This window comes from Somniosus microcephalus, chromosome 14 (assembly GCF_052327205.1).
Source record: "Somniosus microcephalus isolate GS21.2 chromosome 14, FLI_Smic_1.0, whole genome shotgun sequence".
Lineage (NCBI taxonomy): Eukaryota > Metazoa > Chordata > Chondrichthyes > Squaliformes > Somniosidae > Somniosus > Somniosus microcephalus.
This window is the reverse complement of record NC_141000.1, coordinates 109039835-109111923: the sequence shown is the minus strand read 5'-3', so window position 1 is coordinate 109111923 and position 72089 is coordinate 109039835. Positions and strand designations below refer to the sequence as shown.

The 72089-nt window shown below is 45.9% G+C and overlaps 1 protein-coding gene across 3 annotated transcripts; it reads left to right on the top strand.

Moving 5' to 3' along the window:
- Nucleotides 1-12294: 12294 nt before the first annotated feature.
- Nucleotides 12295-33577, top strand: ets2 (ETS proto-oncogene 2, transcription factor). 3 transcript variants are annotated; one of them, XM_086007173.1, is made up of 10 exons: nucleotides 12295-12585; nucleotides 17304-17372; nucleotides 20292-20409; nucleotides 21730-21849; nucleotides 22733-22933; nucleotides 25905-25991; nucleotides 28512-28730; nucleotides 29046-29306; nucleotides 30395-30513; nucleotides 31488-33577. In XM_086007173.1, the coding sequence occupies exons 2-10, from the start codon at nucleotides 17310-17312 to the stop codon at nucleotides 31701-31703; spliced, it is 1404 nt and encodes a 467-aa protein (XP_085863299.1). In that variant the 5' UTR covers nucleotides 12295-12585; nucleotides 17304-17309; the 3' UTR covers nucleotides 31704-33577. The 3 variants fall into 3 exon arrangements, with proteins under 3 accessions (XP_085863299.1, XP_085863298.1, XP_085863297.1); XM_086007171.1 differs by lacking the exon at nucleotides 12295-12585 and adding an exon at nucleotides 16722-16831; XM_086007172.1 differs by lacking the exons at nucleotides 12295-12585; nucleotides 25905-25991 and adding an exon at nucleotides 16718-16831.
- Nucleotides 33578-72089: the final 38512 nt, after the last annotated feature.

Below are 72089 nucleotides of genomic sequence, written 5' to 3'. Positions count from 1 at the left end.
TATACTCTACACAGATCATCATGAAATAAGGAAACACACGGAACATCGAGGGACAACAACTCATGTTAATTGTACCCTTAAATCCACCCCCTTATTAAACCTATCTAGACCTGATTGTGAAGGGCCAGAAACATGCTCACCAATCCCACTAGGAAGTACAAGGTTTTTAAATCGAGTCTGTGTTTGGTCCTTTCAGGCGTTTCATCTCCACGTGGATCGTGGAGCCCCTGCGAGCTGCGCCACACCTCTCTCCTGAGGTGGGGGTTGGGGGCGGCTGGACACCGGTGGGCCTGGATGTCGGCGGGGTCGAGGATCGTCGGCTCGACCCTGGTCAGAGGAGCCTTGGGCTGGCTCCCATCGCTTCTTCAGTTTGTTTTTATTTCTTCTCCTTCCAACCGGGGTGGCTGGAAGGTTTCTTCTCTTGGGGTTTTTATTTTTTTGTTTCTTCTCCCAAGTTGGGTCGATGGCCTCTCGTTCCGGCAACGGCCCGGGGATGGTCGATGATCTCCCAATGTGTTTCCCCGGGGCGGGACGTCGGCTTCGAGACGGCCTTCTTGATGTTGGCTTGGTTCTTCTTCCTTCTCCGAGTGCCTGCTTCTTCTTCTGAGTGTCCGGATTCAAAACTGCACCTCTGTTCAAACTTTGTCTGTATTCCAGCTTGCCCCAACTGCTGAAAAGTCTTCCAGATATACCTTTCTTCCAGAAACTTCCGTCTCCCACCCAAAATCAGGTTAGTCTTTGTTTTACTTTTGGCGGGCTGGGAGCACAGCGGGGTAGTTATTATATTTTTAAATGTCTTAAACGGCCAGTAAAGGCCCATCTCTGGTCTGGAATTACCTTCATTGTTTTTAATGTCCTGCTGATCTCGGTATCTAGTCCTGGGTGCTGTTCTCATGAATATGAAATTGTCCCCTTTTGTCTGGGTCAACATTTTGATGGCCTCTGTCTCCAGGCCAATCTTGACTGGATCTGCATCTAATCCATATGCATACGTGTGGGTCTGGTTTCGTTCGCTCAGAAACGGCTTCCAGAACTTGCTGTAGGTTGAAGCCACAAAGCTGTCTGAGGTTGCGCAGGAACCATTTTAAAGTGTCCCAATAAGCTGGTCACATGGTATGGTGGCCATTTTGTATGCCCCTTTTTCTGGGCTACTTTTAAAACAGTCTTTAAAATCACGGCCTCTTCTGCCATTTGACCCTTATTAATATAAAGTCCAATTTTGCGAATCCTACATTTCTAACTGCCATTTATCACACCTCAGCAGAGAGATAATCACAGCAATCAAAGGTGTGAATGGTGTCCAAACAGGTCAGTCAGGAAAACATTACATTAAAGAACAATGAGGTGGGGTCACAAGGGGCCAAATGTTGCAGATGCTGGGTGTGATAATAATAATAACTTCCGGGAAGTTATGTCATCACTTCCTGTGAACTGTGAACTGTGAACTATGAACTATGAACTGTGTACATACCTCACTTCCTGTCATATGTCACTTCCTGTTGGACTGGTAGAAATACTGGTCTGTTCAGTATTGTAAGAGGCTTCTACCAGAGGCATGGTAACGACCTCTCTTGTATATAGTGTACTTATAAGTTACTTAAAGCTTACTTTAAAGTTACTTGATGGTAAGATTCCTTTTTCTTACATCAATTTAAGTAACTTAGTATTTACACTCACAAATACTAGACCTTCGGACAAACTCGGAGTTAAGGATCCAGGGAACCACCCATCATGGAGAGAATCCTTAGACCTATTCGTCTGGCCTTGGACCCGAATACACCAGCAGCTGGCAGGGTATGGAAGCATTGGTACCGTACTTTTGAGAATTTTCTGGATGAATGTAAAGCGGATGCTCCTGCTAGATTGAGGATACTTATCAATTATGTGACCCCAAAAGTGTTCGAATATGTTGATGAATGGGATAATTACGATGAGGTGATTCGGGCACTTAAGAAACTGTATGCCAAGACCCCAAATGAGGTCTATGCTAGACATCTACTGGCCACAGCCCAACAAGGGCCAGGGGAATCAATTGACGAATTCCTGCAAGAACTTCGCAGGCTCAGCATAGATTGTAACTTTCAGGCAGCTTCAGCTGAGCTGTACCGCATAGAAATGATTCGTGATGCTTTCATCTGCGGGATTGCCTCTCCATTTATACACCAGCATCTACTAGAAAGTAAAACACTTGAGCTACAAAAAGCTTTTGACCTAGCTTGTTCTCTGGATTTGGCAAAGAGAAATGCAGACCTCTATCAGCTGCCCAGATCTCGATCTGCTGCTGTAGCTGCAACCAGACAATTCAAGCGGTCTCAGGTGAACCCTATCATGGGGGAATCTAATTCTGATAATTCTGATGAAGAAGAGGAGGATGACCCCACTTTAGCAGCCTCTTGGCAATCTAGGAAGGAGTGCTTCTTTTGTGGAGATGCTTTTCACCCTAGGAAAACCTGCCCTGCTCGTAATGCAATCTGCAGTTATTGCAAAAAAAAAGGACACTTTGCTAAAGTTTGCCTATCAAGGGCCTCTACGAGGGCCAATCCAGCTAAGGCCTACCGAACTGCCCCAATTAGGGCCTATCAAGATGCTCCAGCTAGGACCTATCAAGCTTCCTCTCGAGCTCTCTCCCGAAGAAGCACACCGAGAGTTTTAGCCACTCTCTGTGCAACGACACCAATTACAGCTGCTTGCCCACAGAACCTGTCTCATGCAGCCACAAAAATTTCAATTAAAGGGCATACCTTAGATGCCTTAATTGACTCAGGAAGTACTGATAGTTTCATTAAGGAACAGATTGTTGTGAAATTGAAACTACATGTCTTCCCATCGGACCAGGCAATTGCGATGGCTCAGTCATCACTTAATACCAGAATCTCCGGCTTTTGTGTTGTTGATATGACACTTCATGGTCGTATGTATCCCTCCACCCGACTTTCGGTGCTCAAGGACTTATGTAGTGATCTCCTCTTAGGGCTGGACTTCCAAAAACAGCATAAGAAACTCACCATTGAGTTTGGTGGATCCAAACCCGGACTTACTATTTCTAATATACCGTCTAAATTACCGTTTTGTGCATTGTCAGCAGCTTCACTTGATGAACCCTCATTATTTGCCAGTATTCCGCCTCAATGCAAACCAATAATAACGAAATCGCGGTGCTTTAATCAGGAAGACCAATCTTTTATTGCGGCTGAAATCTCTCAACTTCTAGCAGAGGATATCATCGAACCATGTTCGTCGCCCTGGCGGGCTCAAGTCGTCATTGTCAAGAACCCTCTAAAACCTCACAAACAGCGACTATGCATCGATTATTCGCAAACCATCAATCAATATACCGACTTGGACGCCTACCCATTGCCACGCATTGATGATATGGTTAATAAACTGGCCGAATACAAAGTGTTCTCAACTTACGATTTAAAAAGTGCCTATCATCAGGTACCCTTGAAGGTCTCAGATAAGCAGTACACGGCCTTTGAGGCTAATGGACGGCTGTACCAATTTCGTCGCCTCCCATTCGGGGTTACCAATGGAGTGGCTGTCTTCCAACGGGCAATGGATGGCCTGGTTAAGCAGGAAAACCTAAGGGACACTTTTCCCTATCTTGATAACATTACCATTGCAGGTCACGATCAACAGGAACACAACGCCAACCTCCAAAAATTTCGGGATGCCCTCCATCGCCGTAATTTGACCCTGAATGAATCCAAATCTGTTGAGTCGCAACCGACCTTCAACATCCTTGGCTACTGCGTAGGCAATGGTATCATTAAGCCAGACCCAGAAAGACTTCGCCCGCTCCAAGAGCTCCCGTCACCTAAGAATCCGGCTTCTTTACGTCGGGCTCTCGGTCTGTTTGCATACTACGCTAAATGGATTCCTCATTTTTCGGACAAAATCCAACCCTTGCTGCATTCTAGATCATTTCCACTGGGAACAGCGGCTGTTGCAGCCTTTAGCCTTCTCAAAAAACAATTGGAGAAAGCGGCTCTTCACTCCATCGATGAGAATCTCCCTTTCGTGGTTGAATGTGATGCCTCGGAGGTGGCGATCTCGGCTACTCTGAATCAGGAAGGTCGTCCTGTAGCATTTATGTCCAGGACCTTACAAGGTGCCGAGCTACATTATCCTCCGGTTGAGAAAGAAGCCACAGCCATCATAGAGGCAGTACGGAAGTGGAACCATTTTCTAGCTCGCCAGCACTTTACATTGATCACAGACCAATGATCAGTCGCCTTCATGCTCGATAATCGAAAATGAACCAAAATTAAGAATAATAAAATACAACTTTGGAGGATGGAACTGGCCTCTTTTGGTTATACCATTCGCTATCGGCCTGGCAAGGAGAATGTGGCCCCGGACACCCTCACACGGGCATTCTGCTCCACTATGTCATCCTCTACTCTCATGGATGTCCACAATGGATTGTGTCATCCTGGCGTTACACGCATGCTACATTTCGTACGATCACGGAATCTCCCTTTTTCCACTGGAGATGTAAAGAAAGTATGCTCAGAATGCCGGCTTTGTGCGGAATTAAAACCTCAGTTCTTCCGCCCCTCAGATGGTATACTCATACATGCAACCCAACCGATGCAACGACTTAGCATCGATTTTAAGGGCCCAGTGCCCTCTTCAACTCGGAACACATATTTGCTCACCATGATCGACGAATATTCACATTTTCCGTTTGCCTTCCCCTGCTCCAATATGCTGGCGTCCACAGTAATCTGCTGCCTTGAGCAGGTATTTTCTCTCTGTGGCATGCCGGCTTATATTCACTCAGATCGGGGTCCATCCTTTATGTCAAGGGAACTCAAGGACTACCTCTCAGAACGGGGAATTGCTACAAGCAAAACAACACCATACCATCCCATCGGAAATGGGCAGGTAGAGAGGTATAACGGTATCACCTGGAATTCCGTACGTCTCGCTTTAAGATCTCGGGGCCTACCAGACCAGCAATGGGAAACAGTGCTTCCGGATGCATTGCACTCTATACGGTCCCTGCTTTCTACAGCCACAAATACTACACCTCATGAGCGGTTCTTTGGATTCCAGTGTCGCTCATCTCATGGGACATCACTCCCGTCATGGCTAACTACTCCTGGACCTGTATTACTCCGAAGATACGTTCGGACGTCTAAAAATGACCCTCTCGTAGATGAGGTCGAACTAACCGATGCCAACCCCACCTATGCAAACATACGATATTCCGACAGCCGAGAATCTACCGTATCATTACGGGATCTGGCTCCCTGCCCACCAGGACCTAGTGGGACATCGGGTGATGGCATTTCACCAGGAAACTCTTGGGACCTATCGGGTACCCCTCTCCAGGATCCTGATCGGACACCAACTAGCTTGGTGCCGGTAGAACCCCGTACTCAAGGTTGCGACCCTCCCAGTACCGCGCATGAAAGTACTGATCCACCACAGACCAGCTCTGCACCTCCCTCTGAACAGAGGCAGTCTGACTTTGAACCTATTGGGGCTCGTACTCGAAGCCATGATCTCCCCGACCCTTCACAGGGCAATCCAGGCCACACAGACTCTGACCAATGGCCAACCGCATGTAAGCGGACCAGCGACCCTCTACGATGGGAATCCAAACGGGTGCGACTCTTCCTTGTTCGGCGGCTGCGGACCAAAAGGTAGACCACAGCCTCCTAATCCTGCAGGAGGGAAGAATGTGATAATAATAATAACTTCCGGGAAATTATGTCATCACTTCCTGTGAACTGTGAACTATGAACTATGAACTGTGTACATACCTCACTTCCTGTCATATGTCACTTCCTGTTGGACTGGTATAAATACTGGTCTGTTCAGTATTGTAAGAGGCTTCTACCAGAGGCATGGTAAAGACCTCTCTTGTATATAGTGTGTTTATAAGTTACTTAAAGCTTACTTTAAAGTTACTTGATGGTAAGACTCCTTTTTCTTACATCACTGGGGTCTGTATGAAAAACAAAAAACAGACAAAAAAGCATTTTTTTTGCTGGAAATCATAGCAGGTCCGGCCGCATCTGTGTAGAGAGAACAAACCAATGATGACTCGAGTCTGGATGACCCTACGTCAGGTGGGGTTAAATGTAGCTTGACTTGAACCCAAGATCCCGGTTGAGGCCGTCCTCATGAGTGCGGAACTTGGCTATCAGTTTCTGCTCGACGATTTTGCGGTGTCGTGTGTCTCGAGGGCCGCCTTGGAGAATGCTTACCCGAAGATTGGAGGCTGAATGTCCTTGACTGCTGAAGTGTTCCCCGACTGGGAGGGAACACTCCTGCCTGGCGATTGTTGCGCGGTGTCCGTTCATCCGTTGTCACAGTGTCTGCATGGTCTCGCCGATGTACCATGCTCCGGGGCATCCTTTCCTGCAACGTATGAGGTAGACAACGTTGGCCGAGTCACATGAGTATGTAACATGTACCTGGTGGGTGGTGTCCTCACGTGTGATGATGGTATCTGTGTTGATGATCTGGCATGTCTTGCAGAGGTTGCCGTGGCAGGGTTGTGTGGTGTCGTGGTCGTTGTTCTCCTGAAAGCTGGGTAATTTGCTGCGAACGATGGTCTGTTTGAGGTTAGGCGGCTGTTTGAAGGCGAGTACGCCAACATCTTCATGCATAAGTTCGAGCAAGACTTCTTCGCTGCACAGGACCTCCAACCAATGCTATACACCAGATACATCAACGACATTTTCTTCCTATGGACCCACGGCGAAGAATCACTGAAAAGACTACACTGTAGGAGTCTACGTACTCCTAGCAAAAAATACTGAACTCGGAGAGGTTCAACAGAAAAGGTTTAATTGTTGAGGCTGCATGCTGAACACAAAAAGGAGGCAGAGACTACACAAAGCACAACTCTCTTTCATCAGTGCACAGCTTCGACTGCTCCTCCCCTGCTCTGGGCTTAACTATGTTGCAGATCGAGTTTCTTAAAGGTGTGATCCTTCTTAAAGGCATGACGCCTGATTTATAGTCTACGGACCGGAAAGCGGATTGTGTCCGTTCTGTGATCGGTACGCCACAACACGATAACATCAACAAGTTCCATCCCACCATCAAACTCACCATGGACTACTCCTCAGAATCGGTTTCATTCTTGGACACACGAATCTCCATCAAAGACGGACACCTCAGCACTTCTCTCTACCACAAGCCCACGGACAACCTCAGGATGCTCCACTTCTCCAGCTTCCACCCTAACCACATTAAAGAAGCCATCCCCTATGGACAAGCCCTGCGAATACACAGGATCTGCTCAGATGAGGAGGAACGCGATGGACACCTACAGACGCTGAAAGACGCCCTCGTAAGAACGGGATATGACGCTCGACTCGTCAATCGACAGTTCCGACAGGCCACAGCAAAAAATCGCATAGACCTCCTCAGAAGACAAACACAGGACACAACCAACAGAGTACCCTTCGTCGTCCAGTACTTCCCCGGAGCAGAGAAACTACGCCATGTTCTTCGCAGTCTTCAACATGTCATCGATGACAACGAACACCTCGCTAAGGCCATCCCCACGCCTCCACTACTCGCCTTCAAACAGCCGCCTAACCGGGTGCTCAACAGGTGGTCAGTGGGTGGAGTAGACCCAATACCTACCATTGTTACTGCCGTGAGGCCTGAGCCATTTTGAGATCAGGACCTTACTTGCATGTTGCCAGTGAGCTGTGCATGCCAAACTGGCGTGTGCTGCTTGGGGAGGGCGTGAGAGGTGGGAGAAGGTGATCCTGGGGAGGCCTTGCATGGGCTGGACTGTGTTTTTTGTGGGCGCAGGTTCCAAAGAAAAGTGAAAAACGTCTTCGGCCATTTTTTTGCGCAGCTAAAGCAGTCCCTTTAGGAACCATTGGTTAGATCACGCAATCCTGGTTAAAAATGGGTACCACATCGGTGGCGCATGCTCCGCCCATTTGTACCTCAGACTGAAATTGGGATCCTATGTAGTCATAGTACTAGTGGTCTCCCGCCTGAAATAGGCGGCCATTCTGTCTATTGTTTTCAGGATCTTACCCAAGAGGGCGGCAGTCGGAGCTCTGATGTAAACACGGCAGTAAATGACCCGATGCCATTTTCAGGCTGCTACCGTTTACACCAGGCGGAGGCCACTAGATCGGTTCCACAGAATAAGAAAGAAGAAAGAATGAACTTGCATTTATATAGCACCTGTGGCACACTTAGGATGTCCCAAAGCACTTTACAGCAAATTAATTACTTTTGAAGTTAGTCAGTATTTTGTAGGCAGACGCAGCAGCCAATTTGCACAACTTATGATCTAGAAAACATACAGAAAATGGAAATCAAGGCGCCACTGGCTAGATGTGATTTGGGATTCAATACTCCCCCGGACCAACACCCAGATATACAATTTCTAAAAGGCCGAGTACAAAGGCATAGGGGAAGAAATGAAACAGATTGACTCAGTTGAGATCAATTGAAATACCTTCAAAGGAGCATGTCGCATCAATACATATCTAAATTTAACAAGCATAGACTCAAAATACATGACACAAAATAGATTAAAAGATAATCAAAAATGAGGTAAGGGAAAAAAATAATTTTATAAAGGCTGTGGAGAGAAGGGTGATGGGGTGCATTGGGATGGATTTTGGAAACATGTCAAAAGGGTGATGAGAGGAGCAAAGCGCAAACTGGAAGTTAGTAGAATGGGCCTATACTCTCTGGAGTTTAGAAGAATGAGAGGTGATCTCATTGAAACATACAAGATTCTGAGGGGGATTGACAGGGTAACATAAGAAATAGGAGCAGGAGTCGGCCATTTGGCCCCTCGAGCCTGCTCCAACATTTAATGAGATCATGGCTGATCTGATCTTGGACTCAGCTCCATTTCCCTGCCCGCTCCCCATAACCCTTCACTCCCTTATTGTTTCCCCTGGCTGGAGTGTCTAGAACTAGGGGGCATAGTCTCAGGATAAGGGGTAGGTCATTTAAGACTGAGATGAGGAGGAATTTCTTCACTCAGAGAGTTGTGAATCTTTGGAATTCTCTGCCCCAGAGGACTGTGAATGCTGAGTCTTTGAGTATATTCAAGGCTGAGATAGATAGATTTTTGGACTCTAGGGGAATCAAGGGATTTGGAGATTGGGCGGGAAAGTGGAGTTGAGGTCGATGATCAGCCATGACCTTATTGAATGGCGGAGCAGGCTCGAGGGGCCGTATGGTCTACTCCTGCTCTTATTTCTTATGTTCTTAGTATAGCTGCAGAAACCAAATGCAACAATAATTTTTTCCAGCACTGTAATAGCAAATTAAGAAAAGAGAATTTTAAGGGTTGTCAATGAGGATGAGCAGAGAATAATATACTGAATATATTTTCCCAAAGAATTCACTAAAGGAGACTAGGATGCAATGCTCTCCATCAATGGAAATAATTCATGCAGATTTACAAATCTCAACGTCAACAAGACAGAGGTTCTAGACCAGTTTAGCAGGTTTAAAACAAAGAATTCATGGCGGCAGATGGTACTTGTCCCAGGGCAGTAAGAAAGATTATGGAAGATATTTGTGACGCATGGGCAATTATCATGAGCGAGCCACTGAATGCTGAGATGTTACTAAATTGGAAACAAGCTCATGCATTACCTTGTTCAAGAAAGGGGCTAAATCTAATGCAGACATCTGCAGATCCATCAATCTCACATCAATATCTGGTAAAATAATGGATTCAGCCAGCAGGAGCAAACTTAAGGACTATTTGTATGAGAAAAATTTGGTGACTAACAGCTTTACAACAACAACTTGTGTTTGCATATTGCCTTTAAAGTAGCAAAACGTCCCATGGTGCTACAGCTGGGTGTCTGACCCAAGCAAGAGCATGGGGCAGGTTTAGTGGCAGTGGTCAAAGACCCAGAAGAAATGGGTTTCAAGGAGGGTTTTGAAGCTGCGGAGAGATGTAGAAAGACAAAGGGGGCTTCGGGATAGAGTTCCAGAGTCTGGGGGCAGGATGGTTGAAAACTCGGCCACAACGCGAGAGTGGAGGAGGAATGTGCAGCATACCAGCATTGAAAGAGCAGCGGGTACAGGTGAAAACCCAACTAACTTGTCTAGCTGGTGCACTGAACGTATTTGCGCTGGTGCATTGCTGTACATCCTGCGACAGTGCACTCTCAGTATGAATGAGCTCCTCTGAGGAATCATCGTCAGGCATGTCCACAGATGTTCTACATATGAAGGCCCTGGAAGACCGAAGAAATAGATAAAAATTCAAAGTAACAATCTTGCTAGTCAGCATACTCAGGCTTCTCATAATTCAGTCATTGTGTCAGAGATATTTTTAATTCCGTCACCAGGCATCTGTGAGTTCCCAGTCTCTCCATCTCTAATTATCAGGGATGCAGAGGTGCCACTTATCTCCGTGGCCTCCTCCTTTGCATCTGTCAGCTGCACAACTTGTGACTGCCAACCTCCAGTCCTCTCCCTTGCGTTTTGCGCCCTCTTCTCCTACAAGGGGTGAATGAACAGACCTATGAGTGACTGTAAGTCACTTATTCACCCAATGGATGCAGTGCATTTGGTGAGGGTGACTACCAGACAGATGCATCACTTTGCATAAGAATTGGGATGAGTGGCTCTGGTGGATGGATAAATGAGGAGGTGAGGAAGTACATAAAAAGTGACAGAAGGGTGCTCTTGAAACTTAAGTGGGTGTGAGGATTGATGTGATGGAGTACGCTCAAGGCAGAGTGAAATCTGACATTCTTAGCTGCTAAATTTTCTTCTGAGTTCCGCGTATGAAATTTCCCCCCTGCCCCCACCCCCCGCCACCCCCACCAGCTTGGAACCTGCCTCTATGTTAATATCCAGGCTATAGAGTACAAAAGCAAGGAATTTATGCTAAACCTTTATAAATCACTGGTAAGGTCTCAGCTGGAGTACTGTGTTCAATTCTGGGCACCGCACTTTAGGAAGGATGTCAAGGCCTTGGAGAAGGTGCAGAGGGGATATACTCGAATGGTACCAGGGATGAGGGACTTCAGTTATGTTGGAGAGACTGGAGAAGCTGGGATTGTTCTCCTTAGAATAGAGGTTAAGGGAAGATTTAGAACAACAACAACTTGTATTTATATAGCGCCTTTAATGTAGTAAAACATCTAATGTGCTTCACAGGAGCGTTACCAAACAAAATTTAACACCGAGCCACATTAGGAGATATTAGGGCAGAAAGACATAGGATTTAAGGAGCGTCTTAAAGGAGGAAAGAGAGGTAGAGAGGCGGTGAGATTTAGGGAGGGAATTCCAGAGCTTAGGGCCTTGGCAGCTGAAGGCACGGCCACCAATGGTGGAGCAATTAAAATCCGGGATGCTCAAGAGGCCAGAGTTAGAGGAGTGCAGAGATCTCAGTGGGTTGTGGGGCTGCAGGAGATTAGAGATAGGGAGGGGTGAGGCCATGGAGGGATTTGCAAACAAGGATGAGAATTTTAATAGATATGTTTAACATTATGAGGGATTTTGATAAGAGTACATAGGGAGAAACTGTTTCCACTGGCAGGAGGGTCGGTAACCAAAAGACATCAATTTAAGGTAATTGGCAAAAGAACAAGAGGGGAGATGAGTTTTTTTTTACACAGAGAGTTGTTGTGATCTGGAATGCACTGCCTGAAGGGGTGGTGGAAGCCGATTCAGTCGTAACTTTCAAAAGAGAATTGGATAAATACTTGAAGGGAAAAAAAACTGCAGGACCAAGGGGAAAGAACAGGGGAGTGGGACTAGTTGAATCGCTCTTACAAAGATATGTGTAAAAAGTCACACAACACCAGGTTATAGTCCAACAGCTTTATTTGAAATCACAAGCTTTCGGAGCGCTGCTCCTTCTTCACCTGAAGAAGGAGCAGCGCTCCGAAAGCTTGTGATTTCAAATAAAGCTGTTGGACTATAACCTGGTGTTGTGTGACTTTTTACATTTGTCCACCCCAGTCCAACACCGGCATCTCCACACCATTACAAAGATATAGCACAGGTAGGAGGGGCCGATAGGTCTCCTCCTGTGCTGTATGATTTCTCTATATTTGTCATACAAAATATGCATAGCTCGGAAATCTATTGAAAAAGTGTCAAGTTAGCAGCTGCATAGAAAATTGAGTAAATGCATGCTTTAGTTTACGAGATCCAACCATTTTCATGGAAATCACTATTCGATGCAAAACAGTGAATGGTCATCTGACTCTCGGGGTTGCCATAACAGCAGAAAGCGAATTCCGCCTGACGAGATAACCTTGTTTGGCGATGATTTGTTCCCTGCTCCTCCTACCTCCGACTCCGTCCAATAAAGTGAAACCTACGGGGAACGAGAAGTTGTGAGAACTGGCGTAAAAGGCGAGGCTCTGATCTTCATTGAACAGATTGCTCAAGAGCTTGACCTTAATAAGTTGGGGAAATTTTACCGTGAAGTTCCACCGGGACACAACACTCGCCTGTAATTGACACGCCGACTGGGTCCCTTTCACCCCTCGGATCTACCAAACTCTCACACTCACTGTGTCAGGGCGTTACCGGATTTTTAACCGACCGTCCCGCGGAGCGTGGGATACAAAAACTTAACCATAAAAAAAAGTTACAGTAAGTACACAATTAAGCGTTTAGTTCGCGATCTTTGGGATTGGTGTGTGTCCTTTGAAGACTATGGGCTGAGCGATCTCCATTGTTGTTCAGAAGTTATTGTATCTCCCAGTTTACTCAATGGGTTAAAAAATAGTTGTTTTTCTTCATAAAGGAGGCGGTTAGTTAGTTGCTGGTACTCCGTGTTTGTCTTTAAGCATTCTAACCTAACACAAAGTTTGCTATCCCGAACGCTTTATCGCAGTGTCGGGGACAACTTTCAGCATGCTCACTGTGTAAATCATTATAGGTGATACGGTGGAGCTCCACGAGAAAGGAAAGGGGACATTTTTTAAGAACTGCCAGCATCAGTAAGAGGATGGAAGAAGCATTGCACGGTACAACAGGAGAGTGGTCTGCGGAGCAGAGTCCTGGCCCCACCTGGGCTGTGTGCAGTGTGTGTGTGGTTTTTTGTCAGCAATGTAATAGAAGTCACTGTGGTTTAAATGCTGATCTCCATTCAATTACACCAACAAAAGTGGTTTTGAGAGGGCAAGGGTGCAAACTCCCAAGAAGCATTTCCGAGTGCACCCAAGGCCTGAGACGTGTGATCTCCTCCAGGAGACCATCTCACACCGGGTTGAGTCTACAGTAGAGTGCAGTATAAATCCAGATTGAACTTCTCTTTTTTAGAGGTTGCAATGGATTCAGTCTAAATGGAGAACAAGTACACTTTGGTCACGTGGGAAGATTCAGACTGCGTAATATGATCAAACTCACTGATGCACTTTGTATGCAGTTTGGATGTGTGTACGTGTGCTTTACCATAAACATAGAAAATGCTTCTGAATCATTGCTTGCAGAGCTCTTGGGGGTCGGTGCTAACTGACAGTGCATTTAGTTTAATAGCACTTTATTTCTAATTTATGTTTCCATATAAATAAATATGGAAACAGCAAAGTGAAGTCAGGGCAGTGTCCAAATATTTTTTGGTCCTTGAGTGTGACCCATATGTTTTACTAGTTATATACAGGTGTGACAAGACAAATATGTACAGACCATCTCGAATTAGTTGATCCAGAGTTGATTTGTGATCAGGTTTTTTTTAGGGGTTGCATTATAGAAGGGAACGAGAGAATTTGTATTTATATAGTGCCTTTCAGGACCTCTGGGCATCCCAAAGTGCTTCACAGCCAATGAAGTACTGTTGAACTGTAAGAAAAGTGGCAGCCAATTTGTGCACGGCAAGCTCCCACGAACAGGAATGAGATAATGACCAGATAATGTTTTAATGATGTTGGTTGAGAGAGAAATATTGGCCAGGATATGGGAGAGAACTACCCTGCTCTTTTTCAAAATAGTGCCATGGGATCTTTTATGTTTATCTGAGAAGGCAGTTCAACATCTTGGCTGAAAGACGGCACCTCCGATAGTGTAGCACTCCCTCAGTACTACACTGAAGTGTTAGCCTAGATTATGTGCTTAGGTCTCTGGAGTGGGAATTGGCCCTTGACCTTCTGAGTGTAAGGCAAGAATGCTACCACTGAGCCAAGTCTGGCACCTTAGTGCAGTATTGCTGTATTAGTGCCTTCCCTGACACATCAGGATTAGGACAGGCCTTGTAATCAGATTCTTCAAATTACTCCGTGTTGTTTGTTTCCATAAAAATTCTGTTTTAGCAACAACGGCTTTGCTGAACCGAGGGGGGGTAAAAAGGATTGATTAAACAATTGGGCGATACATTTGTTAATGTATGCTCTCTGGAGATATTACCTACAATATTGTATATCATGCCAGCAGACAATTCTAACTAAACCGTCCAGTGTCACTGATAGACCACCCATGCATCAGCTAATTCTTATTAGTTTCTTTTTGAAGGTTCACTTTTTCTTAGTTTTGTCAGATAAAAACATCAAAGGAGTCCGAGGGGAGGGGCCCTGCACACACTCTCTCTGTTAAAGATTAATCCTGCTAGAACTATCTTTCAAAGTTATAATCATAGAAGTAGACTTCATAAGTAATCTACCGAGCTGTTCCCCCCCCGGTACTGTCTGCTATATTAAACATTAATCAGGGTAATTGTTTGACAGAGGTTACCTTGACCAGGTGCTTGAGTTGTGGGCGTATTTTATTGAATTTGTCACTGGCAATGAACTTGCAATACTCTGACAAGTAGTATATGAGCCATATAAATCTGATCAGTAACATGATTAACGTCAACTGTACTGGCTATTCACCCTCAGTGGTAATTACAAAGCAGAGGGATACGCTGACTACACAGTCTGAGAACAGCAGGGCTGGAGAGAGAAACTGGTGTTGCTCTACACTGCTTAGACCATCCCATGAGAAATGAATGGGATATATCCTTATAATTTTATATTTAAATGTCACACTACAAATATGACATTCCTGGAATTTTGGCTGTCTTATTTCCTTATTTTTTTAATGGTGAAAGCAGAAATGGCATATGCACAATATACCTGTTGGGTTGTCTTCCCCCGAAGCATGCGCTCTTGAAGGAGGGACTGTTTTTAGTATTTGGAATGCTTGTGCACTTCAACCCAGACAGAGCATAAAAGAATCAGTAAAATGCTGCCTGTCTGTATAACTGGAGGTGATCTCCCCTTGTGCACATGCCTGTATACGCCCTGTGTTTGGAACTGCTGTTTTTTGCAAAGTGGTGTTTTCCTACAGTAAACATGCATTTAAGGGAAAGCTAGATAAGTACATGAGGGAGAAAGGAATGGAAGGATATGCTGATGGGGTGAGATGAAGTAGGGTGGGAGGAGGCTCCTGTGGAGCAGAAACACTGGCTAGACCAGTTGGGCCGAATGGCCTGTTTCTGTGCTGTTAATTCTATGTAAAATAATTATGACATTTCAAAGGTGAGAGCTAACATGAAGGTAATGGTGTTGTTACCATAGATTGTTATGATCTGGAATGCACTGCCTGAAATGGTGGTGGAAGCAAATTCAGTCGTAACTTTCAAAAGAGAATGGGATATATACTTGAGAAGGAAAATGTTGCATAGCTATTGGGAAAGAGTAGGGGAGTGGGGCTAATTGGACAGCTCTTTCAAAGAGCCGGGCCAAATAGCCTCCTGTGTGCTGTAAGAATCTATGAAAACTTGTTGCAGATGGAATATTGGCAGTAATGATTCCTCAATAATTGTGTGTTAATTAATTAATTTAATTTCAATTTTATTTGTCACATAACCAAATACAAGAAGTGAAATCTAGTCAGTGAAATGCTTTTTTCTTAACGAGCCGAGCGCACCAAGCAGCAAAGGACACTTAGCTGCTGGTACGCACGGAGCCCGCAAGGACGGCAGCCATCTTCATCGGCGCCATAAGTTTCCTTTGTTTAGCTAATCAACTTTTTTTAATGTTTGCGCAAATTAATTTTCGTACTGTTGCCTTCCATTCAATGTTGCAGTATATGTGACTATAGAAAAGCCTATCTGAAGGGTCATGATCCATAGTGCAGAACACCACCAAGGTTGTAAAGAGTGAAATAACAACAGAAAATGCTGGAAATACTCAGCAGGCCAGGCAGCATCCGTGGAGAGAGAAACCAAGTTAACGTTTCAGATGGTTAGACAAGATAAATGAATAAGTAATACAAGACTTGGGTTTTAAATGTCTGCCTGCCGATTTTATAGCAGGAAAGGAAGACTGAAGGAAGTAAGGATTCCAGTTTTGAGGTATTGGGGAAAGATGGAGAGTGTTGATTTCCAGGACAGGGAGGATGTAGCGAGTAAGATGACAACAACAACTTTTATTTATCTGGCGCCTTTTAATGTGGTAAAATGTCCCAAGACGCTTCACAGTAGCGTTCTAAAACAAAATTCTACACCGAGCCACAGGAGAAATTAGGGCAGATGACTAAAAGCTTGGTCAAATAAGTAAGTTTTAAGGAGTATCTTAAAGGAGGATAGAGAGGTTAAGGGAGCGAATGACTTTGTAGAATGATTTGTTTACAGCAAAGTCAAATTTCCACTTTACCAAATATTCACACTTTGCTATAATAGCACAGAAATTATTTCATGGGAGATTTTCTAACTTTTTTTTAAAGACTATAATCGTTCTGGGCAAGGCTCCACATGAAAATCTGCAATGAATTTGCTCCTCTTGGCTCTGGAATGTTATGTTTAGTAGCCAACGGGTGAAAAATGAAGAATGAGTCCAACTTAAATTCTACTAGCCCAAAATTTCCAACTGGGTATTACCAACAAGCTGCTTATCCACCCAAAGAAAGCCAATTGATGGTAGTTCAATTCATAATTTTATTACTAAATAAGTTGAGTATTATTGCTGTAAAATGTTATTTTGACCACCAACAGAATAGACTCGTAGGTGCGAGTCATAGACGGGGGCAGGTTTTAAGACTGTGCTTTCTGGGTTCCAGCCAGCATACATAAGTATTGCTGCAATGCTGAACCCTCTGACTCATAACTACCTTGTACCAGGTGTAAATGGAATAAAATGTTACATTGTCTGGTGCAGTCCACACTTGTCAAGATGAACACCAAATCAAAGGAGAAAAACCCCATTAGACAGATTAGATGCTGATGAAATATTGACTGTGGCTCTCCAGAAAGTGAGGAGAGCTGATTAACAAAGGGCTGCACTTTATATAGTCATACAAGTAAAAGATTATTTAATATAATCTAAACAAAAATATTTCTGAGGAACAATGTTTCAGTCAGTTTAATTGTCTTTTCTTCTTGTCCTCCACAGATAAATATGTGTGATTTTTTGAGGGATCAGGAAACTCCTGTGGCTTTGGAGTCCCGAGGTGTACTTAAGGTAAGGTTTAACACAGCAATACAGAAACTGCTTCTGCGACACACTTTTTTTAATAACTTCAAAAGCATGCAAGCCTTTCAAGTTCTGGAGAATGTGTTGAGACAATGTGTTGCGGCCTGCGTGTGTTTTGTGAGCCAGGTACACCTTCAGCTTGCAAACCCACATAAGAGAACAGGCCCGTGCAGGTGTTTAGGTCAGTTCCCCCATTGGTGTGTGGGGAATGAAATCTAATTCAGTTTGCAGAAGGTAATGTATGCAGGCTCAGCTTGGGCAGAAAATGATGCAAATTTGTGGTGATAAAGTTTGGGATGTGTTGTAAATGTTTGTTTTTTAAAAATTAACATTAATTAGTTTTAATGGGGGGGGGGGGAACTTTCCCTAATACAGTAGATCTCTTCTAAGTCAGTCAAGCAGTTTTCACAATTTCCCAGGTTTGTTATAGTGCTAGAAAAATATTTGAAAAGTTTTGCACCATTGTGACTAGATAAGTATGAGTGTTGTTTGCAAAGCAAGCAAGTTGCTTTACTTTTCAGTTCAGTTAAAGTGGATGTCACTCTCTTCCCTGGTGGGTTAGGGAGATGTATACAGTCATCCAGCTCCGTATAGTGTATGTGCTGAAAGTTCCCCTATTATTTGATCATTGCTGATATTTTTTTCTAATTCACTCCCAAAGGAAATGATTCAAACTATGATCTGGTTCCATGAGCACTTTTTACTTTGTGTTTTGTTCTATGTTCATAGAATCATACAGCACAGAAAGAGGCCATTCAGCCTATCGTGCCTGTGCGAGCTCTTTGAAAGAGCTATCCGATTAGTCCCACTCCCCGGCTCTTTCTCCATAGCCCTACAAAATTTTCCTTTTTCCAAGTGTATATCCAATTGCCTTCTGATAGTAACTATTGAATCTGCTTCCACCACCCTTTCAGGCAGTGCATTCCAGATCCTCATAACCCCTGATGTGTGATGTTCACCATTCTGCATCTCATTATGCCATGAGAAATTATGCTATCTTAATGTGGAGGTCATGCCACAACAGTCGCACACATTTTCATTGATCAGAAACTGGGGGGGAAAAAACCTTTGCCAATTATAATCAGCAGACTTTACTGGATGAGTAAGCGTGTAAATGTTTAACACTTGACTTTCCAGTTTACAATGCGTAGGCGTGTTTCATTAGTACAGTCTAGCGAACTTGGAGGTAATTCAAGTTTCTAGATGACCATTTGAAAAATATTTGCCCAGCATTACACCCTGTTGATAAGTTGGAACCTCGCCATCTTTCCAAGGAAATGTTGCTGATATACAATAAGATGGAAGAATGTTCATTCCTCAGAATGGTTTACATGTTTTGTTACTGTTTAGTCTTGTCCAACATTTTGATTGTTTTTACTTTTTTTTTTTGCTCGATTTAACACCACTACTTCCCTGACCTTGTATTTTCAGTTCTGTTAAGGGACCAGGCTCCAATCCAGCTCTCCATGCTGGGTTAAAGATCTCAACTCTCCAGTGGCTGTTAGGGTCCCATGTAAAATGAGCTCAAGCAACCCAAAACCAGTTCTTAGAGGGTGTGACCCCACATCACAAAACTACCCTTAATTTTGACTAATTGGCACTTACTGATAATCTCCCTTAGAGATACCACATGATGATAAAATGTCACCTGTGGTGAAGTACAGGAGGTTGTGTGGAGGATGCATTGAGACACGTGGTTGGGTAGAGTTGAGGGAGCTATACTCTACATCTGACCATGTTTTGCCTGACCTGGGAGTGCTTGATGACATGGAAACTGTTCCATTTCCACATCTAATACCATTTCCACATCTAATATCCTTTATCTCAATGAGGCCAGCATTCACTAAAATATAAAATGAACTAGAGTGGCAGCCCGACTGCGCCATTTGATTTTCCTTCATTCTGTTAGAGACAGATTGTGAATCAGGTTAAATCCCAGAGAAGATTGTTGAAATTGGGTTGCACATAGTAAGCAGAATGAATGGGCAGTGCATTTTCTTATTGCTATGCATCCTAAAGTTATTTTATAATGTCTAAAATTCATGACTGAGTATCCCAAGGACAATGAGTTTCAGTGCTGTTACTATGTATTTTTGGACAGTTATAATCTGCACAACAGAATTAACCCATAAATAAATGATGTCCAAGTTGAGGCATTCTGTAGACTGTGACATTGGATAGTGTCTGAAGAACCACCCACTTTCTACCTCAGAATCTTGGGATATGGCTACATGAGTAAGACCACATGTATTGCCCAGTCTCTGAGTGAAGGTGGTGGTTGTGGGCTGCCACCTTGAACTGAGGCAGTGCTTATGATGATAGTGTTCCCATAATGGCGTTCACTGTGGCATTCCAGGATTTTGACCCAGCGACATTGAAGGAAAGGGGATATATGTCTAAATCGAGATGGTGTGTGACTTGGAAGGGATCTTGGCAGTGTTGGTGTTTACATGGCATTGTCGCTCTTGTCCTTCAAAGAGTGATGTTTGATGCCATTTCAGTGCCTTTTTTCCTGCTGGAAATGCAATGGGGATTCTTCCCACCCCTTCCTTAAACAATTCTTCAGATGTAAAGGCTACTGTTTACGATATTAGTGAATGAACACTTAACATGTTCAGATGACATCCCCCTGTCCACTGTCGTAATGGAAAGATTTGGCCAGTTAATGTAAAGGGGTTAACACCTATTTTAAAATAGCAGCAGAATATTACCAGATCACATCAAGCATTCATGCACTGATATCCCATCCCTAATTTCCAGCTTTTTAATCTCAAAAGCAATACCAGTTCTGAGTGACTTGTGAATTATCAAACTAGTTTAGTTATGAGGGGCAGTCGATTGTTTCTAAACCAAGGTTAAGAACATAATACAGTTGCTGGTTTTTATGTAAATTAATTTATATTTCAGCGCCAGTCAGCGTTTGACATGCATGATCCATTTGGTATTGGACTCGCTGGATTGCTGTCGCATTTAGATGAAGAACAGAGCGTGCAAGAGGTTCCAACTGGCATGTCCTCCTTATACGGTACAATGCCTTATTAAGTGGGTCACGTCCATATTTAACTGTTAGATTTATTATTAGTAGAATGACACATGTAACTGAGATTTTGGCCTCCATCTTGCAGATATTAATGCAGGGAGCCCCCTGATGGTTTAGTGGGTAAATGCACCACCTGGTCAGGCACTGAACATTTTGACCCAAGAAGGTCCCAGGTCCAATCTCTGGCCTGTGTGATCTCAGCCAGGCCAGCAGTTGGGAGTATTACAATATCCTTCAGCACTCCATGCCATAGAGGGGAAAGATCTGCCAGGATTCCTGATCTTGATCGCTCTCTGGTGACCCCTGTTAGGAAGTCCAAATCCCTGGATGTTGATTTGAAGACAGGATTGGATGACGAGACATGATTGGGCACAGTTGTGATACCCCCATGGTCAGGTAGCCTGTTGACACTTTCAGCTTCAACTTGTATGACCACTTGGGCATGGTTTCAGAGGGTAACCAGGACTTGTGGAGCTGTAGCCCAGCATGAGACGGTGCTTCAGAAAAGCAGGGAGGAAAGCAATTCTGGTTATAAAGCACTCACTTTTTTCACAACCTGAAAGCTTAAAATGCAGATGTTTTAAAATCTTCCATTTCATCTTATGACTGCATGCTAAGTGATATTTCCACACAGATGCATCAAAATGCCATGTTTAGCCTTGTTTAGTGCACTGTTCTCCCATTCCATGAGCCACAGTAGGTTATTACAAGGCATTGGCAAAGTTAGTAATCCATTAATCCAGTCAGCTTTAGCCACTAGCAAAACATGTTAAACTAGAGGGTCTCATTTTAGCTTTGAACCTCCCTCTCTCCTGCCTGTTGTGACGCCTCTGATCTAATACTGCTCTTCCAGCAAGAGTAATTGATGCTTGGTAAGAGAAAGTTTATGAATCCCAGCTCTCAACAGCAGCTGTAAATGCCCAGAGATAACATCTGTTACCAATGTTTCCCCACAAGCTACATCTTGTAATAGCTTCTTGATATTATCAAGGTATTCTGAGATGCTTCTAAACCTGTGTGCAGCATTTGGAATTCCAGCTATCTTAAATGCCTGCCCTGACATTGTATAGATTTATTTGAGGTCAGACTGAATTATCCAGTATGTCGGTTAAGCTGAATAATTGGGTGTTAAAACATGTCACTGGAGATTCACAGAACACCCTTTTCTATTGTCACTGTTGCAAAATTTGTCTTGAGAAGGATTTATTAGGGAGGAAGATTAGAATGTGGAACTCCTGAAGAAAATGTTATTCATGGTGGTGGGATTATTTCTCACTGCTTTCTGTTGTTTTTTCTCGTCTGCAGATGTTGGAAGCAATGAGGTTCCACTCCTAACACCTGGTAGCAAAGCGGTCATGAGCCAGGCTCTGAAGGAGAGCTTTAGTGGCTTTGTCAAAGAGAGACGTCGCCTTGGCATCCCAAAAGGTAACCAATCTGAAAACGGTCTCCGTATTTCAATTATAGTTTTGGGACTTTTTTTCTCTTCCAAATTTTCTCGAAGAAATTCTCATACATGACCACTGTCCAATGGAATAATGTGGATGGTGATTGCAATAAATGGAAAGTTTGTATAGATTAGTCAAAGACACCTCCATGGAGCAAGCAGTCCAAATCGAATATGGACTCCAAGCAATGCATGGGAAAAGCATCAAACTGCTGCACACTTAAAAACCATAATTAAAAGTCACCCACAGTAAGCAGTGACTCAGTTGGTTAAATGCAATACCTACTGTGCAACAAAGGCAGACAGACTAGAGAGAACATGCGCTTAATCCATGGTATGTGCTGAATTAGCCAGGCTAGAGATCTGGGTGTGACAACTGGCCTCGGCTCCTCCTAGGGAGCAGAAAATTTGAGTCAGGGTATCCACTCCTGATTGTTGCCCGGTGACATCTACTGGAAAGTGTGTGGTTATTGGGCGAGTCCAGGATTCAGCCAAGCTCACCCAGGAATAATGAACACTTGGGCGATCTGCCCGAGTGACCATAATTCCAGCATGACTTGCCACCTTCAGGAGAGGCAGGAAGAATGACCTTGGATGAAGTATATTTAATTTTTTAAAATTTTTTTTTAGATAAAGCAAAGTTCCTTCCCTTTTTTTAAATGCAGGTAACCACATACACGATCCATGTATAGAATCTAAATGTCTTCATCCAGTCACTCCCACTGTACAGAGAACTTGATCTGAGCATAAACGTGACCCACGCATTCTATCTTGGGGAAACTGTTCAAATGAATGTCAGCATGTCTTAAGTATGAGATTTTGTTACAAGTTTTGCAGTAACGCTACATTTTGATTTCTTCCCAGACCCTCATGTTTGGACTGAGCAGCATGTCAATCAGTGGCTGCATTGGGCTGTGAATGAGTTCAGTCTGGGGAATGTTAATTTCCAAAAATTCTACATGACCGGTCAGGTCCTCTGTGACCTTGGGAAAGAACGCTTTCTAGAGCTGGCACCTGATTTCATTGGAGACATTCTCTGGGAACACTTGGAACAGCTAATGAAAGGTACAGCAGTGTTCAAGAATACTTTCTTTAAAAGCATGAAACAAGTGACCCTAATTAATCAGACACCTCTTGATACAGGAGATATTCTTATGCATCGATCTCTACAATATTTACAAACTTATTTCTTAATGAGTCTCTTTTTGCTACCAGCTTTATCTACCAATCTCCTCCCATGCCCTTCTCTCCTGGCCTGAATACTGTTTCATGAGCATCTGTTGTCCACCAGTACCTTGCCCAAATGGCTTTGGTGTGAATTGTGACAGTAAATGTTGGCATGACTATTCAACTGCAAGGAGCATTGCAACTGTCGTCGCCAGCATCCCCACGTGGCCCTCCAGCATTGGTCACTGGATATCAATCTGGAGCGGTAAGCCTGGCTGATTGCCTCTGGGTTAAAGAGGGGACAATTTTAGAACCCGACCATAGCCTTGGTAGAGATCAGCAAATTTTGGACCTTCCTGATTTGTAAGACTCAGCTGCTTGCTGTGTAAGTTAGCTGGGCTATCGTGGGAGGGATGGGGGGTGGGTAGAGGGAGTGGGAGCTTCATACCGGAGTCTCTTTGGTAATTAACGTTTAACTTTTTTTGCACATTGAGGTAAGGGATGCCAGTAATGATTTGTTCAATCATTTCCAGTCCTATGCAACAATCTCCCCTTGCTCCAAGCTCAAGAGCATGCCACGCTAAATCAGTGTGACCTGCTTTCGACTTCACACACAAACCACCCTTGAGACCTGTTGTAGATTCCAACCAATTCATTTCACTCACCACAACAAAGAACTGGGTTGACATTTAATGTAGAACCTTATATAGATAGACAGACAGACTATGGGCAGGATTTTCATTGGGCTGTGAAGGCGTGTGGGGGGTAAAATCTCAAAATCGGGGGGGCACCAACCCATCCCGCCCCCAACCTGCCTCCATGCCAGTTTCAAAGGAGGCAAATACCCGACCTGTGCTGGGACCTGCCTCCCCAAGGCGGGAAGGGGATTAGTGCCAATTAACTGCCAGTTAACAGGCAGTTTTTAGCCTAATCCCCATTTTTATTGCTGAAGTGTGGGATTCCCGACGGCTCCAAACCACGCCAAGTTAGCGAGGCGGACCGTCGGGCTGAAGGGCTTGGAGGGTTCGAGATGTCCGGTGTTCAGGTGAGTGATGGGTGCATGAGTGCAGAAGTAAGTGTGTTTGATGTGTGTAAAGTGTTTAAAGAAGTTTTACTTACATTTACTTACCTTTACAGCCTTCCTTCCTTCAGTTCTCAGGAGTCCCTCATCTCACCGGCACAGAAAGCAGAATGGCCACGAGCTGTCAAAAGTTGCAGCATTCAGCTTTCTGCTCTGGAGAGATCTCTAAATCAGCCTGAGAGGAAGGAATTAACTTAGTGTACAGATTGTAAGTGTTTGACAGCTTCAAAGAGCTGTCAAACGCTGATATTTCATCTGTCAAAAGCTCTTGACAGATGAAATGTCAATCTGTGATGTCACCTGTTGCCGGGTGGCCCTTAATTGGCCTGCTGGGCCCACTGGGCGGGCTCAACAAGGTCAATCAAGTGAAAATCGCGCGGGTTGGCCACAACTCGATGGAGGCAGGACTACAACCCTGAAGTTGTAGTCATGCCTCCTCAATGAAAATTCAACCCTATCACACTAAACTGTATTTGAAGATGCCAGAGGAATAATCCAATTCACCAGCCTGTTCTGTGTACTGCTCAGTAAGAATGATCTGGTGAATGGGATTTGATTTTAATCCCATCAGACTGTCCAGCCTTTAACTAACTACAGATAAGCAGAATATGGTAAGCTATTTTTGAATATGGGTGTCTAAAAATAAGCCTTTACTGTTCACGTCACCTGTACAAGCTTTCAATTTAAAAAAAAAAAAAAAAAAAAAAAGTTGCTCAGAAGACTAATAAAAGCCCGGGCAATCCATTATTAACCCATAATTAATAGATGGTTTTATGGCATGATCATTTAAACAGGCTGTTTTTGCTCCAGCCAAAATCTAGCTACACTCCTACATGAAAGCTCATGTTTACCATTTGCTTCTGGGAGTCTGTGTTTGCTGTTTTATATTTTATTATTTTTATTTCCTATTGCTGTCTCTGAATTCCCCCCCCCCCCCCCCCCCCCCCAAACATCACAGCAGCTGCTTTGATAAAGACCAGTGAAAAGTTCTGATCCTTAATGCTTTCAAGGCCTGTCTAACTCCTATCCTCCTGTTCTGGATTTAGTTTTTATTGCAATAAATGATGCACAGTGTCATTGTGTATCCGCAGAGTGGTAGCACACTGGCTGTGCCTCTGATTTGCCACGTGCGGAGTTCCTGGTCTCAGAAGGTCTGTCAGAGAGAGGTGTCAAGCGGACATGATCTAAGTTACTGGAGAGAGGCCTGGAATCCAGTCAATCCTCTACGTGCTCACTCTGAAGTATTGTATTTAAAGTTATGTGATTATTTTTAAAAAATAATAATTCATTTGTTTTCCTCTTTATCATTCTTGATTTTAGATGTGTGTGTCAGCTGTGGCTCAGTGGGTAGCACGCCTGCCTCTGAGTCAGAAGGTTGCGGGTTCAAGTCCTACTCCAGAGACTTGAGCACAAAAATCTAGGCTAACACTCCAGTGCAGTGCTGAGGGAGCGCTGCCCTGTCAGAGGTGCCGTCTTTCAGATGAGACGTTAAACCAAGGCCCTGTCTGCTCTCTCGGGTGGGCGTAAAAGATCCCATGGCACTATTTCAAAGACGAACAGGGGAGTTCTCCCCGGTGTCCTGGCCAATATTTATCCCTCAATCAACATCACTAAAACAGATCTGGTCATTATCACGTTGCTGTTTGTGGGAGCTTGCTGTGTGTAATTTTGGCTGTCATGTTTACAACAGTGACTGCACTTCCAAAAGTACTTCATTGACTGTAAAGCGTTTTGGGACGTCCGGTGGTCGTGAAAGGCACTATATAAATGCAAGTCTTTCTTTCTTAGATTGCCAGGAAGCACCACAGCTGAACTATCTGGGAAACTCTGCTCTCATCAATGCAAACTCCCATTGGGTGGACAATAATTCATTTGGTAGGTCTTTTTCAAATCCACTGATCATGGTATATTCTGGCAAAGACCAGTTCAGCCGAATAACCTGATTCCGTGCTGTAGATTCCATGTAATATTGCTGGCGAAAGTCTGCCTGGCACAAATACAGCTCCTATTATGAGCAACTTTGATCTCACTGTCTACTAAGACCCTCCCTTTTTTCTTTGAAAAACTTTTGATATTCTGCTAAAATGCAATTTTTTGGAGTTTTTTTCTGCAGCTGATTATTAGCAGATTTTTGGTAGAAAGTTCCCATATGTAGATGATTGTATTTAGCAGATCATCAAAGCAACCCTGCCAAAAGATTCTATTAATAAAATAACATCATGCGGTTTTAATTGTGTGTGTGTGTGTGTGTGTGTGCACGCACTTCCATCTTTTTTACTGAATTTTGTTGATTTTCCCTGTGGCGGTGCAGTCGGGAAGCCCAGACTAAGTTTAGCCTTCAGTTAAAGTGGGGTTCGATCCGGGCATGCAAATGTAATTCGGTCCCTATTGTAAAGTCATGGGGGAGGGGAAGGGAAGGTGAGTTTCCTCCAGGATTCACTTGCTCAGACGGCATAACTTTGGCAGTGACGTCACAGAAACTCAGTGAAAACGGGATAAACGTGGAAGGTACGGAGAGCGAACGGGAGAACCCCTGTGAAAATTCACCCCCATACAGTCTGTCCGTCCTTTTATATACTTTGATTTTATTATTACAAGTCAGTTGCTCATGATCTTGCTCATGGTAAGTCAGAAAATATGGTCACTCTCTTGTCTATCTCTTTATGTTGCTAATTATCCCTTCTCGCTTCTGTTTGTCTCTTTCTCTCTCGCTCTCTTGCGCGCTCTCGCTCTCTTTGCTTTCTCTACCCATAACTTTTTCCTTCCCTCCTCTCTCTGACCTCTTCTGCCATATTCTTCTCTCCTTTTCAGATGGTGGATGTAGTAGCAACAAAAGGAGCCACTAATGCTTGCAGGCCGCATTTGGGTAGGGGTTAGAGAGTGATCGTATTCTCTGACTTATTGTCTGCAATGCCACGGAAGATCAACTCGTATACCCTAACTATGCAACCTGCAGCTGTTGTGTGTAACATCTTTAACATTGGCAATACCTATCACAGTGCCACCTACAGGAATAATGGGTACTGCAGGCATTTGTGTTGAATTCGGAATGAAATGCATGTCCAATCTAACGAATTTAATGTATCATAAATTTATAGTTTAAATAGCAAAACATAAAGCAATTTGGGAAATAGAGAAGTAAAGTAATTTGGAGCAAAAGCAGTGTCTCTCTAGTACAGACTGATGAGCTGGAAATTGTAAAACTGAGATGCTGTAGCACCACCAGTGGCAGGAGGGTATATTTACAGTGTGACAAGTTTGCATAGGCAGTTTCCATTGTAAATGTGAACATAGGAATTCCTCATGATTAAGCTGACAGGCATAAGATTTTTAACATGTTGTTATTGATGGTGTTTTCACACATAACTAATGGGAACATTCAATGCAGATATTTATTAAAAAAAAATTTAAAAAAATCTTACAAGTTGGTAATTGAGAAGTCTGGAGGTTTCATGCGTAGACGTATTGCAATGTACGGAAGTAATGAGCTGCTTAAATTTCTTTAATAGTATCTTGCCTCCCTTGGCTTTGCTCTGGTAGTTTGGGGGCTGGAGAATGGCTGTGATATTTAGTCACTAACCTGGCCTGTTCCTTCAAGGGCTATGCCCAGGTAATCTAAATAGGCACATCCTGAGATCAATCTGAATCTAATTAATGTTGCTGCAAGAAGTTTTTCTAGCTTGGCTCTTCTTTAGGGGGAAGCAAGTTAAATCAAAGCCATAAAAACCTGTAGTCGTTACTGACTTTTTTCATAAGTTGATTTGTTCACAATTCTGTGGTCTGAAACCTGGCAGACACTTCTCAAAACATTTATATAGATGAGATGTTTGGAGATGTGTCTGTTCAAGGAAGACTCCCAAGATGAATGCAGATTTAACCGATTTGCTTAAGTTTGGCCTAAAATGGTATTCTTGATCCTAAATAAGCTCTATCTTTTTAAAAATAGAATAATTTGTGCTTTTATTACTGGGAAACTTCAAGCCAAGTCAGTTTCACATCACTGATGAGAAAATTGTGGGTTTTCTGCTTTGACTGCGTCCCAAGTTTGATGGGTTTGAGGTCAATGCAGATAGAGTTGATCCAACTTTCCAAGCTGTGGTGAGTTGATTTGGCTTCACTGATGTCCAGTCAGTTGCAGAAACAAAGAAGCTGGGGGAATATGAACACTGCATCCAATAGGAGTTATTATACAGGAGCCAAGTGGTGGTAGCCACCATATAACATCAAATACCTCCAGATAATATTAACCCCAGAAGTAACCGCTGTTTAAAATTTGAAGTGATCCTTAAAAGTTTGGGTTCTTGTTGGCTATATCCCAGTCCGAGCAAATGGAGCAGGAGGTTTGTATAACAATTCTCATGATTTCATTTTTTTTTTTTTTTAATATGCTTTCAGACCGCTCCAATCAGCCCCAGCTTTCTGATTTTACTGGAAGTTTCCTGTCAGAGCTGTGTCAGATCTCAACGGATTTAAGTAACCAGGATTTTCTCAATTTGAACCGTGATTTCCCGATTCCCGTTGACCCACAGTTGGATAATGTGGAGATGAGCTACTACTCCATACAGCAAAAGCGAATAAATGCAAACCGTCTGCATGCGGGCGTAATTGGCCAAGGTAAGTGTGTGAGAAAGGAACTGTGGGATGAGGTGAAAAGCAATATACTGATTTGGGTGGGGGGGGGGGGGGTGGCGGTGCAACTATTGACTTTGCAGAAATATGCTTTCACAGTTAGAAGCCACCATCTGGTAGCTCTCAAATACTGAGCAGAATATTCTATTTGAGGCGTCAAAAAAGAGTTGAGTTAAAGAGCAATCTAAAGTCCAGAACTAGAGAGTTATGAGAAGGAAGATGGCGATAAGATACTGTTGTTGTTTTCTTTGTGTAACCTTCTGAACTGAACATCGTCCCCTTTTTTCACTTTCTTGTCAGTTGAGACCAGGAAACAAGGATCTCTCGAAAGCGTGGACAGCTTTGACAGTACAGGCCCACTGTTGAAATCTTGGAACAGTCAGTCATCTTTATGCGACATGCAACGTGTTCCTTCGCAGGATAGTTTTGAAGACGATTGCACCCAGTCTCTGTGTCCAAACAAACCAAATATATCATTCAAAGATTACATCCAAGATCGAAAAGAGCCACTGGAACAAGGGAAGCCGGTCATCCCTGCAGCAGTGCTTGCCGGATTCACTGGTAAGGGATCCTGGTGTGACTGGTCCTATGGGTCATTCCAAACACAAAAAGAAAGCAGTACTTAACCCACAGCTGTTTTGCAAGAGTCCAACAAATTCAAAGAAAAAAAAAAAAAAAATCTTGTGTGAAATGTTACTTCATCAGATCGTCTAACTTTTTAAAGGAGATCTCTATCCTCCTCCTTAAGAAAGGAGTGGGGGAGAATGCCCTGCCCTTTGTGGAAAATAAGCCATGTAGGTCTGAAGTTCACTTGTCTGTGCTGAGTTAACTGATCTCAGTACAGGTGCTATAATTGACCTTTGCTCCCTTGGGCTAAGGGAGTTAAAATAAAATCATCCCACATATTCCACTGCTCGTTACTGTCCAGCGATGCATGCTGGATAAGATGTTGGTGGACGTCAGATGGGTAGAGAATCTGACATGGTTGTGATGCTCTGCCCATAGTTAACAACATTAACTGTCCATGTTTTGGGGGGTTGGTGGGTGGAGCTGGAGGAAAAAAGTGCTAATCCTCTGACCTGTTCCTCAGTACACGGTGGGGGGAGTTTTCAGAAAAAATTCAACCTCAAGAACCCAATTCGTTACCACAGAGACAGCTTCTTCCTGCAGTGCTCGCGACTCAATCATCATCAGATTTCCCAACAGGTAGAAAAGATTCCTGTGTAGGACATGTTCTAAAGAGCTTCAACCTAGGCTGCAATTGCTGATTCACTGAATTGACTGTAAGGCAGTATTTTGCAACGGATTACCGTGAATAACTCATCCTAGCTAGAGATTAGCCATTTTAGTTTTTTTGTTTAGCCATGGTTGGGTGCCAAATTATTTGTAATGAGAAACTATAACTTTACAAGCTATGTTACTTCAGAATAAAATGCTAGGAGTTGGAAAAATCGCTTATTTTTTCCCAGTTAGGGTACAGGTCCTTTGAGTGCTGAGTTTTGTTATTTTTATGCCTGGTAATGAGAATTGAATGACCTTTGGCAAAAGAGTCTGTTTTTAAAATCCAGATCCAAGGCATTGAAAAGGTTTCAACACCACTTGATATTTTTGTTTATAATTTGCATCCTTTTTTTAACTTGTTTGTACAGGAAGTGGACCCATTCAACTTTGGCAGTTTCTCTTGGAATTACTGACGGATAAATCCTGTCAGACATTCATCAGCTGGACCGGGGACGGATGGGAGTTTAAACTGACTGACCCTGACGAAGTAAGAATCTCCTAAGTAATCAGACTATGAGCATGTGAAAAGGAGAGGGGGTGGGGCATGGAGGGAATTGTTTCATCAGGAACACAAACCGAGCGAAATAAGTATTGTACATTGGCCAGATCCTGAAGGCTGTTTTCGGAGATGGCAAAAGTCTGACAGTCTCCAACTTTGAGGCTACCACTAATTAGTTTACTCAGTGATTTAGCACAAGAACCAATTATGTAAAATCCTTCAATAGTGTATTAAAGCTAATAACTGTTTATATTTAGTACGGCTAAATTATATAATTTTAAATTGTGCAAAAAGTTCATTTTAGTGAGAAGGCTGCTACCCAAATACATAATCAACCTTGTGAATACTGCGTTGAATTCTTCAGTAGGGAACATTTGAATAAGATGTACAAAATGTCTTCTGAATTTAAGCGGGAGACTCCGGAATCTCATAATTCTGGCTCTGAATCTGTGGTTGTGTCCTCGTTTCTCTAACTGCAGACTTCCTAAGTTGTAACATGATGAATGGCAGCGATGTCCACCCAGGATAGGAATCACATTGGCATCTTTCATAAGAGTAGAAGGTAGGTCCTCATCCAGTGATGCCTGGCACCAATGATCCCAGTTGAAGCCACCTTGGGGAGGCAGCAACTGAGATAAGGTGTCCCTCGAGAGGAGGGAAAGACAAGTGCACAGGTCAAGGGCTACATTGACATATGCCTGAAAACTTGCTACTCACAGTCTTGGTCACGGAATGAAATTTAGTGCAGGCAAACTTGGATAGAGGCAGTAAATGCTGTACAAAAGAGTGTCGGGGTAACTGATCTAGTTCATGTCACAGTCAAAACCTAATCACATAATGCCAATTACTTTTCATTTTGAGTCTATTGACCCAGTTACTGTATTCTTTCCCACAGCATGTTTAGTAAGTTTTACTGCAGCAGTAGTCCTGAATGCTAATGCCTTTTTTTTGCTGCGCCACAGGTTGCTCGGCGATGGGGCAAGCGCAAGAACAAACCCAAAATGAACTACGAGAAGTTGAGCCGAGGGCTGCGCTACTACTATGACAAGAACATCATCCATAAGACATCCGGCAAGAGGTACGTCTACCGCTTCGTCTGCGACCTGCACAACCTGCTGGGATACACCGCAGAGGACCTTCACGCTATGCTCGGAGTGCAGCCAGACACGGAGGATTGATGCCTTTTTTTCTGAACCACCCGCAGTGAGAATGTGACTGGCAGTGGGCGAATGATTTCACTGAGGACTGGTCTGATATGGTGGGAGACGTGTATGCCTCGGTTGTACAATGAGGAAAGATGCCAGGGAGGCATCTTCCCTTTGCCTTGTTTTGACAAAGATAACAAGTGGCGATGGGGAAAACCTTGCTTACTGCTTACCTTGTAGAGGTGTAAAGTATTGACCTGTCACATCAATTCAATACAGTCATGTGTTTTCCTTCTGATTGTGAATTGCCTAATTTAAAAAAGCTTTTTTCATTTTTTAAATTGTTGAATACTCTTACAAGCTATCTAGTGTTGGCAAGACATGGCATGAGTAAGGTTGTGTTGTAGTTTCAGACCAAAGGTGTCATAAAATGGGAGGGTTTTATTTGCAAGCACGGCCCACTCCCACACGCTCAACACTGTCCTTTGTTCTGTGACGTCTTTCGTCTGTAGCCAGTTAATATTTATCTGTCACATGAAACAGATCAGTTTCCTATGTTAAGAAATAGGTTAAGAATGGAGATATAAGTTGCCAGAGCGACATAAGATATTCAGGTCCTTGAAAAAGTAGGCTGCGGCCTACACTAGAGTTCTCATCAGTGTATATTTCTTTGGTAAATCAAATTGTTCCTCGGAGACCAAAGGCCAATGTTTGCTGAACAAAATGTGGAAACGTTGAGCTGTTGCTTAGCAACTATCAATAAATATTTTAACAACATCCAATACTATGATTACCCGCATTTCTTAATTGTAGTAGTCACATCTGCAGCATGTAAAACTGAGAGTTTCCATCTGTCTTCTGTTACACCTACCATTCCAAGAAATAGTGCTTATCTAAAAGATTATAATTTTAGTAGATACATGAACCTGATGGGTATCATTTAAATATTGCAACGTAATTTTTAACAGCTATATAAATGGCTCTGGCAGCTGTTTCCTATCACAGCTATCATTGTCTTAACCTTGGCAGCAAAGACATTGTAAAAGACTGGAGAGGCTCAAGGTTTCGAGAGTTGCACAAATGCAATGTTTTCGGAATGCAGTCTTTTTTACAGCAATGTACTTGGGAGGGATTTCGTCCCTGGTCTTTTAGTCTACTGTGTATTATAAAGTTTCTGTAAATATATATGTATATATTTTTATAACTATGGCTTACTTGTAGGGATGCAGCAAATATTTTTGATATCTCGGCACTTTTGAGCGTATCTTTCACTAATTCTGTTGGTTATTCAATGGAAAATTAAAATGAATCAACTTGTGTATGACTGGGTCATGGATTGCAAGCAGGTTCCAGGAGCTAGATGCTCATTTAATGGAACTGGTCTTTAATTTTAATCAAGGTTTTTTTTTTGTTAATTATAATGTGAGGTTCCTTTTTTTGGTGATTTAAGATGAATTTTATACCCTGTAACACCTCAACCCAGTTACAGGTTTGTACATCTGTGGGCCTCTGATTGGATATGCAGAATTTAAACCATGCAACCCCCCAAAAATAGCCAATTAGTCCACTGGATCATTTTGAATCCAAAGAAAATGAAACTCTGCATGCCAGTTTACTTTGGGACAGGGTACAAAGGGGGGCCTCACTTTTTTTTTTATATATAAATTATAAGCCACTTCCGAGGGGCTGGTGTTGCAGCTGGTTATCTGCACTGATTTTGAGAATTGTTTTAACAATGAAACAAGCTGGGAAAATATTTTGCAAAACACTTTGGAGGTTTTGTGAATGCTGCAAAATGTATAATTTTCTGTACAGTGAAATGAATTTGTAATATTAAATATTGATTTGTATAAACGGTTGTGGTTTTGATATATTTTTGAAATAATAAATCCATTTCCTGATAAAGACCCGATGTCCTTTGGTTTTTTGCAAACGTGAACTGTTCGAATGTAGATGTTCAATCGCTCCAGTGAGGCGAAGCGCAATGGACTTGATCCCCCATGTGTGTATAATCCTGCCAGTGGGGGATAGGGCAATGCAATGGGGCATTCTCAGGAATGTGCCATCCTCCTGCACCATGGAATAATGAGCTGCATCCACAAGTCTTACCACAGCTGACTCTTGATTCCAATCGGTCGAGTGGAGGCCAGGAACCATCCCAGAGAGGAAATCAACCAGGGGCCATGAGGACCAGAGATACACGGAGCATTAGCTGTGCAGCTTAAAGTGTAAGTGGGCCACCAGTGAGCCCTGGGCTGTATTATGAACACTGCAACAATAGAGAATCATTACAGCAGGAGGCCATTCGACCCATTGAGCCTGTGCCTGCTCTCTGCAAGAGCACTTCAGCTAGTCCCAATCCCCTGCCCTTTCCTAGAAAGTGGGGCTGAAACTGATAGAAGTATAATATAATCCATATTATCTGTAATTCTGCTGAAGACCTCCAATCAGAAGTACTTGCGAATAGAGTTGATGACAAAAGTTTATTTTCCATTGGGCCCTGACCTAATAGGACAAGCTATATAATTCGCTTACACAGCCAACTCCATAAATTGGTTTTCATAATGTAACCTTAACAATCTCACTTTCCTTATCAGTTAGTAAAATACATGCGCAGCAAAGCACACTGATGAATCAAAAATGAATTTGGTTTCTCTTACTGAGTTCAGTAAAGTTCCTGGACAGTATATAGGAAAGTTTACATTGAAGGAGTACCACTGATTGTGGATACACCATCGACATAGAATCATAGAATGGTTACAGCATGGAAGAAGGCCATTCGGCCCGTCGAACCCGTGATGGCTCTCTGCAAAAGCACCTCAGCTAGTCCCACTCCCTGCCCTTTCCCCGTAGCCCTGCACATTTTTTTCCTTCAGGTACTTATCCAACTCCCTTTTGAAAAATAAGATTGAGTCTGTCTCCACCACCCTTTCAGGAAGTGCATTCCAGATCCTAACCACTCGATGCATAATTTTTTTTTCTAATCTCTTAATATATAAGGATTAAGTATATACAGACCCTTTAATTCTTAATTTTGGTATATATTAAAATGCTTTGCTAGGCCAGAAGGTTTTTCAAAGTGAAATAAAGTTGGTGAATGTAATAGACTGTCTTTCACTGATAAGTGGACATGGAATATGCTTTGATGTGCTTTACTAAAAGGCAGCAAACATTTGTTGAGCAAATGTGCTTTTAAAAGAAACTGTCAAATTTGAACTTTACAGCCTTCTGGACTCAACATAGAGTCCAACAATTTCAGATCATAACCTCGGCCTCTATCATATATATATTTTTCATCCATACTTTTCATTCTGCCAGCGCAATTCACACTTCATCTAGAGCCATCCTTTGTTTCTTAGCCTGTCCCATTACCACCTCCTCTCGCCTTGAATATCTCTTAACCTCTTCCGCCTTCTATCCTATCACAGACCTTCCCTTTCCCAGCCCCTACACTTGCTTAAAAATCTGTTCCATTTCCTGCTTTTTTTCCAGTTCTGACGAAAGGTCATCGACCTGAAACGTTAACTCTCTCTCTTCACAGATGCTGCCTGACCTGCTGAGTATCTCCACCATTTCTGTTTTTACAGGAAACTTTGGTTTATCCGGAGGTTAACTGTCCAGAATGCTTGATCCACCGGCAAAAATCAGGAGCCGTTTCGTTAGGTTTTTTTTCTTTTCGTTGCTTTTTTTTCACCAGTCAGGCTCTGCAAGGTCTCGCTGAAGCTGTTGCTAAGCTACAGAGATGCTTGCAAGGTACAGCCGACTGTTTAGAAGCTGCAACAGGGTTTGTTGCCATTTTCTCTCATCCCTCCTTTCTTAAATAGTGGGGTTATATTTGTTACCTTCCAATCCATGGGAACCGTTCTAGAATCTATAGAATTTTGGAAAATGACAACCAATGCATCCACTATCTCTATAACCAACTCTTTCAAAACCCTAGGATGAAGACAATCAGGTCCAGGGGATTTATCGGCTTTCAGTCCCATTAATTTCTCCAGTACTACTTTTTTACTAATACTAATATCCTTCAGTTCCTCATTCTCGCTAGCCCCTTGGTTGTCCACTATTTCCGGGAAGTTTTTTGTGTCTTCTTCTGTGAAGATAGACATAAAGGGCTGGATTTTATCAATGGAGGGGAGTAGGAGGTGGGACTCCCACTTTTGGGGTTGTAGTCCTGCCTCCATCGAGTTGTGGCCAACCCACTCAATTTTCACTTGATTGACCTTGTTAAACCCACCCAGCGGGCTCAGCAGGCCAATTAAGAGCCACCCGGCAACAGGTGATGTCACAGAAAGACATTTCATCTGTCAAGAGCTTTTGACAGATGAAATATCTGCGTTTGACAGCTCTTTGAAGCTGTCAAACACTGACAATCTGTACTCTAAGTTAATTCCTTCCTCTCAGGCTGATTTAGAGATCTCTCCAGAACAGAAAGCAGAGGCTGCAGCTTTTGACAGCTCGCGGCCATTCTGCTTTCTGTGCCGGTGAGATGAGGGACTCCCGAGAACTGAAGGAAGGAAGCCTGTATTAGTAAGTAAACGTAAGTAAAACTTATTTAAACACTTTACACACACCAAACACACTTACCTCTGCACTCATGCACCCATCACTCACCTGAATACCGAACATCTAGAACCCTCCAAGCCCTTCAGCCCGACGGTCTGCCTCTGTTGTGTATGTACCTTTAAGAGAAGAACTGATTCTATACTGCAGTACCGGCAGTGACCACCCCTGTATATAAAGCCATAGCAGGCTTCTGTACATCAGTCTTAAATACCTGTTTTATTGTTCTCCTGCAGCCCGTGTATTATTAAGGCGCGGACACTACAGTGGCGACGAGCAGGTTTGAACTCACCTGCAGTACTGCATCACCTCACGGGGATCTTTCCCTGAGAAGAAGCTTTTGGAGGTCGAAGTCAGAACAACAGGCGTTGACTGCAGGCAACCGCCCAAGGATCCATCGGAGTTCGGAGAGTTGCAGGAGAGGCTGTGGAGAGCTGGGCTTGGCTCCCCAGTCAAGGTGTTCCAGCAAATCGTGCTGGTAGCAGGTAGTGCGCTGACCCTTCCGGACTGCGGCGGGCTCGAGCTCGATCAAGCGGCTCTGCAAAGGGGCCGCGCAGCGTCGTCGGGAGGAAAAGAGAGAGAGAGAGGGTGGAGCGCACAGGGCGCGGTCGGTGCTCAAGAACTGGGCAGCGTAGCGAAAATAAAACAAGGGGAAGGAAAAGTGAGACGCGCCGAAGCCGCGGGTCGCCGCCATTACCCTGCAGAACGCTAGGAGCAGCGTGGCAGCAAGGGGAAGAAGGAAAAGCGCGGGAGGCGCCGTTTTATTCCATTGGGGAAGAAGGAAAAGCGCGGGAGGCGCCATTTTAATCCATTGGTGAAGAAGAAAAAGCGCGGGAGGCGCCATTTTAAATCACCCAAGATGCCGAAAAGTGGCAGTATCACTGCTTTCGACAACGAGGTAGAAGACTGGACCACGTCTCGAAGGGAAATGCAGAGTTGCAGGTAGATTCAAATCGACACTCGTCGCCACTGTTAGATCCGTGATTCTGAGAGTATGATGTTTTCCAATAACTACACGGATGCTGTAACTTAACAATCAACAGGTGTTTACTGGAGTAGGGTAGTCTCAAGACTGGGAGTACAGAGGCATGCTCAAGGCTTATATACAGGTGTGGTCACTGCCGGTACTACAGTATGCAGGAGCTGTAAAAGTAGTTCTCTCTTAAAGGTACATACACTACAGGTGAGGTCTCACATTAAGGTTTCGCTCCAAAGGTACTGGTGGCCAAAGCTTTGCTTTGTGTGTGCTTACAGTGAATAGCGGAAAGCTATTTGACTGTGGAAAGCATCGCAACCCATCCTCTCCTCACTCAACTTCCGTACACTTACACTTTCCAGCAAAGGTGATGGGCTAGTGATCAGGAATGGGGGCCCTGAATGATTGTCCTATTAAGGGGCTTTGAGGACAGTTGATACCAACTAACTCAAGACGGGGAACCTGCTCTATGTATTTTTTTGTCTTTGTACAGGAGGTGTCCTGTGCAGCGCCTTGGGACGTTTTACTACGTGAAAGGTGCTATATGAATACAAGTTGTTGTTGTTGTATGTGACTCAATGCACTCACACACTGAAAGTGATATGAAGTTAACTCATTTTTATAATGGGTAAATGGACCATTCCATCAGCTACAAGGCACAAGTCAGGAGTGTGATGGAATACTCTCCACTCTCCTTTGAAAGCATTTAGATAGGTGCACAAAAAAATACTGTGTTGGGCGTGTCAGCCGAGCTTGGATGAAATTGTATTTGTACAGGAGGTGTAGTAAATGTTGGCACGGTTGCTGGAGGGAAGTGGCAGCTGAACCTGTGAGAATGAAACAGCAGTGCAGGAACTAACTGAAGTGCATCAGAAGATCTAATTAGGGGCGCTGTTATTGTAGTTGCAGCTCCAGGTTGTCGCACTGCCATTGTGCCTGAGCTGCTTGTGGCATGGGAGGAGTTGCAGTTGTTATGACAAAGGGAAAGCGCGACTGGATTGTATCACTGCTATTGTTAATGGTATCAACACCAATGTACATAGACAGAGAGTTAATGATAATCTTTCACAAGTGTGGAAGATCCGAAGCTCAACATTCGCCAGGGGACTATAGGTCAAGGACCAATACAGTCTCATTGCTTTGGAACTTTGAAAGAAAAGACTTGTATTTATATAGCACCTTTCACAACCTCAGGACATCCCAAAGTGCTTTACAGCCAATGAAGTACCTTTGAATTATAGTCACTCTTGTAATGTAGGAAACGCAGCAGCCAATCTGCACACAGCAAGCTCCCACAAACAGCAATGTGTTAATGACCAGATAATCTGTTTAATGATGTGGTTGAGGGATAAATATTGGCCAGGACACCGGGGATAACTGCCCTGCTCCTCTTCAAAATAGTGCCATGGGATCTTTTACATTCACCTGAAGAGGGCAGATGGGGCCTCGATTTAACGTCTCATCCGAAAGACGGCATCTCCAACAGTGCAGCACTCCCTCGGTACTGTACTGGAGTGTCAGCCTAGATTTTTGTGCTCAAATCTCTGGCTCAGAGACAAGAGTGCTACCAACAGAGCCAAGGCTGACACTTTGAAATCTGAAGGATTGCTGGTTAACATAAGTGATATACCTATCAATTCGTCCAATAAAAAGCGACGAGTTAGGAACGTAACTAAAGGTTTTTATTGACTAAATAACAGATCCCACCCTCGTGGGTGATCGGGTCCAACAAGGAGGAATACCAGCCAGTCGACTACCTTTATACCTGGGCAGGTAGGTGGAGCCATGGGCGGAGTCGGAGGTGGTCAGCCCAGGTATAACAGCGCGACAAGAGGCGACCTCGTATAGTGATACAACAGTGAGAACAGTGAGAACAATACAACAGTGATAACTATAGTGTAACGATAGTGAACGATAAAAGTGGTTTACCACATTCACCCCTTGTTTAGATTTGAGTCCGGCGGGGTGAAGTGCACTACCAGTTCTGGTATGTCAGTCTGTCCGGAGGCCTCGTAAGCCTCTCCGATCGTCGCAGCGGTGGTGCTGCATTATCCGGTGTTAATGCTGGTGTCTGCGTGGTCGGCGAAGGCTCGTGGGGTTCCGGCATGCCGTCTACCTGGGCTGGAATTGGGGGGGTGGTGGGGGGGGGTAAAGGTGGTGTCTCCGGAGTGCCCGAGGGTGCGAGGTCTCGTAAGGAGACAGTGTCCTCCCGCCCGTCTGGGTAAGCCACATAGGCGTACTGGGGGTTGGCGTGCAGGAGGTTCACCCTCTTGACCAGGGGGTCCGTTTTATGGGCCCTCACGTGCTTTCGCAGCAAGACGGGCCCCGGAGAGGTCAGCCAGGTTGGTAGAGTGGTTCCCGTAGTCAACTTCCTGGGGAAAACAAACATTCGTTCATGGGGGGTGGCGTTAACGGCAGTGCAAAGTAGTGACCGGATGGAGTGCAGCGCTGTCGGGAGGACTTCCTGCCAGCGGGAGGTTGGGAGGCCCTTAGACTTTAAGGCTAAGAGGATGGCCTTCCATACCGTCGCGTTCTCTCTTTCCACCTGGCCGTTCCCTCGGGGGTTGTAGCTGGTGGTCCTACTTGCTGCAATACCTCTCGCTAGTAGGAACTGACGGAGTTCCTCGCTCATGAAGGAGGAGCCCCGGTCACTATGTATATAGTTCGGGAACCCGAACAAGGCGAAGAGGTCGTTCAGGCACTTGATGACCGTGGTACTGGTCATGTCTGGGCAGGGGAAGGCAAAAGGGAAACGGGAGTACTCATCAACGATGTTGAGGAAGTACACATTGCGGTCAGATGACGGTAGAGGCCCCTTAAAGTCGATGCTCAGGCGCTCGAAGGGGCGGGTGGCCTTGATCAGGCTTGCTCTGTCCGGCCTATAGAAGTGCGGTTTGCACTCGGCGCAGGTCTGGCAGTTCCTGGTCATGGTCCTGACCTCCTCGATGGAGTAGGTCAGGTTGCGGGCCTTAATGAAATGGTAAAGTCTGGTGACCCCGGGGTGGCAGAGGTCGTTGTGGAGGGTCTGAAGTCTATCAATATGCGCGCTGGCGCATGTAATTCGTGAAAGAGCATCAGGGGGTTCGTTCAGCTTACCTGGCCGGTACAAGATATCATAATCGTAGGTGGATAGCTCGATTCTCCACCTCAAGATCTTGTCATTCTTGATTTTGCCCCTCAGCTTGTTATTAAACATGAAAGCAACCGAACGTTGGTCGGTGAGGAGGGTAAATCGTTTGCCTGCCAGGTAATGCCTCCAGCGCCGTACCGCCTCCACAACTGCCTGGGCTTCCTTCTCGACCGACGAGTGTCGGATCTCGGGGCCCTGTAGGGTCCTTGAGAAGAAGGCCACCGGCCTCCCCTCCTGGTTAAGGGCAGCGGCTAGGGCGAAGTCGGATGCATCGCTCTCCACTTGGAAGGGGATGGACTCATCCACTGCGTGCATTGTGGCCTTGGCTATGTCTCCCTTGATGAGGGAGAAGGCCGCGCACACTTCCTCCGTGAGGGGGAAGGATGTGGACTTCATGAGGGGTCTGGCTTTGTCCGCATAATTGGGCACCCATTGGGCATAGTAGGCGAAGAGCCCCAGGGTTCTCTTAAGTGCCTTAGGGCAGTGGGGGAGGGGTAGCTCCATGAGGGGGCGCATTCTTTCGGGGTCGGGGCCGATGAGTCCGTTCTCTACTACACAGCCAAGGATGGCAAGGCGCGAGGTGTTAAACACACATTTCTCCTTATTGTAGGTGAGGTTCAGCCATTGGGCCGTACGGAGGAATTTCTCCAGATTCACGTCATGGTCCTGCCGGTCGCGGCCGCAGATGGTGACGTTATCTAGATAGGGGAATGTGGCCTGCAGTCCGTTCTGGTCAACCATCCGGTCCATCTCCCTTTGGAAGACCGAGACCCCGTTGGTGACACCGAAGGGGACCCTAAGGAAGTGGTATAGGCGCCCATTCGCCTCGAAGGCGGTGTACTGGCGGTCCTCGGGGTGGATAGGGAGTTGGTGGTAGGCCGACTTAAGGTCGATGGTCGAGAATACGCGGTATTGTGCAATCTGATTGACCATGTCAGATATGCGGGGAAGGGGGTATGCGTCCAGCTGGGTGTATCTGTTTATGGTCTGGCTGTAGTCGATGACCAGGCGATTTTTATCGCCGGTCTTAACGACCACGACCTGGGCACGCCAGGGGCTGTTGCTCCCCTCGATAATGCCCTCTTTCAGGAGGCGCCGCACCTCAGAGCTAATGAAGGCTCTGTCCCCAGCGCTGTACCGCCTGCTCTTGGTAGCGACGGGTTTGCAGTCGGGGGTGAGGTTAGCGAACAGGGAAGGTGGCGGCACCTTGAGGGTGGATAGGCTGCAGGTGTTACGCGGTGGGCGGTTTAACATTCGCTGGTTGTCGACTGTGAGTGGGGGGAGGGGTCCACCGTATGCTAGGGTTACACTTTGGAGGTGGGATTGGAAGTCCAGCCCTAGTAGGACGGCAGCGCAGAGCTGGGGGAGGATGAGGAGTTTAAAATGTTTATACTCCGTACCCTTAACCGACAAGGTCACAACACAGTAGCCGCTAATGTCCGTGGCGTGGGACCTCGATGTCATCGAGATTCGGTTGCGCGTTGGCAGGACAGGGAGGGAGTAGTGGCTCACCGTGTCTGGGTGGATGAAGCTCCCCGTGCCTCCGCTGTCGAACAGGCAGGTCGTGGCGTGGTCGTTTACTTTGATGTCCATCATCGACTTGGACAGGTGGTGTGGGCGGGCTTGATCCAGAGTGACGGAGGCTAGTGTGTAGGTAAGCGAGTCGTTGTCGTCTGCGGGCGAGGCGGTCGTCGGGTCCGGAGGCCCGGTGGCAGTCGGGCGTGGTGGGTAAAATGGCGTCTCCCACGAGGTAGGACAAAATGGCGGAGAAGATGGCTGCTCCCATAACTCACATGAGGCACTATTGGGGTCGGTTGCCTTGATCAAAGATGGCCGCCCCCATGACTCACGTGTGGGGATGCTGGCCTCAGTTGCCTTGAAAGAAGATGGCCGCCCCCACAGTTCGCATGAGGCACTGCTGGCCTCTGAAGATCCGCTCCTGCAGGCCTTAGAGAAGTGGCCTTTCTTCCTGCAGGTTGAGCAGGTAGAGTTCCTGGCTGGGCAGCGCGACCTCGGGTGCTTCTCCTGGCCGCAAAAGAAGCAGCCGGCGGCCCGATCGCGGGTGCCCGATGTCGGAGCCGGTACCGGGGGTGGCGGTCCCGGTCGGGTCCGGGACGCCGACGCTGAGGTAGGTCCCGGGGGCGGCGCTGCGAAGGGTATTGCGGTAGGGGTCGGGCCCGAGTCCCAGGGTCGCGAGCAGTACCTGGAAAACGCCTCCTGGTCCTGATGGGCCACCTCTAGGGAGAGAGCGAGGGCTTCAGCTTTGTCCAGGTCGAGGTCTTTAGCTTCAAGCAGTCTTTGCCGTGAGTGGTCGGACCGTAGGCCTTTCACAAAGGCATCGCGGATATTATCTTCCGTATTTTCAACAGCCGTCACCGCTTTAAAGTCACAGTTCCTGCCGAGTGCTCTTAGCGCCCGTAAAAATTCAGCTACAGACTCTCCTGGCTGTTGCGGGCGGGATCTTAGGAGGTGCCTGGTGTACATGTAATTTACCGGGCTCCGGTACTGCTGTTTCAGTAGGTTGATAGCGGCCTCGTATGTAGTCGTGTCCTGGATGAGTGCGTATACTCTCGGGCTCGCTTGGGCGTTCAGAACTCTTAGTTTGGATCTCTGAGGGACGCCGGATTCTTCCAGGTAGGATTCGAAGCAGCCCAGCCAGTGTTTGAAGTCGAGGGCTGAGTTTGCTGCCTGTGGGTTTAGATCCAGGTACGGTGGTTTGAGGGCTTTAAGCCAAGCCGGCTGGTGTGGCTGGTGTAGCCCGGTGTCTGAAAGCTGCTGTGGCTGTGCTTCTGGGAGGGCTTCTGGCTGGCCAGTAGTAGACATCTTTAAAATTTAGTCAATAAAATTGATATACCTATCAATTCATCCAATAAAAAGCGACGAGTTAGGAACGTAACTAAAGGTTTTTATTGACTAAATAACAGAGCCCACCCTCGTGGGTGATCGGGTCCAACAAGGAGGAATACCAGCCAGTCGACTACCTTTATACCTGGGCAGGTAGGTGGAGCCATGGGCGGAGTCGGAGGTGGTCAGCCCAGGTATAACAGCGCGACAAGAGGCGACCTCGTATAGTGATACAACAGTGAGAACAGTGATAACAATACAACAGTGATAACTATAGTGTAACGATAGTGAACGATAAAAGTGGTTTACCACAATAAGAACATAAGAACATAAGAAATAGGAGCAGGAGTAGGCCAATCGGCCCCTCGAGCCTGCTCCGCCGATCTGATCCTAACCGCCAATCCACTATCACAGAACCATCTCCTGAATCTAACAGAATTAGACACACGAAATAGGAGCAGGATCAGGCTACACGGCCCCTGGGCCCGCTCCGCTACCCACAGGGCCATGACCGATCCGAACCTAGACTCATGTCCAAATTCCTGCCCGCTCCCCATAACCCTTTATTCCCTTTACTTCTAGGAAACTGTCTATTTCTGTTTTAAATTTATGTAATGATGTAGCTTCTACAGCTTTTTGGGGCAGCATATTCCATGGACCTACCACCCTCTGAGTGAAGTAGTTCCTCCTCATCTCAGTTTTGAAAGAGCAGCCCCTTATTCTAAGACTATGCCCCCTAGTTCTAGTTTCACCCATCATCGGGAACATCTTCCCCGCTTCCACCCGATCCAACCCCTTCACAATCTTATATGTTTCAATAAGATCGCCTCTCATTCTTCTGAACTCCAATGAGTAGAGTCCCAATCTACTCAACCTCTCCTCATATGTCCATCCCCTCATCCCCGGGATTAACCGAGTGAACCTTCTTTGTACTGACTCGAGAGCAAGTATGTCTTTTCTTAAGTACGGACACCAAAACTGTACGCAGTATTCCAGGTGCGGTCTCACCAATACCTTGTACAACTGAAGCAATACCTCCCTATTTTTATATTCTATCCCCCTAACAATGAAAGCCAACATTCCATTGGCCTTCTTAATCACTTGCTGCACCTGCATACTAACCTTTTGAGTTTCGTGCACCAGGACCCCCAGATCCCTTTGTACTTCAGTACTTTCCAGTTTCTTGCCATTAAGATAATAACTTGCTCTACGATTTTTCCTGCCAAAGTGCATAACCTCACACTTTCCAGTATTGTATTCCATCTGCCAAATCTCAGCCCACTTACTTAGCCTGTCTATGTCCCCTTGCAGGTTGTTTATGCTACACAACAGTGCTAAAACAGGCAATATGATAGACATATCAGCCAACCATGGCTCAAACTGATATATAATTGAGACTTCGCCCACTGGCACCTGAAAATTCCATCAGGGTCCCATGCATGTCATAGGTCCCTGATTTACATGTCTTAATGAGGCACCCGCTTGGAACAGGACTGGCTGGAAATAACGATGGGAACGGGAACGAAGTGGTAAGCCCAGCACCGTGATTTTTGGAGTGCCAAACCCCATTCCTGCCCGGTGAAAATCGACCCCTTTGTATTGTAATTTCAGACAGATCAAAATTACAGAACAGCAACTGAATATATGCATGAAAGAAAGACTTGCCTATGGCAAATTAACAGATCAGCTAAAAAAAACTGCCGCTGGGTCTTGTTAAATGGTGAAATGTTCAGGGCCTGTCATGGGATTTTGCATTGCAACAGATCATGTGCTCCATCAATTACAAATAGTGCAAATATCTTACTAATAAATAAAACAGATCGGTTTGTGTGTGTTATGGCTCAGGATATCCAACTGGTGTGAGATATTTTCACGAACAATTGCTCACCAATGACCAATATGCCATGCTGAGACACCACTGCATCATTGGAAGAAAATACAGTGCCAACAACACCCAAGCTTGTCATTTGAGCTGCACACACCCAAACTGCGCCTGTCTGTGCAATCCAAAGCCAAAACAAAAAATCAGCTCAGTGCTAAAACACACGTCTAATGCCGTCTCCTCAAGGCTATGTGGCCAACCAGTGACCTGGAAGCTATTGTATTGGAATATGTGACAGGGCCCTAATTAAAACTCCCACATAAACCACTCTGGATTATGCCCTGATACATTGTAGGATGAGCCACTGTTGCAATTATTACAGATAAATATTTCAGTTCTGCTTTTTATTTTGGTTTGATGCTTAATAATTCTGCTCTAAAAGTATTAAAAGTGTCCTTAAACAATTGGGCAACAGTTTGAAACCAGAACCTGTTTAAACCATCGCTTTTTTAAACTGAGGCTCCTAGAGGGGGTCTCTCGGTCACTACATTTCTACTTTTGTTGAGATACCAGTACATTATTTCTGCTGCTGTATACTAAAAATAAAATCATTTTCTGTGTGAATGTCTGCCGCTTTCTGATAATTGATCTTTTACGTGCTGAAGTCTTTGCAATGTCCTCTTTCTCACACTGATAATGAAGCTTAGTCATACCAGCCACAGCCAGCATGCTCACGATCAGATGAACAGGAAGGAGCTGGTTACAATTCTGAAGGGGACTTTCTGCGTTAGATGTCTGGGGTTTCACAGCACTGTGCTGCTGATTTCCCTAGAAAGAGCTTAGTCCAACACAACAAGTACACACGCATCACAGGAGTCAGGCAAGTTACTGTGAGTTCACACAAAGAGATTCATCATACTGATTTGATTCTGTTTTCTATGGCAAACAAACTGTTCCTTAGCCACTGACTCCATCCCTCTCCCTAGCATCTGTCTGAGGCCGAACCACACTGTTCGCAACCTTGGTATCATATTTGACCCTGAAATTAACTTACGACCACATATCCGCACCATAGCTAAGACCACCTATTTCCACCTCCGTAACATCACCCGTCTCCGCCCTTGCCTCAGCTCATCCGCTGCTGGAACCTTCATTCATGCCTTTGTTACCTCTAGACTTGACTATTCCAACGCACTCCTGGTTGGCCTCCCACGTTCTATCCCACGTAAACATGAGGTCATCCAAAACTCGGCTGCCCGTGTCCCAACCCGCACCAAGTCCCGTTCACCCATCTCCCCTGTGCTTGCTGACCTACATTGGCTCCCGGTTAAGCAACGCCTCGATTTCAAAATTCTCATCCTTGTTTTCAAATCTTTCCATGGCCTCGCCCCTCCCTATCTCTGTAATCTCCTCCAGCCCCATAACCCCCGAGATATCTGTGCTCCTCTAATTCTGGCCCCTTGAGCATCCCTGATTATAATCGCTCAACCATTGGTGGCCGTGCCTTCTGTTGCCTAGGCCCTAAGCTCTGGAATTCCCTGCCTAAACCGCTCCGCCTCTCTACCTCTCTTTCCTCCTTTAATACGCTCCTTAAAACCTACCACTTTGACCAACCTGCCCTAATTTCTCCTTATGTGGCTCAGTGTCAAATTTTGTTTTATAACTCTCCTGTAAAGTGCCTTGGGATGTTTTACTATGTTAAAGGTGCTATATAAATACAAGTTGTTGTCATTGTTGTTGTTGTTGACAAAATAGAATTCCTCTTCATTTAGGTTTTGATGAGATATCTACCTATAGCTGCCTGTTCCAATGGTTCAGGTGGATATTAAAGATCCTGTGGCACTATTCGCAGAGGTGCAGGGAGTTCTCCTGGTGTCCAGGCTAACATTATTCCCTCAAAGGACTAACTGCACATTCGAGTCATTACTGTTTTTTGTAATCTTGCCGTGTGCAAAATAATTGCAGTGTTTGCCACTGCATTTCAAAACAATTCATTTTGGGTGAAATGCTTTGGTGTTTCTGAGCGATGTGATAAAACAGAATATAAATGGAAGTCCTTTCTTTCTCAGTTAACTAGCATGGTACTGAGCCATACCAAACAGCCAGATCCAATCCCCAATCTGTGCTGACATCAGCCCAAGATGGAGATAGGGGACGAGCAATTAGCTTCACTACCACAATGCTAAGAAGAAAAATCAACCCATGTGCCCACATCGGATCACTCTCGAGTGACTCTTGCTGGAAAGTGCACCTGTGTGAGGATCTGATTTGACTTTAAAACCCTAGTGCCCAATGCCTACCACCCCACATGCTGAATCAGTACATCGGCACTCACTATGCTTGGCTCACAGCCGAAGAATGGTTACTAGGTTATGGCACTGGAGGGCGAAACTCTGCCTGAGTGAGAGTCAGTGCCTTTAGGAGATAAGGAGACAAACTACAGAGGGAGATACATAGGAAGATGGTAAAAATAGGAACAGGAGTAAGCCATTTAACCCTCTTTCCCTGTCCTATTACCATCTCGTCTTGCCTTGAATATCTCTTAATGTCTCTTCACCTCTCACAGACCTTCCCTTTTGTTCTTTCACCCCCTCCCCATTTCTCAGCCCCACAACTTGCCTTTCAATCTGTTTCATTTCCTGTTTTTTTCTCAGTTCTGAAGAAGGGTTTCGACCTGAAACGTTAACTCTGTTTCTCTCTTCACGGATGTTGCCTGGCCTGCTGAGTTTTTCCAGTGTTTTCTGTTGTTATTTCGGATTTCCAGCATCTGCAGTATTTTGCTATCGTAACCCTCAAGTGTGTTCAGTCATTCAATTCAATCTGGCTGCTCTGTACCTCAACTCCATATCCCTTGATATCCTTACCCAACAAATATCTAGTGATCTTAATTTGAATTGAACCAACATCCATAGCCTTTTGAGGAGCGAGCTCCAGACTTCCACTACGCTTTGTGTGAAAAAGTGCTTCCTGATTTCGCTTCTAAACGGCCTAGCTCTAATTTTAAGATTATGCCATCTTGTTCTGGATTCCCCCACCAGAGAAAATAGTTTCTCTGTATCTACCCTAAGGAATCTGTTTATTATTTTAAAGAACTCGATTAGATCACCCCTCAACTTCTGAGCTCAAGGGAATACAAACCAAATTTATGCGACCTGTCCTCACAATTTCACCCTCTAAGCCATGGTATCATTCTGGTGAATCTGCGCTGTATCCCTTCATGGTCAATATAGCCTTCCTGAGGGTCAGTGCCCAAAACTGAATGCAATATTCTAGGTGGGGTCTGACCAAGGCTCTGTACTGAAGCATCACTTCCTCACTTTTGAATTCCAACCCCTTGAGATAAAGGCCAAAGCGCCATTAGCCTTTTTGATTACTTGCTGTACCTGTGCACTAGCTTTTAGTGATTTGTGTACATGGACATCCAAATCCCCTTACTCCTCCACAGCTCCTCGTCTCTCACCTTCAAGAAAATATTCCAATGTGTCTTTCTTGGATCCAAAGTGGATGATCCCACATTGAATTCCAACTGCCATTATTTTACCGACTCATTTAATTTGTCTATGTCCCTTTGTAATTTCCTGCTCCCATCCACACAACTCACTGTGCCCTCCTAAATTAGTGTCATCTGAAAACTTGGATAAAATACTCTCTACTCCTTCATCCAAATTATTAATATCTATGATGAAAAGTTGAAGCCCTGGTACAGATCCCTAAGGAACATCCTTTTGTCACATCCCACCAATCAGAGTACAGTATATTCCCTTTATCCCTACTATCTCTGTCTGCTACAACTCACCCAATTACCAAGATATTCCACCCTGAGGCTTTTCAGATCCGTTTGATTTCAACCCAACTAAAACAAATTCTGCTACATTCTTCAGTGTGCTGTTCAGCCACTGCCCTTGTTGAAGCCTGCCTACTCCCTGATTACTGGAATGCAGTTGGCAATCTCTCTATAGATTTGAAGATAATCTGTGTCTGTACCTGCTCTAAACCTATGAAGCAAAAGTGACACAACAGCAAGTTTCAACAAGATGTATAGCTCATTTATGAAAATGCATAAATATTTTGGCACTTTTACGTTGTTATAAACTGTATAAAAAATAATGGCAGTCAGAATTTGAAAATAGTGGCAGAGATACCTGGGCTGCTTTTCATCTTTTCATCGGTCTGCTTACACCTAGAAACAGGTTGGTAGCAGGACCAAATTTTTTTTTTTTTACATGAACCACCGACTTACCACCGAAGGTCCGCCCGTTCTGATTTTCGGGCCGATCTTGATTTAAGAGACCGATGCTCCCAATGGAAACAGGAGGGAGGCCTCATTAATGTATGCAAATTGGGGTCAATTGATGCAGTTATGTCCCCAATGCCATTTTTCTCCCTACACTGCATTCCTCCAACTTTGGCCTCTTATGCAGTCCTTGCTCCTCATCATTGGCAGCCGTGCCTTCAGCTGTCTAGAATTTACACTAAAATTCCCTCCCTAAATCCCTGCGCCTCTCTACCTTCCTCTCCTCCTTTAAGACCATCCTTAAATTCCACTTCTTTGACCAAGCCCCTTCTAATATCTCCTGCTTTACCTCATTATCAATGATTATGCTTCTAGTGAAGTGTCTTGGGATATTTTTCTACATTAAAGGCGCTATACAAATGTAAGTTGTTCTTGCTAAGCAGGAAAGCTCCAACCCCTGCCTGCAGCCAGAACCCTTTGGCAGCAGCTCATTGAAGAGCCCTTCATTTTGAACAACGCCTGCTCCCCTGCATTAATAGTTATGTTCAACATCTGTCCCAGTCCTTCCACCCTTGAATTAGTTGCATGCACCCAAAGACCAACATTGGTATTCATGTCAACTGACACTGCAGGGTCACCAGTTACTGCAGGAACACGTCACACAATGATTTTAAAAAGATTTTACACAAATGCCTAAACACTAATTATCTCCCTGGTGTGAGCCCCTAGTGCCTGTCTTACCTACTCTAGTGTTCCTACAAGGTGCTCACCCAGTGGCTTCAGCATGGGAAGTGGAAGGCCGCTGTCGCTCATTCAAGGGCTCTTGAGATGCTCGTAGTCGGCAACCTCTAGAAACTTGGGCCTGAGAGGGTCCGGCTGCAGAATGCTGCAACTCAGTGGCTGCCGGGGCAGTCTGGCCCAGCTTGCCTTCAGGCACCAGGGTGGGCTTTGGTTGAGGCTCTTTGCTAAAGCAATCCAAAATGAATTCTGCTACCCTGAACCCGCCCCATAGTCCTGTATTATCTGCTGCTTCAAATATTTATCCACTTTTCTCCTTACAGTTATAATGGTTTCTGCCTCAGTCACTCCCTGTGGCAAAACATTCCAATGCTCTTAAAAGCACGGTGGAAAGAAATGTCTGCTAGCCTCTCCCCTGACCCTCAGTGACCATTTTAAGTTGATGATCCCTTGCCATTAACCTATTCCAGTGGAAATGGTCCCAGTGTTTCAATTCTCTCCTCTCCCTGCTATGACCCTGGTAATCCACGTTCTATGCTCCCTATGGCTTTAATTCCTTATCTATAATGGGATGCACACAATACTCTAGCTGTGAGCTAATTTGACATATAAATTTATCATTACCTCTTGTCCTTGAAAAAGTGAGAATTGCCTTTGTTACCATGATACATCGATGACGAAGTCCAACACCGCCTTCAGTGTGCCAGTGCAGCCTTCGGTCGCCTGAAGAAGAGAGTGTTTGAAGACCAGGACCTCAAACCTGGCACTAAGCTCATGGTCTACAGAGCAGCAGTGATACCCGCCCTCCTGTATGCCTCAGAGACATGGACCATGTACAGCAGGCACCTCAAAGCACTGGAGAGGTACCACCAACGCTGCCTCCGCAAGATCCTGCAAATCTATTGGCAGGATAGACGCACCAACGTCAGTGTTCTCGCTCAGGCCAACATCCCCAGCATCGAAGCTCTGACCACGCTCGATCAGCTCCGATGGACATTGTCCGCATGCCCGATACGAGACTCCCAAAACAAGCGCTCTACTCGGAGCTCCGGCACAGCAAGAGAGCCCCAGGTGGGCAGAGGAAACGCTTCAAGGACGCCCTCAAGGCCTCCTTGAAAAAGTCCAACATCCCTATCGACACCTGGGAATCCCTGGCCCAAGACCACACAAAGTGGAGGAGAAGCATCCGAGAAGGCGCCGAACACATCGAGTCTCTTCGCCGGGAGCCAACGGAAGCCAAGAGCAAGCAGCGCAAGGAGCGCATGTTAACCCAAGCACCCCACCCACCCGTCCCTTCAACCACCACCTGCCCCACCTATGACAGAGACTGTAGGTCCCGCATTGGACTCATCAGTCACCTGAGAACTCATTTTTAGTGTGGAAGCAAGTCATCCTCGGTTCCGAGGGACTGCCTAAGAAGAAGAAGACGCTCTAAATTCCATAAGGAAATCAGGGAGGAAGGACCTTAACATAGCACAGCCCAAATGCTGAAATAATCTCCTCTGCAGGATGGCATCCCCAGAATAGTGCAATGCCGTACAAACTAGGAAGGCCGCAGCTTTGATCACTGGTCTGTGATGAGTTTACTAATAAAAGGCAGACTTTAGCTGGGATGCTACAATCAGCCTCAGCCACCTTCCCCCACCCAGGGTGGGGGAAATCAGCACGGTTCCTGTGCCTGATCACAAGGCAGTTGGTGGTGCTTGGCTGCTTGATCAATATGCATCGTGGTCTGTCCTTCACAAATAGAGTTGCAGAACCATTGAAATGGAGGGTGGACAGAGCAGAGCAGGTCAATTTACATCATGCAACTTAAAAGGCCACCTTTGGCACATTGGTGCATAATAAATTGCATTTCACCAGGTGTATGTGAGTAGGAATAAAGGAAGCCATGATTATTCAATTGGGTCGAAGTTGAAAGGATCCATTAAGAATGATTAGATCTAACTGCTTTTTTTTAGAAGATATAGTAATCTGGGATGTTATGATTAAGGTTATCCACCAGGTGGTGCTGTAGCCAATGCTGCTGCTAAGGTCAGAGGTTTGCTTCCTGTTAAGGTCAGAGGTTTGCTTCCTGTGAAGGTCAGCACAAGGTGGAATGCCAGGATTCTGATGCAGGCTGTCTGTAAATGTGTTTCTCAGTTGTTAATAAAGTACTTTTATTAATCCTAATACCTCGCCTCTTCGAGTCCTTGTCTCCCTACATGGATTTATCACATTTGGCGACGAGGCAACTAAAGGACCCTGCATAAAGAAGAAAAGTCTGCCGTGACGTTTAAACAACAAAGTCACAAGCTAAAGTTAGCTACAAGCTGGAAGAGAGCATGGCTGCCACGGTAGGAATGGTTTCCGCTTTTGATATTCAAGCACAAACCTGGGAAGAATACTGTGAAGTGTTGGGTTATTTTTTTCGAAGCAAATGAAATAAATGATGCCGGAAAAAGGAAAGCCATTCTGCTTAGTTCAGTGGGAAGCCAAACCTACAGTTTGATGAAGAATCTGCTCAGTCCTGAAAAGCCTGGAGACAAATCATTTGTTGAATTAGTGGCCTTGCTAAAAGAACATTTCAACCCTAAGCCTAGTGAGATTGTACAGCGGTTCAAGTTTAATTCAAGGAACAGGAAAGAGGAAGAGAGTGTAATGGACTATGTAGCGGTGTTGCATAAATTAGCACAAGATTGCAATTATGGGAACAACCTGAAGGAAATGCTGAGAGATAGGCTAGTTTGCGGAATAATGGACAACCGAATGCAGCGCAGATTATTATCCGAGACTGGGATTACTTATGAAAAAGCATTGGAACTTGCTCAAGCCATAGAGACAGCGAACCGAGATGTAAAAGAAATACAGGGTTCAGACAGGGCTAATGCTATGCAAGTTGCAGGTCAGGTTGCTGTGTACAAGTTGAACATGCATCAGAAACCACAACGTGAGCATGTGAAGGCATGTTATAGATGCAAGGGCAATCACCTGGCGAGTGAATGCCGGTTTCTGGAGGAAAAGTGCTACAAGTGTGGGAAACAAGGACACATTAAACGAGCTTGCAGGGCAAAATCACCTGTGGAGGAATCCAAACCAAAAGGGGGAGGACAGCAAAACCAAGGGAGAGAAGTGAAAAAACATGGAGCACACCACATCAGCAGGGAAGCTGAGGAAGAAGAGGACATGTTCATAATGTATAGCATGTTAGGGAACATTCCAAAAGTGGCTCCTATCACATTGCAACTGACAGTAAATGACTCTAAGGTGAACTTTGAAGTGGATACAGGGTGCGGCGTGACCATAATGAACAAGGCAGAGTACTCAAAATTGTGGAACCGTGCAAATGTTCCAGAGTTAAAGCCTTGCTCCCTGCATCTTAAAACATATACAGGTGAATGAGTAGCGACATTAGGTACAGCTAATGTAACTGTGCAACACAGGGACACAGTGGAACAGCTACCTGTAGTTATAGTATCGGGTACCGGACCAAACCTGTTAGGTCGGGGCTGGATAAAAGAACTTAAATTAGACTGGGGAGCAGTACATCAAATAGATGCGGGCAAACAGTTGACTTTACAAGAAGTGTTGAGTGAACATGAGAATGTGTTCAAGGAGGAACTTGGCACATTTAATGGCCCCCCAGCTAAGATTTATGTAGACAAGGAGGCACAGCCAAGGTTTTTTAAACAACGACCTGTGCCTTATGCCATGAAGCCAAAAGTAGAGGCTGAGCTTGACCGTCTATTGAGAGAGAACATACTGGAGCCAGTGAAATGTTCGGAATGGGCAGCTCCCATAGTACCTGTTTTAAAACCAGACAATTCGGTAAGACTCTGTGGAGACTATAAATTGACTGTCAATCGGGTGTCCAAACTAGAGCAGTATCCGATTCCCAAAACAAAGGATCTCTTTGCAAACCTGGCTGGAGGAAAGAAATTCACAAAGTTGGATATGAGTCATGCCTACTTGCAGATTACACTGGATGACGAATCAAAGAAGTATGTCACCATAAATACACACAAGGGCTTGTTTACATATAACCGCTTACCATTTGGTGTCTCATCTAGTCCAGCTATCTTCCAGAGGACAATCGAAGGTGTACTGCAAGGGATTCCACATGTTTCCATCTATCTGGATGACATTCTGGTGACGGGAAGAACCGACCAGGAGCATCTGAGCACTCTGAGAGAGGTACTACAGAGATTGAAGAGGGCAGGGTTCCGGCTCAAGAGGAGTAAGTGCACTTTCCTGGGGAATAAGGCAGTGTTCCTGGGACACAGAGTGGACGCCACCGGGCTCCATCCACTCAAGGAGAAGGTACAAACACTGCAGGGCGCCCCTGCTCCTACAAATGTGGCTGAGTTAAAAGCTTACCTGGGACTGCTGAACTATTACAACAGGTTTTTACCAAACTTGTCAACTGTGTTAGCACCTCTTCACAAACTACTGCGCAAGGAGACACAGTGGCAGTGGGGAGAGAAGCAGGGGGTTTCATTTGAACAGTCCAAGAAACTGATGCTGTCGTCAGATGTGCTGGTTCACTACAATGCAGAGAAAGACATCATTCTCTCTTGTGACGCTTCACCTTACGGGGTGGGGACAGTTCTTTCACACTGCATGGAAGATGGAACTGAAAGACCAATAGGGTTTATGTCCCGAACTCTAACACCAGTGGAAAAAACCTATTCCCAGTTTGACAAAGAGGGGTTAGCAGTAATGTTTGGGTTACAGAGGTGCCACAAGTACATATATGGCAGGAAGTTCACCATATGCACCGATCATAAACCTCTTCTCTCTCTTTTCAATGAAATGAAAGCAGTTTCACAGATGGTGTCACCCCAGATCCAGAGGTGGGCAGTGACGTTGAGGGCATATGAGTATGTCATCGTCTACAAGGCGGGCAAGTACCATGGGAACGCAGATGCCTTGAGCCGTCTTCCACTGCCAGGCACACCTATCCGTGCAGCTCCAGAGGACAGAGTTTTGATGTTGGAGGACACTGACACGGCACTTGTGACTGCAGAGCAAGTAAGAACATGGACAGGTAAAGATTGTGGTAAACCACTGTTACCGTTCACAACCGTTCACTATTGTTACACTGTTGTTATCACTGTTTACACTGTTGTTATCGCTACACAAGGTTACCTCTTGCCACGCACGCTGTTATACCTAGGCATACCTCAGCTGACTCCGCCCATGGCTCCGCCTGCTTGCCCAGGTATAAAGGTGGCCGCTTGGCTAGTATTCTTCCTTGTTGGAACCGATCACCCACGAGGGTGGGCTCTGTTATTTAGCCAATAAAAACCTATAGTTACTACCTTAACTCGTCGCTTTTCATGGACTGAATTGATAGGTATATCAATTTTATTGGCTAAATTTTGAAATGTATGGACCGGAGCAGCCAAACGACCAGCCAAACGGTCAGCTACAACAGCCCCAGCCAAACGGCCAGCTACAACAGCCCCAGCAGCCGACCTGGCTGCGAGCCCTCCGACCACCGTACCTGGATCTAAACCCACAGGCAGCGAATTCAGCCCTCGACTTCGAACACTGGCTGAGCTGCTTCGAATCCTACCTGGGAGCCTCCGGCATGCCTCCGGAATCCAAACTAAGAGTTCTGACCGCCCAGGTGAGCCCTAAAGTATTTGCACTCATCCGGGACCTTGCTACATACGAGGACGCCCTCAACCTGCTAAAAGAGCAGTACCGGAGCCCAGTAAATTCAATGTATGCCAGACATCTCCTAAGATCCCGCTCGCAACAGCCAGGAGAGTCTGTAGATGAATTTTTACGGGCGCTACAAACACTCGGCAGGGACTGTGACTTTAAAGCTGTAATGGCTGCAGAACATACTGAAGGAAATATCCGCGATGCCTTCGTGAAAGGCCTTCGGTCCGACTACTCACGGCAAAGACTGCTCGAATCAAAGGACCTCGAATTGAAAACAGCTGCAGCCCTCGCTCGCTCCCTGGAAGTGGCCCATCGGGACCTCGAGGCGTACTCCAGGTACAGTGCTGCGCGACCCTGGGACTCGGGCCCGACTCCGGCCGCAATACCCCTCGCACCGCCGCCCCTGGGACCTACTACGGCGTCGGTGTCCCGGAATCGCTTGGGACCGCCACCCCCGGGACCTGTTGCGGCAGCGGACCTCCGCGATCGGGCCGCCAGCTGCTTCTTCTGTGGCCAGGCGAGACATCAAAGGGCGCGCTGCCCTGCAAGGAACGCGACCTGCTCCGGCTGCAAAAAGAAAGGCCACTTCGTAAACGCCTGCAGGGGGAAAGCCACAGACGCCAGCAGTGCCTCATGTGAGTTGTGGGGGTGGCCATCTTTGATCAAGGCCACAGATGCCAGCATTGCCTCATGTGAGTCGTGGGGCGGCCATCTTTGATCAAGGCCACAGACGCCAGCAGTGCCTCATGTGAGTTGTGGGGGCGGCCATCTTCTCCACCATTTTGTCCAACTTCGTGGGGATCCGCGTCATGGGCGCCGCCATTTTGTTCGCCGCACTCGGCTGCCGTTTTGTCTCCAGACCCGACCACCGCCTCACCTGCAGACTACAGCAGCTCACTCAGCCATACACTGGCCTCCGTCACGCTTGACCAAGCCCTCCCACATCATCTGTCCAAGTCCATGATGGACATCGAAGTAAACAGCCACGCCACGACCTGTCTGTTCGACAGCGGAAGCACGGAGAGTTTTATTCACCCAGACACGGTGAGCTGCTACTCCCTCACTGTCCGGCCAACGCGCCATCAGATCTCGATGGCGGCGAAGTCCCATTCAACAGACATCAGCGGCTACTGTGTGGTGACCCTGTCGGTTAGGGGCACGGAATATAAAAACTTTAAACTTCTCGTCCTGCCCCAGCTCTGCGCTGCCGTCCTACTAGGGCTGGATTTCCAATGCCACCTTCAAAGTGTCACTTTGGCTTACGGTGGATCCCTCCCCCCACTCACAGTCTGCAACCAGCAAAATTTAAACCGCCCACCGCGTACCACCTGCGGCCTCTCCACCCTCAAAGTCCCGCCCCCCTCCTTGTTCGCTAACCTCACCCGTGACTGTAAACCCGTCGCTACCAAGAGCAGGCGATACAGCGCCGGGGACAGAGCTTTTATTAGCTCTGAGGTGCAGCGACTCCTGAAGGAGGGCATCATCGAGGGGAGCACCAGCCCCTGGCGTGCCCAGGTCGTAGTCGTTAAGACCGGCGATAAACACCACCTGGTCATCGACTACAGCCAAACCATAAACCGGTACACCCAGCTGGACGCATACCCCCTTCCCCGCATATCTGATATGGTCAACCAGATTGCACAGTACCGGGTATTCTCCACCATCGACCTTAAGTCGGCCTATCACCAACTCCCTATCCGCCCTGAGGACCGCCAGTACACCGCCTTCGAGGCGAATGGCCGCCTCTACCACTTCCTTAGGGTTCCCTTCGGCGTCACCAACGGGGTTTCGGTCTTCCAAAGGGAGATGGACTGGATGGTCGACCAGAACACGATGCAGGCCACGTTCCCTTATCTAGATAATGTCACCATCTGCGGCCACGACCAGCAGGACCATGATGTTAATCTGGAGAAATTCCTCCGTACGGCCCAACGGCTGAACCTCACTTACAATAAGGAGAAATGTGTGTTTAACACCTCGCGCCTTGCCATCCTCGGCTGCGTAGTAGAGAACGGAGTCATCGGCCCCGACCCCGAAAGAATGCGCCCCCTCATGGAGCTTCCCCTCCCCCACTGTCCAAAGGCACTGAAGAGAACCCTGGGGCTCTTCGCTTACTATGCCCAATGGGTGCCCAATTATGCGGACAAAGCCGGACCCCTCATGAAGTCCACCTCCTTCCCCCTGACAGCAGAAGCAGGCGCAGCCTTCTCCCTCATAAAAGGAGACATTGCGAAGGCCACAATGCACGCAGTGGATGAGTGCATCCCTTTCCAAGTGGAAAGCAATGCATCCGACTTCGCCCTAGCTGCAACCCTTAACCAGGCGGGGAGACCTGTGGCCTTCTTCTCAAGGACCCTCCAGGGCCCTGAGATCCGACACTCTTCTGTCGAGAAGGAGGCCCAGGCGATTGTGGAGGCGGTACGACGCTGGAGGCATTACCTGGCAGGCAAACGATTTACCCTCCTCACCGACCAGCGTTCGGTTGCTTTTATGTTTAATAACAAGCTGAAGGGCAAAATCAAGAACGACAAGATCTTGAGGTGGAGAATTGAGCTCTCCACCTACGATTACAATATCTTGTACCGGCCTGGTAAACTCAACGACCCCCCAGATGCTCTATCACGAAGTACATGCGCCAACGCGCAAGTTGATAGACTGCGGACCCTCCACAACGACCTCTGCCACCCCGGGGTCACCAGACTTTACCACTTCATTAAGGCCCGCAACATGCCCTACTCCATCGAGGAGGTCAGGACCATAACCAGGAACTGCCAAACCTGTGCCGAATGCAAACCGCATTTCTATAGGCCGGACAGAGCAAGCCTGATCAAGGCCACCCGCCCCTTCGAGCGCTTGAGCATCGATTTTAAGGGGCCCCTCCCGTCCTCTGACCGTAATGTGTACTTCCTCAACATTATTGACGAGTACTCCCGTTTCCCCTTTGCCATCCCCTGCCCAGACATGACCAGTACCACGGTCATCAAATGCCTGAACGACCTCTTCGCCTTGTTCGGGTTCCCGAACTATATACATAGCGACCGGGGCGCATCCTTCATGAGCGAGGAACTTCGCCAGTTCCTGCTCGCGAGAGGTATTGCTGTGAGCAGGACCACCAGCTACAACCCCCGGGGGAACGGCCAGGTGGAAAGAGAAAACGCGACAGTTTGGAAGGCCGTTCTCTTAGCCCTAAAGTCTAAGGGCCTCCCAACCTCTCGCTGGCAGGAAGTCCTCCCGGCAGCGCTCCACTCCATCCGGTCACTGCTTTGCACTGCCATTAACGCCACCCCCCATGAATGAATGTTTGTTTTCCCCAGGAAGTCGACTACGGGAACCTCGCTACCAACATGGCTGACTTCTCCGGGGCCCGTCCTGCTGCGGAAGCACGTGAGGACCCATAAAATGGACCCCCTGGTCGAGAGGGTGGACCTCCTACACGCCAACCCCCAGTACGCCTATGTGGCATACCCAGACGGGCGGGAGGACACTGTCTCCTTGCGAGACCTCGCACCCTCGGGCACCCCTGAGATACCACCGTTACCCCCCACCACTCCCCCAAATCCAGCTCCTGTAGACGGCATGCCGGAACCCCAGGAGCCTTCGTCGACCACGCAGACACCAGCATTAACATCGGATACTGCACCACCGCCGCCGCTGCTGCGCCAATCAGAAAGGCTTACGAGGCCCCCTGAGAGACTGACATACACGAACTGGTAGTACACTTCACCCCGCCGGACTCAATTTTAAACAAGGGGTGAATGTGGTAAACCACTGTTACCGTTCACAACCGTTCACTATTGTTACACTGTTGTTATCACTGTTTACACTGTTGTTATCGCTACACAAGGTTACCTCTTGCCACGCACGCTGTTATACCTAGGCATACCTCAGCTGACTCCGCCTATGGCTCCGCCTGCTTGCCCAGGTATAAAGGTGACCGCTTGGCTAGTATTCTTCCTTGTTGGAACCGATCACCCACGAGGGTGGGCTCTGTTATTTAGCCAATAAAAACCTATAGTTACCACCTTAACTCGTCGCTTTTCATGGACTGAGGTACAAGCACTGCAGGGCGCCCCTGCTCCTACAAATGTGGCTGAGTTAAAAGCTTACCTGGGACTGCTGAACTATTACAACAGGTTTTTACCAAACTTGTCAACTGTGTTAGCACCTCTTCACAAACTACTGCGCAAGGAGACACAGTGGCAGTGGGGAGAGAAGCAGGGGGTTTCATTTGAACAGTCCAAGAAACTGATGCTGTCGTCGGATGTGCTGGTTCACTACAATGCAGAGAAAGACATCATTCTCTCTTGTGACGCTTCACCTTACGGGGTGGGGGCAGTTCTTTCACACTGCATGGAAGATGGAACTGAAAGACCAATAGGGTTTATGTCCCAAACTCTAACACCAGTGGAAAAAACCTATTCCCAGTTTGACAAAGAGGGGTTAGCAGTAATGTTTGGGTTACAGAGGTGCCACAAGTACATATATGGCAGGAAGTTCACCATATGCACCGATCATAAACCTCTTCTCTCTCTTTTCAATGAAATGAAAGCAGTTTCACAGATGGTGTCACCCCAGATCCAGAGGTGGGCAGTGACGTTGAGGGCATATGAGTATGTCATCGTCTACAAGGCGGGCAAGTACCATGGGAATGCAGATGCCTTGAGCCGTCTTCCACTGCCAGGCACACCTATCTGTGCAGCTCCAGAGGACAGAGTTTTGATGTTGGAGGACACTGACACGGCACTTGTGACTGCAGAGCAAGTAAGAACATGGACAGGTAAAGATCCAGTACTGTCTAGAGTTCGTGAATGTGTGGTGAGGGGATGGCCACAGCATCCGGAAGGGGCTGACTTCACACCCTACAGTGTCAGGAAAACAGAGTTGAGTGTGCAGGACGGTTGCATGTTGTGGGGAGCACGAGTGATTATTCCACAGCCAGCACGACAGTCTATCCTAGAGCAACTACATCAGTGTCATCCTGGGGTCTTGCATATGAAAGCCTTGGCTAGGAGTTACTTGTGGTGGCCAAAGCTAGATGAGGAGATAGAAAATCTAGTCAAGCCATGCAGCACTTGTCAGGAACACCGGAAGGCACCAGCAGCAGCTCCTCTCCACCCCTGGGAGTGGCCGGATAAACCATGGAGAAGATTGCACTTAGATTATGAGGGTCCATTCATGGGGAAGATGTTCCTCATAATCATTGATGCACATTCCAAATGGATGGATGTTTATCCTGTAAATTCTGCTTCTGCTACTACTACTATAGACTGCCTGCGTCAGAGCTTCAGTAATCAAGGGCTACCGGAGATCGTGGTGAGTGACAATGCCACTTGTTTTGTGAGTACAGAGACAAAAGAGTTCTTGAGAAAAAATGGCATAGTGCAGGTGACCTCAGCTCCATATCATCCATCCTCGAACGGACTTGTGGAGAGAGCCATACAAACATTTAAGGAGATGATGAAAAAAAGTGCAGAAGGGAGTTTAGCAGCCAAAGTGTCACGGGTTCTGTTCAGCTACAGAATAACACCTCAATCCACCACAGGACTCTCTCCTGCTGAGATGTTATTAGGTCGTAGACTACGCTCCACTCTTGACCTTGTCCACCCAGACCTAAAAAGGAAAATGGAAAACAGACAAAACAAACAAAAAGAGAACCATGACAAAAGAACAAAGAGCCGAAGTTTTGGAGAAGGAAATGCAGTCCTTACCAGGAATTTCAGTTATGGACCAAAGTGGATTCCTGGCTTCATTGACTCAATGACAGGTCCAGTATCGCACAAGGTCATGTTGGGAGATGGTAGGGTAGTACGCAGACATGTAGATCAGATACTTCCCAGACAAGGGGAAATTGAAATGAAGGTTCCAGATGCAATGACTGAAGACAGGGTTGCCCCCAGTTATCCAAGTGCATCTGTAGCACCACCACCAGGGACAGAGACAATTCCACAGGAACCTATTCGTCAAGAGGAAACCATCGTTGCAGAGTCAGATACTCTGAGCACTGCTCAGGAGCAGCTGGTGGCTTCACCACAAACAATCAGGGACTTTACTGTTAGACATTCACAAAGGTATCACAAGCCACCAGAGAGATTGATACTGAACTGTTAGATTCGTCAAGTATGGAACATGATGAATGGAGACTCCTTATGTGACCCTCAGGAATGGTTGTTTGTTAAGAAATTCATACTGAAATCTTAAGGGAGGAGGGATATAGTAATCTGGGATGTTATGATTAAGGTTATCCACCAGGTGGTGCTGTAACCAATGATGCTGCTAAGGTCAGAGGTTTGCTTCCTGTTAAGGTCAGAGGTTTGCTTCCTGTGAAGGTCAGCACAAGGTGGAATGCCAGGATGCTGATGCAGGCTGTCTGTAAATGTATTTCCCAGTTGTCAATAAAGTACTCTTATTAATCCTAATACCTCACCTCTTCGAGTCCTTGTCTCACTACATGGATTTATCACAGAATCCCAATAGAATTTTGATATTATCAAACTCCATGCAAAATACTTTAAATTGCCTCAGTATGCCACACCCTGCTTGTGGAAGGAGACAGATTTAAATTATTCCATGTTGCAGTGCTTTGTGATAGAGGGCATGTTGAGGACTTTGGACGTGGCTGCAAGCCAAATTACTACACGGTGTAATCATGATTTTACATAGAGTGCAGTGTTTCAATGCAAGACAAATGAACAGAAGGCTTAGAAAAATAATTAGGAGAGTTCCACCAATGTTCAACAAGCTTATTCGGTGAGTAGTTAAGGCATATTGACCAGCAGGGTCCCAATGCTCAGTAGGCACTCAATTAGCTAAACGTGGCAGCAGTAGGGACACTACAAGTGGTCTCACACTCCCTGGGCTAGGGAGGGGAAAAAGAAGTGGGAAAGTGTGCATATATATTTGGTGGGATAGGGTTCCATGAGCACTCTCAATCTTTGAGCACCTCGCTGAAGCAAGCGTTCTTCATGTCTGAGCCTAGTCAATGAGTAGTGGTGTGCTATTCAAACATGGAGGGATGACACCAAGTTCAATCCTGTCTTCAGCTGATGTTCATACATGCCCACAGGTCAGCAGCCGACATGCCCACAGGTCAGCAGCCGTCATGAGATGGCAATCAGGAGCAGGAAGCGCAGGCAATGTTACCCCTCGCTATCCCAGGGCTGTTGAAGTCAATTGCAATGCCCCCAACTGCTCCAAACATCTATAAGTTATCATAATAATCCTGCATGTAGCACACACTTCCAGTAAATGTCATACTTACATCCTATAACATATCTCCCCTCATCGTTTCCCAGCCACACTTTGCGGTTAACATGCCATTGATATATAAAACAGCATGACCTCTACCTGGAGGGAGCCTTTGGCTTAGTGGTCACATTCCTGCCTCTCAAGCAGAAGGTGCAGGGTTCTAAACCCTCTTCCAGACAGTGCTGGAGAGTGAAGACTGGAGCTCCCCCCGCAAGTGTCAGCCGTGGCTCAGTGGGTAGCACCCTCGCCTCTGAATAGGAAGATTGTGGGTTCCAGTCCCACTCCTGAAACTTGAGCACAAAAACCTAGGCTGACACTCCAATGCAGTGCTGAGGGAGTGCTGCACTGTCGGAGGTGCCGTCTTTCGGATGAGACATTAAACCGAGGCCCCGTCTGCTCTCTCAGGTGGACGTACAAGATCCCATGGCACTATTTTGAAGAAGAGCAGGGGAGTTATCCCCGGTGTCCTGGCCAATATTTATCCCTCAATCATACATCACTAAAACAGATTATCTGGTCATTATCACATTGCTGTTTGTGGGAGCTTGCTGTGCACAAATTGGCTGCCGTGTTTCCTACATTACAACAGTGACTACACTTCAAAAGTACTTCATTGGTTGTAAAGCACTTTGGGACGTCCAGTGGTTGTGAAAGGCGCTATATAAATGCAAGTCTTTCTTTCTTTTCTAAATTCTGGGCTAAGGTCCAGCGGGATGCCTCTGCCCGATGGGTGTGGATGCCCCCCCACCCCCTCAGTATATGGGATGTGGGAGCCCATAGAACCCTCCAGCCATATAGGACAAGCCACCCTAGCGGCTGGTATAAAAATGCTTCCGGCCATGGGAGGGGTATTCATGTTAGACTGTTAATCAGCCTGCAAATCTTTCCACTACTTCACACTATACTCCAAGGGAGCCTCCAGCACACCATGCGCAATGTCATGGGAGATCTGCAAGTATTTTTTTTAAATGTTGAGATACAAGGCTTACAAAAATGATAGTTTATCAGTGAGATGTTCCATCAGATCAGTCTTGTTAGCTCACTGCTGGGCACAATTCTAAGTTTTGGCCTGAGTCCAAACTGGTAAACTTAAGCGTGGGTGTTGTTCGAAGAACAAGAGTTCATGGTTAACAAGTCAAGTCAAAGTACTTTCAGTTGCACAAAGAACTTTGGTCTTTAAATATAAAATGTGGCTTTTAGCAGCACTCTGTTTTCAAATAAATATTTAACCCCCTGAAAAGTGGAATGTCCTTCTTTTGCTACTTGTTAACTGGTCATTCACCTCATTGCTGTATACAGATTGGCTGCTGTGTTTGCTGACAAAACAATGGTGATTATATTTCATCAGTAATTAATTGGCTACTAGTCAGCCGATGAACTGACACAGCAATGATATAGAATCACAGAATCTTACAGCACAGAAGGAGGCCATTCAACCCGTCGTGCCTGTACCGGCTCTTTGAAAGAGCTCTCCAATTTAGTCCCACACCCCAGCTTTTCCCCCCATAACCCTGCAAATTAGTCCTCTTCTGGAATAAGAACAGAAAACTCTGGAGACCCTCACCAGGTCAGGTAGCATCTGTGTACAGTGAAATAGAGATAACGGGGGGCGGCGGGGGGGGGGGGGGTGGAATTTTAACATTGAGGAGTATGTGGGTTTAGATGTTGCTGGGGTCAAGTTTGTCAAACGTCAGCGCATCTGGAATTCGGCTCCAACTTTCGGGTTTAACTCGGGTGTGTTCGGCTGCATCTGCATAACCCCTTCCAGAGAGGCAGGTTAGCGATTTGAATGTTTAAATCAGCGGATTGCAACAACACTTAACTGGCATTTAAGTTTAATGCACGGGTTTCCCAGGCTTCCTGAAACTCGCCATTGAAATCATGGCGAGAAGAGAACGGCAATTCATGGGGCTCATTAAAAGTCAGGCAATTGCAGCCATAAATACTCAGTGCTCACGGCTGCTTTCTGACCTCCCACTGGGAAAAGGTTTGTTGAGAATACTTGTGGTGAGAGGCTCATTTGTGCACTTTGGAGTTATTGAGAATCAAAATCAGGATGGGTGGCGCCAAGGCTGCCTTATATTGGACCTCTGACTAGGAGCAAGATGACCAGCAACAGCAGCAGCCTGCTGTGGAGAGACCAACAGGTAGTCAGCAGAGCGGGGAGCAGCAGCAGAGACTGGAGCAGCAGGGAGGTCGAGGTCGCAGGAGGTTCTACCCGCGTAAACAGGGTGTACAGGCAGAGGCTCCGTTTCCTTGACCTTTCGGAAGAGCAGTGCTTCTGGAGGCTGAGATTGTCGCGTCAAGTGGTGGCAGACCTCCGCAGCCTCCTAGAAGAAGCCCCCATAGCGAGGCTCCGCAGACGGCTGCACATAAATGCATAAAGCAGGTCACTGATGGATTGTTAACTCTTCCTTTTCCTACCGCTCCTACGTGGTGCAATCCCTGTGGCTTCAGCAGAGGTAAAGGCAGGCTGCTCACATCCCCGCCCTGACTGCTGAAATACTCTTGGCCAACAACCCCTGGGTATTGGAGCCCGTGGGGGGCCTCGCCAAAGACTGCTCCACCTGCACTGGTGCAGGGGCAGACTCGGCCATCAGGAGAGGAGGCAGCACGTCAGGTACCGGCTGAATGGGGGCAACGGGAGAGAGGTGGGATCGATTTCAGCCCCTTTCACCTGAGACCACACCTTGAGTATTGTGTGCAGTTTTGGTCGCCTTATCTGAGGAAGGATGTTCTTGCCATGGAGAGAGTGCAGCGAAGATTCACCAGACTGATACCTGGGATGGCAGGAATGACGTCTGAGGAGAGGTTGGGTCAATTGGGCTTATATTCGCTGGAGTTTAGAAGAATGAGAGGGGATCTCATTGAAACTTATAAAATTCTAATAGGGCTAGACAGACTAGATGCAGGAAGGCTGTTCCCGATGGTCGGGGAGTCTAGAACCAGGGGTCACAGTCTAAAGATAAGGGGTAAGCCATTTAGGACAGAGATGAGGAGGAATTTCTTCACCCAGAGAGTGGTGAACCTGTGGAATTCTCTACCACAGAAGGCAGTTGAGGCCAATTCATTAAATATATTCAAGAAGGAGTTAGATATATTTCTTAAGGCTAAAGGGATCAAGGGATATGGGGAGAAAGCAGGGACAGGGTAATGAATTTGGATGATCAGCCATGATCTCATTAAATGGCGGCGCAGGCTCGAGGGGCCAAATGGCCTACTCCTGCTCCTATCTTCTATGTTTCTATGTTTCATCCCTCTCATGGGTCACTTCACTCCTACCATTCTGTGGGGGGAGCAACTTGGTGCATATCAATGATGTGCTGGAAGGCCAAGGCTGTCATCCTTTTTAAGATGCCAGGCATGTTGGCATCCAAAGCCTGCACGGCCATGGTCCAGGCCTGCATAGACTCATTTGATTGCTGCGATTGACGTTCCAGGGAGTTGACCAATCTATATATGCAAGAAGACATCCTTGCAATGCCTTGTGACATTTAACCCACTCATGCTTGAGCTGGACTCCGCCATTCCCTCTGTAATTGTGGGCAGTGTGCACGACAGGCCGGCCAGTACATTGCAATTTTTCTGCTGCCACTCAATGATTATCCTTTTCATCGACGGGCTCCAAGGTACAGCATCTGTGTCCAGCTGAGCAGAGCTCGGAGAGGGCTGTGCCCTCCGACACGGACTCTCCACAGCTGTCCCTGCCACCACTGTCTGCTTTTGCTCACTTGTGGACTGTGAGTCACCAGGCCAAATCCCGACTAGCTACCCAGCTGGACCTACCGATGTGCGAGTACCTGAGCAGGTGCATGGTTAAGCGTTAGTCCTGTGATGGTGCACCCTCAGAAGGAATCAGCTCCTCTGAGGAATCATCATCCGGGAGCTCCACCTACTGCTGCTGCACACGTGACGGCCCTAGTAGAGAGAAAATATACGAATCATGCACTGACAAGGTAAGAATGTTGCAACTTAGTATTATGAAGATGTTCTTATTTCACTCACTACTGAAATCAAGTCAAAATGACTGAGTGTTGTATGACATATGGGTCGCTGATAATTAATTCTGTCACCAGGTAACTGCGAGGTCCCAATCTCTCCATTGCCGATAGTCAGGGAAGCCAAACGCCACTGATGTTCAGCACTTCCTCCTGTGTTGCTGTCAATTGCCCGTTCTGTGGAGGACCACCTTCAGCATGCTCTCTCTCTCCCTTGTGCTTTGTGCTCTCTTCTGTAACGGGGGAACTAACAGGCCTATGAGTGAGTGTAATGCCATGTGTTCACCCGATGGATGCAGTGCACTTGGTGAGGGTGACTGTCAGGGAGATGCATTAACCTGCATAAGGATCAGGGTGACTGGCAGTGGTGGATGGATAGATGGGGATGTGAGGAAGTGCATAGAAAGGGAACAATGGGTGCACCTGAAAGTTAAGTGGGTGCGAGGAGTGATGTGATGGAGTAGCGTGGGGGGTGGGGGGGGGGCGATGTGCACAGCAGGATGTAGGTGAATGTATAACTGTACTCACCTTTCCTGACCTGGTTAGGTCATTAAAGCGCTTCCTGCACTGAATCCAGGATCTCCTCAGCCAGCCATGTCTTCCTTGTTGCAGCAGCAGGTTTCTCCCTCCTGTTGCTGGGGGAGAGTATTGCTCTCTGACTCCTTACTGCAACCAGCAGTGCGCCAAGCGATGCATTGTTAAATCAAGGCATTGTTAAATCGAGGCGTAGCCCTTGACCATTCTGAATCCATGATGAAACTTCTCCCTCTCTTTATTCAAACTCCTAACTCCTCCAAATTCCATCTTTGGATTGGCTCTTCGATTACTCCAGTTGAGATCGCGTCATGCGGGTGAGCACCACACCTGCCGCCGTGCATTCGGCGCCAAACCCGGAAGTAATATTATAGTAATTAGGTGGCTGCATCAAAATGCCACAGACAGACGCGCTGAAAGTTCATCCAGGTTTCCCACCTGATATCACAACCCTCTGCTCCAAACACGCCTTGGAATCATTATCGGGGTCAACAGTTCAGGTCAGTTTCAGAACTGATGAATGATATCACAGATTTAAGGTGATTGACAAAAGAACCAAAGGCGACATGAGGAAAAACTTTTTTACGCAGCGAGCAGTTAGGATCTGGAATGCACTGCCTGAAAGGGTGGTGGAGGCAGACTCGATCGTGGTTTTCAAAAGGGAATTTGATAAGTACCTGAAGAAAAAAATGTTGCAGGGCTACAGGGAAGGGGCGGGGGAGTGGGACTAGCTGAAGTGCTCTTACAGAGAGCCAGCATGGGCTCGACAGGCTGAATGGCCTCCTCTGTGCTGTAACCATTCTATGATTCTATGATATGTCTGGATTGGTACAGAGGCCCATATCTCTACTCAATGTCTATATCTGTCTTTCTATTCCCTTTCTATTCAATATCCTATCTTCTGGCCTCATGATCCTTTCACCCCATCATTGATGGCCATGCCTTCAGCACCTAGACCCACTCTCTGGAATTTCCTCCCTACTCCCCTCTGCCTCTCCACCTCGTGCTTCCCCCTTTAAGACCCTCCGTAAAACCCACCTCTTTGACCAAGTTTTTATTCACCCCTCCTAATATCTCCTTCTTTGGCTCAGCATCTTACTTTATTGATTATGCCTGTGTGAAGCACCTTTGCATGTTGTCCTACGTTCAATGCGCTAGAGAAATTCAAGTTGTTGTAGTTAGTCCCTTCCGTGATGTATCAATATTTCTGCTATATGCTCACCTAGGATTCATCCTGGGCACAGAATAAATTGTGGCACTGTTGCTAATGCTATTGAGCTGCTTATCAATTTTCCAGAAAATAGACTCCCTCAATCTGTGTCTAGGATGAATCCTAGCAGAGCATATAGAAAGAAAAGAAAGACTTGCATTTTTATAGCGCCTTTCACAACCACCGAACGTCTCAAAGCGCTTTACAGCCAATGAAGTACTTTTTGAAGTGTAGTCACTGTTGTAATGTGGGAAACACGGCAGCCAGTTTGTGCACAGCAAGCTCCCACAAATAGCAATGTGATAATGACCAGATAATCTGTTTTAGTGATGTTGGTTGAGGGATAAATATTGGCCAGGACACTGGAGATAACTCCCCAGCTCTTCTTCAAAACAGTGCCATGGGATCTTTTGCGTCCACCTGAGAGAGCAGACAGGGCCTCAGTTTAACGTCTCATCCAAAAGACGGCACCTTCGACAGTGCAGCACTCCCTCAGCACTGCAGCATCAGCCTAGATTTTTTTTTGTGCTCAGGTCCCTGAGAGTGAGATTTGAACCCACAACCTTCTAACTCAAGGACAAGAGTGCTACCCACTGAGCCACAACTGACACTGTCCAAGTATTGATATATCATGGAAGATATGAACAATGACAACTTTAATTTATATAGCGCCTAGGGTTGCCAATGCTGGCTGGATGTATTTCTAGAGGTTGCATCTCATGAGCTCCTCCCTCCAACTGCCCTGCCACCATGCTCCCCGCCATTTGTCACCCAACATGGCCATTTTCATGGTGCATCGCTTTCCCATGCCAATTGGAAAGTGAACAGACTCTTCATTACCCGGATGGATGCTTTTTGACTGTCAATCAAACAGCCTTTGCTTTCCCATCTCCAAAATTTTTAGAACGAATAAACAAAAGTGTTGAAAGAAAATTATTACTTTTTTTTAAATGCCCCATGATTTTTCTCCCGGGTTGCTCCCAGCTTTGTACTGGAGATTAATTTTCAATTCCTGGGGAACTCCAGAACAATCCTGGAGGGTTGCCACCCTAATAACACCTGTAATGTAGAATGACGTCCCCAAGCATTACACGGAGGTGTAATCAAAAGACAAAAATACAAGACAAAAGCAAAATACTGCTGGAAATCTGAAATACAAACAGAAAATGCTGGAAATACTCAGCAGGCCAGGCAGCATCTGTAGAGACAGAAACAAAGATAACATTTCAGGTCGATGACCTTTCATCAGAACTGAAAAAAGTTAGAGATGTAACAGGTATTAAGCAAGTACAGAGGCTGGGAAAGAGGGGAGGGGAGGAAAGAACAAAAGGAAGGTCTGTGATTGGGTGGAAGGCTGGAGAGATTAAACGACAAAAGGGATGATGGTGCAAGGCAAAAGGGGATGTTAATGGGACAAGTAAAGAGGAGGTCTAAATGGCAATAGTAGAATCATTACTAACTATTGCTGTCCGAAAAAAATGGGGGCAGTGGTTATGATCTGAAATTGTTGAACTCAATTTGTGAAGCTAACCACTTTGACATTTCCTTTAATTAAAAACAAGTCCACACATTTGTGACAACATTTTTAACTGTGTGATCTGCGATGCAACTAAAAGCACTTGACTTTATTGGCATGTTTAATCCTTGTTGTGTTCTGCTTTTCTGTTGCTTCACATTGGCCAGCTGCAAGATGAGTGTTCTCACAATGAGACTGCTTCTCAGGTGACGGTGCACTTGGTTTCTAGGTAATGCAGTAGAGTGGGTCCAGGGTGATTAATCCACCAGTTTTCAGTCCATTCCCTTTGTAATAAAGGTCAACATTCCATTTGCCTTCCTAATTACTTGCTGTATCTGCATGCTAACTTTTTGTGTTTCATGAACAAGGACCCCCCAGGTCACTCTGTACCTCAGCATTTTTGTAAATCTCTCCCCATTTAAATAATAATTTGCTTTTTTATTTTTTTATGAGAGACATGCACAGGTTCCTTAGCTCAAAACAGCCTCTGGGTGTAGGACTGCAGTCCAGAACAGCAAATCTACCAAGCAATCTAAATAAAGACATGGAAATGTGATTTCTAAATAGTAACACACAGAATCAAGGGGAATGACTCCAAGCTTAATGGCCCATAAATTGCTGGGACGGCGCATCTCGCAGCGAGCGCGTGAATTCGATTTTAGTTTTGCGCTGCAAATTGCTGGCAGTGTGAATTGATAAGGGGGCGGCGAGGTCAACGGGACATCTGGGATCTGGTGGACGTCGGGTCTAATGATCTATCTCCTTAGCCACCGAAATTTAAAGATATAGAAAGAACCAGAGCGAATGCCGGAGAAGGAAATAGAATGAATTAGATTATAATTAGATACAAAAAGAGAAATAAAGAGAGGGAAAGAAAGATTGGATTAAGAGAGAAAGGAAAAAAGAGACAGAAAAGAAAAGTAAGATTTTTTTAAATTTAACTTTAAAATTTAAAAAACCTCTAAGAACAATTTACTACCTGCAGGAGTGAGACTCCACAGTTTCAATTATTTCCTTTCTGGGCCTCCAAGGTTGAGCGGCATGCCAGGACCATAAATAACATCATTAACTGGGCCCTTACGAATTGAAATACCAGCCCTAATATCTGTGATGAGATTTATTTGCATTTACGGCGCTAGTGCAGCAATTTTTTTGATACTCATGGGGAGAATTGACGACGAGCTGCAGTTTGTGCGAGGCAAATGGTCCTACAATTTGTGGTGATTCGCAACTCATGACAGATCTCTTCCTCGCCACAAATTGTTGGGTTTTTAGATGCATTAATAAGGGCGGGTGCCATGAACTCGCCGTTATTTTTCCAGCAATTTCTGGGCCATTTTTTTTACAATTGAGGAATTCATTAACTGTTTGAGATTGGTGCTGTGGTTTATGTTATCAGCCAGAGTCACTGATTAGGTTGTAGTTTTGTAATGACTCCCTGCTAGCCTTGAGTCCATACACTGTGTACAATGTCGATAATTCTGCTCTACGTCGAAGGAACTTTTAGTGTTGATTTTTTTTGTTTTGCAAGTAAATTAATGTAAAAATCAATGTCTTTTTCTCTCCTGTCTTGAAGATGGTGATTGAGGCTGGGATACGGTTACATGCATGCTGGCTTGCACCTCCTCCAAGTGGCCATTACTCATGGATGAGCCTTGATCATGCTTGTTGGTGGACTAATTCCTCATGGGAGGCATCACAGTTGAGCCTGGCCTGTCGTCACCCAATATCCACACACGCGCACTTTTAATCAGATGTCACAGCACAGTGGTTAGGAGGCACACTGTGGCTGAGTTCCCCCCATCCTCCCCCCCCCCCCCCCACAGCCCCATAGTCCAAATTGGACAGTAGTTGATGGATATCCCACATTCATACAACCAGGCCATGTGCAGATGTGCTATAGTAGAAACGCTGGGATTTGAAAGCAAGTTGCATAGTTGATATCTGAAAGGAGGAT

What these genes read in the sequence shown, in the direction of transcription:
- ets2 (XM_086007171.1), top strand. Translation starts at nt 16,736, where the DNA reads ATGAAGAATGAGTCCAACTTAAATTCTACTAGCCCAAAATTTCCAACT. An exon ending in TGGCATGTCCTCCTTATACG is followed by an intron (nt 20,410 to 21,729) that starts GTACAATGCCTT and finishes TCTCGTCTGCAG; the next exon opens with ATGTTGGAAGCAATGAGGTT. An exon ending in AGTGCTTGCCGGATTCACTG is followed by an intron (nt 29,307 to 30,394) that starts GTAAGGGATCCT and finishes TTGTTTGTACAG; the next exon opens with GAAGTGGACCCATTCAACTT.